This window comes from Mytilus trossulus, chromosome 4, assembly GCF_036588685.1.
Source record: "Mytilus trossulus isolate FHL-02 chromosome 4, PNRI_Mtr1.1.1.hap1, whole genome shotgun sequence".
NCBI classification, from domain to species: Eukaryota; Metazoa; Mollusca; class Bivalvia; order Mytilida; family Mytilidae; genus Mytilus; species Mytilus trossulus.
Genome location: NC_086376.1, coordinates 46,845,287 through 46,917,375, shown reverse-complemented (window position 1 = coordinate 46,917,375; position 72,089 = coordinate 46,845,287). Strand labels below are relative to the sequence as shown.

Below are 72,089 nucleotides of genomic sequence, written 5' to 3'. Positions count from 1 at the left end.
TGATGAGTCTTAAACATGTTGAAGTATAAACAAAGTTGATAAACCCCTTCAAGGTCTGAAAACGTTGAAAAGAAAATGACATTTTCAAAGAGTTCTTTAGTTCTAAGTCTAAGTTTTTAGGTAGCCTCTATTCTTATTGAAAATTTCAGTTTCTTTTTAGGTTTCCCGATCTATTAAGGGTCTCTCAACTTTGTTTCCACTTCAGCACATGTCCATCCTGAGCGTCCATCACAACTGTTTAGTTCTTACTACCTTGGCTTAACTGTTGATATGATGTATTCAATTGTTTAAGAGCAAGATTTGGGTTTGTCAGGACAATTTTTCCCTATGCTCAGCCTTTTCTTTCTGATTTCTCTAGATGGTGTAAATGTACCTGTACTTTTACTTATCGACTGGATATTTTTCTGTGAGTTTGCATTTTCTTTTTGGTTGTGCAAATTTATTGTTTCTCTTCTGTTGCCAATCTCTCTGTCTTTTCTCCATTTTTTATATCTATGTTTTTTGATTTTCAGGTTTAAGTCTTTGTAATTAAGTTTTACATTTCTTGTTCTTTCTTCGGTTATATTTGTCTAGTGTGTCCTTGAGGTGGATCTGTTTTCAGATTTTTTTTCAATTTTCTGCTCATCAAAGTTATAGTTGATGTTGACTTTAATAGTGTGTTTTGATCCCTTAGTCTATCTGATTTTATTATCAAGTAAGTTAAGTTAGTTTAGTTTCATCAACAATCTTTCCCATCTTTCATTTATTTAAAGGTTACATCCGCAAGATGAACTCAAAATTTGCGAAACCTTCTAAAAAGTTAAATATGTGCAAAACTTTTTGTTGTGGTAAATTCATGTGAGGAGTTCAACAAAATTATTTGTTTGTTTATATATACATGAAAACATTATAAAACGTTTGAAACCTTAGAAATATGGTTATTTCTCATAAACATGTACAGTTTATGAGAATCAGCTTCTTAAATTCTGAAATTATATAAAAATTTGTTATTCAAGAATATTTGCTTGGGACAAACTATATTTCTTGGATCAAAGTCCTGCTTTGATATTTACAATTAAAAATTTATTATATACAAGAAACCTAAATGGTAATAACACATGTTTAGATGCAAATATGTCACTACATGTAGGAGCTGAGATTTTCAGTAATGTTTTTTTTTTGTTGCACACCTGACATGGCACAACTCTTTTTTCAAAACACATCTGTATCAAAACGGTTCAATGGATAAGCTTCATTCTGAGATGAATTTATCACTAAGACATACTAGTTGTAATAAACATAAGAATCTATAGCACATGTCATTGTATTACAGGTTGCTGTGTCTTTCAAAATGTGAAGAGAAAGTGTTCCACACCTGACCATTTTGGCATCTTTTAATAAAGTAATTTTTGTAATGCTTGATATTTTTTAAAGATATTTAGCAGGATTATTCTACACATCAAGCCACAAAATTCAGCCCATTTTAACATTGTAATGACTGCCATTTTAAGACAATAGTAGCGAAATGTGATGAGACATGAACTTATGTAAACAATAAGTGATATGAATGATATAGCTCAAAAAATATTGTTTAAATGAAAATAAAATGTCAAATCTGGAAGGCATATATGTATATAAGCAATATCTAGAAATCATGGCATGTTTTGATGATGTATAAACTGTTTTGATATGATATATATTGAATGTCAGGAGTGCAACAAGATAGGGAAAATACAGTACCTTCTTTAGGTAATAAAAACCCTCAATTGTATAAGAATGTGTTAGAAAATTCAAGTCAAATATGGTCTAAAGTGCATAAGATGAATAAATTAGAACAGAAATTACATTCAAATGACAGATTTAGGTCTTTATACACCAGCAATGATTGATTAAAAAAAAAAAAAAACAAGAGCATTTTGTTCTAGTTTCTGTAGTTTAGTTTTGTGTATAATATGTCAGGAGTGCAACAAAAACAGGGGAAATTGGATGTATTTTCTATTTGATATATCTTTTTTATTAAAAGATTTATCTATCAATTGTTTCTTCCTCGGTGAATTTAAAACGGGTTAATTTTGATAAGGGGAAAGTTTTTTTTCCAACTTATTGATGAATTATTTTTTTATCAAATTTTTTTCAATCAACTGTAAAAGAATTAGCCCAAAAACATTAAAAAAAAATATAATCAAAGATGAGATTATCAATTTTTGCATTAAAAGTAATGTTTGGATTTCTGCAATCAAATGGGGTGAAAAAATATTAATATTTGATAGTGTTTGTCTGAAATCATATTCCCAAAAGGTATACTTGAATTTTTTTTAATTGGTTTATGTCAATTAAGTTTAAGAACTTTTTTTGTTTCTTTATACTTTTTTATATCCTTTTGGATTTATTAACTTAAATGTATATGTATCAAGATACAGTTACAGAATATGCACTAAAACTATATTGAAATTTGACCAAAAAAATAAATTTGGACCATTTTTTTTTTACTTTGCCCAATTATATGTACATCGACGAATCAGATCTCTAGTTTTGTTTCATTCATAAATAACAACTTGCTTTGACAAGGACAGTTATGAATGTAATAAACGGAATAATATAAAAGGAATAATTCAAATGCACATTCATTTAATAAAGATTTAATTATCACAATAATCTCAAACAAAAAGAATACATTGATTGATAATACTAGCCTTTACATCATCTAAATCCTCCAAATCTAAAATATCTTTTTTTCTTAGTCAAAATTAGTCAGCTTTTCGGTGTTGACATGAATATTAATTATATGGTCATTTTTATAAATTTCCTGTTACAAAACTTTGAATTTTTCGAAAAACCGAGGATTGTTTTATCTCTGATTACCATAGCCGTATTCGGCACAATTCTTTTGAATTTTGGGTGGTCGATACGATTTCAGCTAGTATGCATAACTATTCGGCTTGATAACTATTTTGATATGAGCGTCACTGATGAGTCTTATGTAGACGAAACGCGCTTCTGACGTATTAAATTAAAATCCTGGTACCTTTGATAACTTTAACCACCAAACGAGACTTCAATTCTGGTTCATAGTAGTCTCACTCGTTTAACCAATATTCCTGCGCCTCTCAGTGCAATTTGTCAAATGTAAAAGACTTGAAATTAAAGATTTTTAGCGATGAAATATTTTATTCAATATCATTGTTCTTTGAAATTAGGCTAAGATGTACGGATTTCTATTGAGCTCTAATTTCTAAGTGCAACTTCTTTTACATTGTGCGACAATCATTGGAAGTTTATCTTGGCATATTTGTTTTGTATTCCAGAATGAACCGTATGAAATTGTTTCAAATTAGATATAAATTACATACTATAGTTGTTAACGTTTGTGTCATTTTAGTCTTTTGTGGATAGTTGTCTCATTGGCAATCATACCACATCTTCTTTCATTATATAGTCTGCTATATAATAATAATAATGGCACCAATGTCAGCATTCGTTGTCTAAAAGACAAATCTAGGGTGCTAACATAATGTAGTTGAACTGCTTAAAAAAACAGAAAAAGAGACAAAAACCTCAGTCCCCTAATATTTGGCAAAATATATTCAGGAAACATAAAGAAAACATTCACAATATCATCTGGTTACCTAGGGACGAAAGATACCAAAGGGACAGTCAAACTCACAAATCGAAAATAAACTGACGACGCCATGGCCAAAAATGAAAAAGACAAATAGACAAACAATAGTACACATGAAACAACATAGAAAACTAAAGAATTAGAAACACGAACCCCTAAAATAAATAGGGGTGATATCAGGTGCTCCGAAAGGGTAAGGTTCTTACTATACGTAGCTATAGTCGTGTTTATTAGTGGTAGAAAGTACAAAATAATTTAAAAATGTTATCATATGGGTACTTGTTCAGAGCTTTTTTGTTGGTAAAGTTTACAACGACGGTCTTCAATTAATGAGAATAGTCATTATAACCTTAATAGTTATGCATGTTAGCTAAAATCGTATTACCACACTAGAAATCTTCCTAGATATAACCTTAATAGTAATGCATGCTAGCTGAAATCGTATTGCCACATTATAATTACCTTTATGGTTATGCGTGCAAGCTGAAATCGTATTGCCACACTAGGAATATTCCTAGATATAACCTTAATAGTTATGCATGCTAGCTGAAATCGTATTGTCATACTAGAAATCTTCCTAGAAAATACTTGACGTGTTAATATTTGTTTGAACGTTTAATGCCCATAGAGAGATTCTTGTATCTTTAAGCTAACCCAGTTGGATGTTATTAAAAGGAACGGAAGATGAAGTCGGGAATCAAAATTTAAATATATATTTCTTATTAAGTTTTGTCATGAATTTCCTGAGAAAATGAGTCATCCTGTTGGTATTAAGTTTTCTGTTATCATCATCTATACGGCAAATGACTGCCCATGACAATATTTCCTTTTAATAATGGAAAATGAATTAGAGAGCTAAACCAAACGAGTAATTGAACTGACATTTCCTTCCATTTTATTGCAAAGTTCTATTAACAATAACGAAAAGTGTCAATGTTCAAATATTTTGACAGTACAATGTATTTTTTTAAATGAATAGCGCGACATCAAATAATATTTTTTTTCTAATTAAGCATGACCTGATTAAACCTTAAAGTGACAATACTTTTCCGTGAAAACACATCTCTTAAAACAAAATCGTGAACATTTTCCGTTTTGGAGTGAACAAACGACAACCACTGAATCACAGGCTCCTGACATGGGACAGGCACATTCATAAATAATGTAACCGTTCTCTAACCTGGGACAGTGGTATAACAGTACAACATGACAACGAACTATAAAAATCAGTTGAAAAAGGCTTAACTCATCAGATGGACCAAAATACAAGTGGACGTGGCCGGGTACTTGTACATCCCGACAACAAAAAGACACAAGGAACAGATCTGAGAGTACTCGCAGTAATCTGACAGCTAGTTCAAAGCCACTAACAAATTATACAAAATCATGCATCTAAGACTAGATCTAGTTTGGATTTGCCTTATCTTTATCACGAATAACCTCAAAACCGTTGTAGTTGTCCAAATTCTAACTTCAGATGAGCAGTGAGTATAAAAATGAAAACGCATTTCGATGTCTTATTTCGGCATTTTTAAATAGTATGAAAACTAGTTTTTAATAAGCATGATGATTTGCTTTCAATAAGCGTAGGCATTTTCTTTTCTTATTTTTGTTCTTATACATATGTTGCATGTTTTATAAAAAGTTGCCACTTTTAACAATAAAAACCCGTGACAACAACTTGCTGTGTTTATTTACCCTAATGAACTTAATTTTCATATTTCCATTTTTCCTTTTTCTACCCATTAAATAGTAATGGTTGTCAAGGTTACATCAACATCAGTCTAGAGCAATGGACGCCTTACAATATTAAATAAAAATAATGTAAAAACTATGATATGTGTAGTGTCAACAATAATCTGTGTGATGACATATTCCTCTATCGATAGCAGACGATGCCATGTTTATTTGGAATTTGTAAGAAGGAAATGAACATCACCTTAGTTGGAAATGAATACTGTACTTACACGAAAATATTGACATAAGATAATGAAATCTTATTTGTAGTTATCTTACAATAAAACAAACATAATATGTAAAGATCTCAATTTTATTGTGATAGCGCTTTTCTTGGTAGTGAAATTACGAATATTAATCCTCATATGGCCAATCAATTTTGCCAGAAGGATACTTAAAATACTCATAATTTTGAGAACTGTCGCATGGATCGATCCTTAGACATACATTTACGTATTTAAGTTACATCCTTCCGTGGTTGTAATCTTTATACTAGGAAGCGCCTCGCGGTAGTGTCCTTGCTGTTAGAGTTGAAAATCGCTGTAATGGTCCCGTTTTTTTATAATATATAATTCTTTCATTGTTCGTTATATAAAAATATACGAAGAAACTAAGGGTTTAAACTGCCAAAGGCAAAGTTATCAAAAATTTAGTTTAATTTTAATTTTTATATTCATTTTTAGTCATATACAAGTGTGGACACAGATCAGTGTGGATAGTACATTATGTCTGAATGTTTGAAAGTTTTTTTCTGACAAAGAGAGGTATTTTCCACAGGTTTCTACATTAAATGTGTTGCACAATGACAGACATCCTGAACCAAACAGTAAACATTAGAAGTGTTATTTAATTTAATATTCAGTTTTAATGTTCAAGACTGTCATTGAGGAGAACCTAATTATATTGATATCCATACAAGTGTGGACACAGATGAGTGTGGATAGTGTGTTTGGATGTTTGACAGTGTCTTATGACAATAAAGTTCTATGTTTTTCCTATATGGTGTTAATAACTGTGTTGCACGGTGACAACCGATCTGAGCATTAGGAGTGTTATTTATTTGATATTTTTTTATGTTCAATACAGACATGGGGAGACAGTAATTACATTAGTTACCAAATGATTATGATAGAACATGTTCTTCATCTTTGGTTTTGGATACATTTTGTAGCTGGGAATTGTTAATTTCTGTGTCGATTTGGTCTCTTGTGGAGAATTGTCTCATTGGCAATCATACCTCATCTTTTTTTATATGTATTTGCTTACTATTGGTATGGTTCTATTTACATTACTTTGTGGTGGATCGTCAGTATCATTAGTAAAAAAAAAATTTAAAATGTTGAATTTCTTCCTCAGATTAGAATACATTTATTGGTTTCAAGTAATGACAATGGCTTAAGTCTGACATGATTATTGGGGCTAAATAAGATCGGAAGTAAACCTCCGTGCTGATTTATATCAATTCTTTATATCTCCTCCAAAGCTGGTCGAAGCAAAGACAAATTTTGACCAAAATAAAAATGATTTCACCAAAAGAACCTTTGTGAGCATGCTTCAAAGACTCATAACTGCTCCAAAAGTAATCTGATGGAATTTGAAGCATGTCAAGCAGATATCATCAACATCTACTTAATAAGTCTTAAAATATGTCTAAATACCTAAAAAGCTATTTAGTACTCAAAAGGTATTGCAAAATTATTCCTTTTCATTTTTTTTTGTTATATGGATACAAATATAAGTGATACATGTACCAATACAGTATTTGTTGTGGTATGCAATTGTAGTAATTAGCATTTACTATAACAATGTTAATTCACACAAATTAAGAAAAAACAAATGAATGGAACAGATACTCCACAGGGTGCTGCTTTATACGACTGCAGAGGTGGAAACCTGAACGGTTGGGGCTAGTATGGACACAACATTCAAGCTAGATACAGCTCTGAATTTGGATTGTGGTTAAATAGTTGACACAACATAGGTTTCTGACACAGATTGAATGTGGTCTATAAAGAACTTCAACTTAAAAATTTTAAATTGGACATTTACCTATTTTGGTCCAATATCCAAAATCTAAATACATGGTTAAATTCAGAATATCATAGAACCCGAAGAATTCAATTTTTGATCGGACCAACTTGAAAACTGGGCCCATAATCAAAAATCTAAGTACATGTTAAGACTCACCATATCAAAGAACCCCAAAAATTCAATTTTTGTTAAAATCAAGCTGATTTTAAATTTGGACCCTTTGGACCTTATTGAAGCTCAATTTAAAAACAGGACCAAAAATTAAGAATCTTAACACGGTTAGATTTGGCATATCAAAGAAGCACAATAATTCATTTTTTTGATGAAAGCAAACAAAGTTTAATTTTGGCCCCTTATTCCTTGGGACCAAAACTCCCAAAAATAACCCAAACCTTCCTTTTGTGGTCATAAACCTTTATAGATTTCTATTAACTTATGCTAAAGGTATTGTTAAAAAAACCAAGAATTTTTTTTATTTGGGACCTGTTTTTGGTTCCTAAATCCTACCCTGTTGGGACTAAAACTACCAAAATCTATTCCAACCCTCCTTGTGTGGCCATAGACCTTACATTAAAATATCATAGATTTCTGTTTACTAATACTTGAGTTATAGAGCAAAAACCAAGAACAATGCTAAATTTGGGCCCTTTTTTCCTAAACTGTTGAGACCAAAATACCCAAAATCAATCCCAGCCTTCCTTTCATGGTCATAAACATTGTGTCTAAATTTCATATATTTCTATTGACTTTTACTTAAGTTAAAGTGCTAAAACCAAATGTCTTTGGAATCTGGAATCTACAAAAATGTTTGTTTTTGGCCCTTAATTCCTAGACTGTTTGACCCATAACCCACAAAATAGACCTCAACCTTCTACTTATGGTATTCAATATTATGGTACAATTTCAGAACAATTGAAATACTTATACACAACTTTTTTATATTATCAATAGCTCATTACGTATCTGTTACTTATGCATCATTTGCTTTCTTTTGTTTTGCTTTGAATGTTCCTAATGAAGGTAAATCCAGAAAAACTGCTTCAGACACATTAAATTTATAAAGTGCTATTTTTTTATAGCAATTGACCCATACAACTAATGTTGGACAATAAGACCCAAGGCCGACGATATCATCATCTTCGTAGTCAGTTTTCGAATTTACTGTTACAGAACTTTTTAAATTTGTCTGTTCATACATTTTGAATTTATCAAGTAACTAAATGAAATAAACACTTCTTTATGCATGTGCCTGTCCAAATCCAGGAGTGTTGTCGTTTGTTGATGTGTAACATATTTGTGTTTCGTTCATTTTTGTACATACATTAAGCCGTTAGTTTTCTCGGTTAAATTACTTTACATTTGCCATTTCGGAGCCTTTTATAGCTGACTATGTGGTATGGGCTTTGCTAATTGCTGAATGCCGTACGGTGACCTATAGTTGTTAATTTCTGTGTTATTTGGTATCTTGTGGAGAGGTGTCTCATTTGCATTCATACAACACCTCCTTTTTATATTTGATGAATTTCGTGCGTCCGAATTACTTTTCTGGATTTCCTTTATGAAGACGCTCCAAGCTGAATACTTGAAAGTGTTGGATGTGTAAATGCCCTGAACTGTTCGAAGTTACAAGATAAAAAACGATATAAACAGAATAGTTAAATTCATTAAGAGTCAACTTTGTCTGAGGAAGTTGGAACCTTAGTTTAGTTAAACATGTTAAAAGTTCATAATTTAAGAACCAGAATTTTCATTCAGTTTTCCTCAGGAAAAGTTGACCTTATATGGGGTAAGCTATCATTTTGTGACCACTTTTGATGAGATAGCCGAGTTTTCGCGTGTTTACTTATGCATCCTTGGCATTAACTATTTGGCTTTGAGTTACCTGGGGGTTAAATTCAGAAAAATCCTTCGGAAGGAATAGATTACTTTAGCCGTATTTGAAATGACTTTTTGGAAATTTTGGGTCCTCAATGCTCTTCAACGATCTTCAACTTAGTATTTGTTTGGTTTATAACTATTTTGATCTGAGCGTCACTGATGAGTCTTATGAAGACGAAACGGCGTCTGGCGTATTAAAATTATAATCCTGGTACCTTGATAACTATTCATATATTTTTTTTAAATTGTTAAATAAAATTTGCCAAATGTGTAAACATTGTTTACTCTGTATAAAAGGCTGATTTCTTTCGTTTGTTTTCAACTAGTTCTGAAGGCTACCTCACATATATGCCTCTGTGATGTAATTGCAGAGAAAATAATGATTGTGTCCTTCAAATACAATATTATACAATTATAGTATTTTGATGTATATCGACCCTTGAAAGAATATTAACCTAAGACGTAACTCATCAATACAATGGTTTTGATATAACATCTTATCGTTAAATATGAGGGTTTGGATTGGTTAAATGATTAAAGAATAATGCCATAAAAATGAAGATTAGAGAATAACGGGCAAACAAAATAAATATTAGAGAAAAAAGGGTTTAATTTTTTGAAGATTAGAGAAACAAGGGGTAAATTTTGTAAAGATTAGAGAAAAAAGGGGTAAAAATTAAATGTTTTATAGAATAACAGACCCCCCCAATCCAGACCCTAAAACCTCTGTGATCTTCAAAAAAATACTATTCAACAAATACTTTTAATCCATTTCTGTTGTATTTTGGGTGGTGTAATGAATTTACTTTTAAAGTCAGTCTTAATGCATTTGAAATAGAACTACAACAGTGAGCAGAATCTTGGACATTTTTTTTGTTAATTTTATAATAATTAAAATACTAGGTTCCTATGGTGATTTTCTCTCATTAGTCTTAGTGAACTTTGCGCTTTCAAAAGATTGTGCAAATTTTTTTTGTTTCAAATTTGAAAAATAACTTGACATGAGTAAAATTTTATCCTGTCCAATACAATTGAAAAAATGCACATAACATTTCATTGTATACAAGAAAAGGACCATCACTGGAAGTTAAACAATCAAATGTTTACCTCTTTTTTTTTTAGCTGTGTACAAGCTTAAGTAACAATGTAACCCCAACGTTCCAAAATATTCTATAGCCCCCCCCCCCCCCCCCAAAAAAAACAAGAACACTTGATTAATTTTAATTGATATAGTAATGGTGATTGAAAGAATGATAACGGGGTTAATTTCACTGCACAACTCAGATCAAAATCTTTTACATTAGAAATTCAGTAAAGGATTAATTTTTCCATAAAATTCCACAAAGTCTGATTTCTTGCAACAGAAACAACAGCAAATAATTACCGAAGCTATATAAAATAAAATCTTCCTTTCTGTCTTTTGCTGCTTGCAGCAGCAACTTAATAATATGAAACAAAAATAGCATTAAGATCAGAGTGTAAAGCTGATATGATATTTGTAATAAAGAAAGTGACAAGCTAAGCTTTTCTATTGACCAAAATTGAACAAGCCAGCAAATGTTGACTTCTTATTTAAAATTTAGCCTGCCATTGAAGTTCCTCTCTCTGAATTTACAATCTTTCAAACGTTTAAATTTAAAGCAGATGTAGAAAATTGCTTATTGTATAAAGAAGAATTTGTTTTCAAGATGATTTGATTAAAGTTCTATGTTCCAAGTTTTAATTTGCACATGACATTCTCATGCACCATATTATGCTGTTTGAAATAAAACATAAACACATATTTTTAATGAATAACACGATCAAGAGTAACTGGAAGATCGATAATATGTATAAGTCTCAAGAATTATTTGTCAAATGAGAATACACAATCGCATTCAAAAGTACGGACTGTTAGTTGGCTATGTTTATAAAGTAACTATTGTTTTCATCACTGTGTCTGCTCTTGAGATGAAATTCGATTAATTTGAGTTTTTGACATTGATGGCTTTATTTAGTGACAATCTACATTGGTTTTTCTGTATGGCTTTGACAGTTCAGTTTTGCCACTAACACTTGACATTTCATTCTTTTGAAATTTTGGATCATTGAACCACCAGTAGACATCATATGTCATTTACAGCAGGAAAGCTACACAATGTCAGTTAGCCAATAGTATACAAAAACGTTGATGATTTTGTTTGGAATGTTTTAAATTTCAAAAGTACACAGAAGAATGATAAGAATGCACATGTCTGCTTTACTGATTAATTAAAAGTCTTTGAGATCAGGGTACAGGTATACTAACCATTTTGAGGATATGTGTAAATGAGATCAAGGTCAGATGAACCTTTCATCCACATATGTTTCCCTTTCATTGAAAGCATTTGAACAATAACTTGAAATGTGTTGTAACCAAACAACTCATCGTTGATCTAAGAAGCAGTTCAATTATCTTGTCAGATGGACGGTTTTAATTTATAACTATTTTCTACTCAAAATATATCTTTTTTGTGTAGCATCAGAGAAACTTATATTTTCAGGGAAACAAAGTTGACTTATATGAATTATGAAAATGTGGTTACTAGGATCAGGTGATCTCTGATTAAGTACTACTGAATTTTAATAGATAAAAATCACAAGTGAAAAACCATACCATTGTGATGCAACCCTTCAGTGAAGTATATCTGAAATCCATCATTTCATAGGTAAGAGAGACAATGACGAAGAGAAGCTTACAATAAGAAAGAATTCATTGAAAAAATCATAAATTTTATCTTTCCCACTTGGCCCATTTCTGGGATTTTCTATTACGTCTTTCATTGTTACAAATACAAATGTATGACAATATTTTCATTGATACTCAATGATCACTTTCCCTATCTACGAATATAATTTAAGTCCAGTCCTACATTTGAAATCTAGTTAAAAACAAAGAAGTCTTTATTCTAAAGCAAGGTTAATATATATTTTTGGAACCGCCTTGGTGGACTAGTTATAGCATACTCAACTCAGGTGTTAGAGGTACTGTGTTCAATCAAACCAAAGACTCAAAATTTGGTATTCGCTTCCTAGCCACCAAGTAAGTGGCTTATATGAGTAAAATGACATACCGAAGTTATAGAAACTGATAAATTTAAACATGATGAACTGAACGAATGGAAAACAACAGGCATATTCCAGACATAGATAAATCATTTCCCGAAAGATTGTGTATTTAACCTGGAACTTTAAAATTGAAACTCTGGTATTGCGTGGTGTCTAAGGAATTTAGGAACCAGCAAATATAAGTGTTAGTTTGTGAGCATAGTCAATGTTGTTAACTTCGAAATATAAGAATAAACGTCTTGCATGCCATTGTACATAAGGTGATGAATTTCAATGAAATGTCGTTCAGAATAATGATTGGTGGTTGAAGTGTCTGTTCCTGAGTAGCACAGAAACGATTGTCAAATAAATTAATTACAAAATGTAACAAAATGAATCTTAATATTAATTTAATACCAAACAAAATACAATAAACTTGCGGCAAATATGTTATACTACAAACATGAGGTGCAAAAATTAGTACACCATATCCGGATTTCGACAATTCGTCTTAATAACAGCCCAATGTTAGATCTGTAAATTTGCGAAAGCATTTTTTTCCCTGACCGGGAAACTCATGTTTCTGAGATATCGTGGCACCTAATCACCTTGCACTGTGGCCAACGCGCTTGGCCTCTCGACCACATAGACTCTACAATAATGAAGCTTTCGGTGGGTGGGTGTCACCTTTTCTCGTCAGTTTTTATATAGCGTCGTTACACGGTGCATGAGATATAAGGCATGAAGAAGGAATTTTGACAAATCAGCTGAATTATCTATTGTAAAGGATGATGAAGGATCCTACAAGTTAATGCACGATGTAGACACAGAAATAATTAAATTATAAGTACGTCTGCACCAGTGACAACTCAATTACAAATCATACCATCAACTTGATCTTGTTTGTACTCATTAAAAGTCCCTGGCAAAAGTCCTGCTTGCATACTAAAAGACTAACAGGGGACATGAGGTTTCATAAAAATATAAAGTATATAACTATGCGTAAGCCTTATTTTTTAGTATTGGTATTGTCATCTGATAAAGTCATACCGATTATAAGATACACAGTTTTCTCTGCTTTTCTGTTTGAACCCGTCGACATGGAACTTATCAATTGTTGGTAATATTAATTATTTGGAAAACAAAAGGTCCTGGAATGGAGTATCTTTTAATCAACAGCATTGTCCTATACTATTTATAATTAAAGTTGAATTCTTATATTCGCTGTTTTACGCCATGTCCGCTAACAAATTGAAAACTGTACCTATACGCCTTATTTAAAGTCCAGGGCCCAGTTTCACGAAGCTGTCTTAGGACTAAGACATGTCTTAGGATGGTCTTACGACATATCTTAGTCCTAAGTGGGTTTCACAAAGTGGTCCTAAATTAGGACATATCTTAATGTTGGTCATAAAGTTAGGACAGCGCGAGAGGTGTCTTATGATGGTCTTAGGATAGTCATACATTTATTTATATAAACTACACTAATTTTTTACATTAATTTGGAAAAAAATACCTTATTTATCATCTAATTATCTATTCTCCTGTTCCTGCTTATAACGTTATCTTTTTAGATAGACGGATTATCATGATTTGTCAACAATGAAAATTCGATGTATTGATATCAAGATTGCACGATTTTATCCCTGAACCTTTTATAACCAATAAAGTCGCAATTGAATTCAACTCACTTGTACCCAAACAATGTCATCATTTTATATTCTGTTTTCTTAATTTTGAATTAAAAATTTCATATTTATATTGATGTATTGTAAAGATAATTTATATATAAATTACTTTTTTTTTATATTTATTTTGCAAATTATGTCATTAAATTAATTAATACATTAAGAATAATTTACGGTAAGACATACTACATTTACATGATTTTTTTCCGTAAATTATATTTATATTTGAAAATTTAAAGAATTTGTGACAGGTTTAGGATGTCTTAGCTAAGATCATCCTAAGACAGCTTCGAGACGAGATCTGAGATATGTCGTAGGATAGTCCTAAGAGGATCATAAGACATGTCCTAAGATATATCTTATGACATGTCTTAGGATAGCTTCGTGAAACCGGCCCCAGATTTTTAGTATTCGTAATATTGTTATCTTAGAAAGTCTTACTGATTTAAATACTACACAATAGGGAACAATCTGACCCTGTGATTATGACCCGTGTATACAGCAAAATCCTATAAAATACACCGTTTGGTGGTGCGACAGTCAGATGCTGAACGTACAGATAAGGTAACACACCCCGGCGTGATATCGCGGGTCCGTGACTGAATTAGAATATATAACTATGCGCAAGCCTTATTTTAGTATTAATATTGTCATCTGATAAAGACATGCCGATTATAAGATACACAGTTTTCTCTGCTTTCAAATCTTTCTGTTTGAACCCGTCGAACTGGAACTTATCAATTATTGGTAATATTAATTATTTGGAAAACAAAAGGTCCTGGAATAGAGTATTTTTAATCAACAGCATTGTCCTATGTTAGTTATAAATAAAGTTGAATTCTTTGATTCGCTGTTTTACGTCATGCCCGCTAACAAATTGAAAACTGTACCTATACGCCTTATTTTTAGTCCAGATTTTTAGTATTCGCATTGTTATCTTAGAAAGTCTTACTGATTAAAATACTACAATAGGTAACAATTTGACAATTTAGTAGTTTCAACCCTGTGATTATGACCCGTGTATATAGCATATTGATCCTGAATATACCGTTTGTTGGTGCGCCTGTCAGATGCGGAACGTACAGATAAGGTAATAGGTAACAGGTGAATATACTATTGGTATCGGTATCGGACTCGAACCGGAACTTCTTAATTATTGGCAATATTAATTACGTGGAAAACAAAAGGGCCTGGAGTGGTGTAATTTTTAATCTACACCTTTGTACTATATTAGTTATATATAAAGTTGAATTCTTTGATTCGTCGTTTTTACGTGATGACGGCTGACAAATAGGACTTCGTAATTTTAGTATTATAGATTGTTTGGAATCGACAATCCATTTGATGCATGACAGATAGTTATTTCTTTTCATCAAAGAACAAGCCTTAAAAGGTAAAACGAGAACATGTAGGAGATTACTGTGTGTTCATAAAAGACTTTTCCACTGTAATAATTAATGCTGACACAACAGTTACTTCATTTTGGCATCATGATTTGAGACTAATTTACAAGTCGATTTATCTCATTTGCGTTTGAAAGGATCGAAACATTACTTGCAATGGAAAGGCGTCTTCGTCTTCTTCCTCTTTCTTTAAAGTACAAGCATCCAATGGAAATATTATCGTACTGTTTTATGTACATGTTCGATGTCAGGAAAAAAAGTGTGGGAATGTGCTTATTAAACACAGTGCAACGGAGTCTGTGATAACAAAAATACCAAAGAGAAAATAATACTGAGCGTTATGCGGACCACTATGAGTGCTCGGAACTTTCATTTGATTGAAAAGTCAATTTCTCCAAAACAGGATAGGGTTAGTCGAAAGAACCAGGAATCAAATTGCTGATAATTCATTAACGAGTGTAGTTCAATGTTAATAACAACTAATTATAAATCATGTATCTGAGACTACAATATCATTCAGTACAAGGGCTTACCGTAAAGACGTCAGAATCAAGGTAGAAAATAACAAAACAAAAAAAATCTTTATTCTGAGAATTCATCTTTCATTGTAAAATATAGAAACAAAAAGAGGTGGAGTTCTGATATAGTTGGGAATTTTTATATTCTCACGTTGGAAAATGCATATATTGTTATTAGATAACACTACAAATGAATGTAAACGAAAATGACGTTTAAACTATGAATTATAGTTGTTATGACAGATCTTCATGAACCCAAAGTATTCGAAGGAATAAAAACATTAAGATGTAAGAAAATAAAACGAGTGTTAGTGACGAGGTCCATGAACAAGGACCAACATTTGCACACCTAGTTAAGAATTTCCCCCCGTATTGAAGACGACACAAATATAAGTACACTTGAAGTAATACAAATACTGATGAAAGAATGTTCAAAGCTTTTTTGAAACAACACGTGGCATGCTATTGAAAACAAATGTTAAAGACAATAGTATGCTTCACGATAGAAACATTTATGAAAAAGCAATACACAAAACACAAACATGATGTACGACAACAAACTCCAACAACTGAATGTCAATCCCTTGACTTGGAACAGACATATACAGAAAGAAGCGAGTCTAAACATGCTGGCGAGCTCCCAACCCACCCTTACCTGGAAAGGTGGTGTAACCGCACAACATGTAAAAATAAACTGAAAAATGCTGGACTCTTAAGATTAACAAATTGTAGGTTGCTGAAATCTTGCAAACATAAGTTCAGTTTGATTTATAAAATCATTGTTTAATAGGTGGTCCAATTTATGTGATTAACACCATTTATGATAGTCGTATAGTAACGGTTGCATGAATCCGATATAATTCAAAGCAATTCAATTCTTTCAATTCAATAAATACGAAAATTGCCGTAGAACATGATGATTATTATTTTTTTTATATAAAAGGCTTAAAAGTGTCACAAATGATGAATTATCCTTATTTGCATGTATTAGAATAATAATTTGTGCTGAATGTGTCTGAAAGTAAATTACTAATAGCATATATAGAATGCTTAATTTTTCATATTGTAAAGAAATAAATTGGATTTCGACCAATATTTTGGATTGGTTATAAGTGAATGTAAGGTCCAAAATCTTTTTTCTCCATAGGTTAACTTTTAATTTCGAACGATCGCAAACTGCTTTTCACATTTTACGCATCACGAGAGACGTGAAAGAAAGAAACAAATGTATCTGGCAAACTAGACTTCAACAAAATATATATTTTTCTTTCGCAAACAGACTTTCTATTCTTTTTTAAAAAAGCAACATCCTGCCCCGACTGATTTGAAGTATCAGAAGCAATTGTAAATGTCATCAAGAAGTTAACAATGTATGCTGAATGATGCAGCGACCTGAACTTAAAGATATTTATGAAGAGTAAATTAAACTCACCACTTGATGGCTTGCCCGATAATTTGCGTCTTTTAAAACAATATGTGTATGCTCAAATAACTCAAGATGCCTTAATTGCTTAACTCGTTGTATCACTTTTGTCTCAAGAATATACCCTTTAAGTTGTCTTATGGTAATGCCATGTAGCCATGGAGCGTGTATTAACGAATGATGATCCATTATCACATAAATTGGTTTTTTTCCTAATTCAAATGCATTATTATGCTTTCTTCTTGTACATGTTAGGACAATAACATGACTTAAGCTACTTTACCTTGTCTTATTTCATGGAAATAGCATTGCCAATGATTTTCCGAATTTTTGGGATGTTTTCCAATGTGGTTTAAAAGTAGTCCATTCGAAAAACTCAACAACAATTAAAGCACATCAAAAGTTATTAAACCTTAGGATCTGTACTTATTCAAACACCTAAACACAAATCTATATTCTGAAAAAAAAATGCTATTTTAAATTTTAGTTTCTTGTGTACAATTAGGAGTTAAGTATTGCGTTAGTTATCACTGGACAAGTATATATCTTTGTTAAAACACTTAGGTTACTACTTTAGTCGAATCAAATAGTATATGTGAAAGATTTTAACTGGTTTACTTACTAAAAAAACGATTCAATTCAAGCCTCAATATGAAAAATCTATCAATATGCCATAATATGTCACTGTTCAGATGGTTTTTGACGAAAATGAAAGTGGCGCATCCGTATTCATTCTCAACCTTTATTTGTGTTATATATTATCATCCAATACAATTCATATTTAAATATTAAGAATAAACACAAATGCGGCCACTTACATTTCAAACGGAAACCGTCTAAAAATTAACCAAAATACAAACATTTTGAGGATTTCAGTAATTTAGCATGACTTAATGATGCTAGTACCCGATATATGTGAATTGTATTGTAAAAAACAGCCCATATCTATGTATCAGAAGTATTTTACTTTTTAATTATTGGCCCTGCCAAAAGTTTACATTTTAACAAGTTTGTCATACTGCTATTTTTGGGGGCCAAAAGGAGGTCTTACTGGACCTACTCCTTTCTTATTGATTTGTGTCTTTTTTTGGCTACAATTTAAAGGTGATTTCTAGCCGTAACAGATCCTAAAACACAATTAGAAGAAGGAAATATAACAAGGATACATGAATCATAAACGAATGGATATAACAAGCACTAACCCTACCACTGATATGCTATAAACCAACGTTAACGAGGCTGGGATAAGATACTGGTACTAAATGTATCTCTAACAAATGTAAAATTTAAATGAAATAATATAGTACTGAAAAAAATTAACAGTACAACAGATCACACCCTCCGAAAAACCTAGACGTACAAACAAAGACAATAAACGAACAACTTTTTAGGATTCGAGCGTCTGACGCAAAGACAACATTTTAATCCTAGTATCTATGATGAGTTAATTTGTATTTCTTATCATGATTTCCTTGATAGAGGATTGCTGCTCACAAGGAAGTAATTAAACCAAGAGTTCCAAATGATGAAGTTAAAATCATCCCTTCGTAAAGTTTACGGACGCCATCACGAGTTGGTTGACCGTTATGGAATAACCGTTTCGCAGATAATATCGGATATTTTCCTTATGTCGTAACTACAATATCCTTCCCTTTTCTCGAATTGACCTACAGAATTAAACTATTTACCGGATTTTTAATAACTTACACGACGAGTGCCACATGTGGAGCAGGATGTGCTTACCCTTCCGGAGCACATTTGATCACTCCCAGTTTAAGGCAGGGTTCGTGTTGCTAAATTTTGAGTTTTCCATGTTGTGTCTTCTGTACTATTATTTGTGTGTTTGTATTTTTTTTTTAGCCATGTCGTTGTCAGTTTATTTTCAATCTATGACTTTGACTGTCCCTCTGGTATCTTTTGTCCCTCTTTTACAATTGCTAGGTCAATTCCTCTACTGCAAGAGTTTTTATTCCCGAGGGTTTCACCAGCCCAGTAGTCAGCACTTCTGCGTTGATACGAATTATTAGTGATTTCGTCTTAATTATAAAGTTACTGTTTATAAAGCTTTCAATTTTTGAAATACTAAGGTATTTCAACTAAGTATTTCAACCTCTGGAAAAGATTAGCTGTATCTGGCAAAACGTTTAGGAATGTTTGGTCCTCAACGCTTTTCAGCTTCGTATTGTATTCATTCTTTTTAACTTTTTTAGATTCGAGCGTTCCTGATGAGTCTTTTGAAGTCGTAACGCTAGTCCTGCGCAAATACAAAATATCAATTCTGGTATATATGATGAAGATATTTATTACTACAAAGAGCTATGAAAAGTTGCAAAAACAAAACCCTAAAAAATCTTTATTTATGATTTCTTTTTCTAGATGCTACTCCACTATAGTAGATCTGAAATACAGAACGGTCATTAGTGTGTTGACAAATAAATAACATCCGATACATTTGTTTGATGCGTTTGAGCTTTTGATTTTGTCATTTGATTACGGACTTCTAGCCTTATTTGGCACTACTTTTTGGAATTTTGTATCTCCAATGCACTTCAACTTTAAACTTGTTTTGCTTTCCTATTATTTTGATCTGAGCGTCACTTATGAGTCTTTTGTAGATGAAACGCGCGTCTGGCGTATTAAATTATAAGCTTGGTACCTTTGATAACTGTTAGCATGTCGAAATGTACCTTTGTATTGTTTATTAATGTATTTCTGTACTGAATGTTCCTCCATGATTTTGTACTATAGTCCTGTTATATGTAATGTTGTCATTTTAGTGTTATATTTAACATTGATATAAAAGCGCGCGGTTTGTCTTGCCACTAAATCAGGTACAACCCAACTTTTTTTCTGAAAATTTCCTGTACCAAGATAGTTTCTGTAAGTATAACATTGTTGTTTTTGATGCGTTTCTCTCAGTTTAAGCTTGTAAAACGGAGTTGTCTGTTGCCTTTATTTTCCTGTTGCACTTCAGTGTTTCGGTTATTTCGTGGTTTTCCTCTTGTACTTGATCAGTTTCAATCGGTTTCAGTTAACCTGGAGTTGTTTTCTCTCAATGTATTTATGACTTTCGAACAGCGGTAAACTACTGTTGCTTTTATTTTTCGTTTTGAATTGTCATTGGAGTTCGCTATTTTATGTTATTTTACTTTTTTCTTCAACTAAAATTGTCAATTTAACCTTATCTTTTGATCTTGTTATTTAATTATGGACTCTTCGTTTTGAAATGTCCTCGATCTTTGATATTTTTGTTATTTTACTTTTTTCTTCAACTAAAATTGCCAATTAAAAACCGAAATTGTATAAAAGGAGGAAGTATTTCATTTGAAAATTATTGTAGATCAAACATGAACCACACAAGACAAATGACCATAGCTTCAATCTACACCCAATTCCTGTCCAGTTCAAATTTCAATAAGATGACCACAAACTTAAAAAAGGAAGCAAGAACAGCACATGGGTTTGAAAACAAGGCCAAAATGCGCTTTCAATTACAAAAAAGCTAGCGAAGGTGTCTCCATATATTGGTTGGATTCCTCCCAAGAAAATAAAACCAGAAACAACACGTTTTATAAGTTTTACGAAATCATAAAAAATGTAATTGAATATTTCAGTACTATTGAAATGATAAGGGGAAAAAGATGAGCGAAACAAAGAAAAATAAAGAAAAGCACAAGTTGTATGCGATTGTTTTAACTTCAATTCAACTTTAACTTAATGAGACTGCAAAATAATTCACCGTAAAGATAATACAAAACGTAGGCTTCTGTAAACGTAATTTAAGAACCAATTTGTTAAATGTATTAGTAGCCGACACGAATAAGTATAATGGGATCACACAAAATGAGTTCATTTTTGTATAACTTATGCTTTTAGCCAGATATTTTGTATCTGTACTGATTCTGTCTTTCACACTGAAGTGATTGTTTTGTACAGCTGTCGGACTGAAATGTTACCATTGTTGGTGTTGTCACAGTATTGGGTTATACGTTTTTTCAAATAAATAACAGGCAAATTTGGTTTGTGTGTTATTTCTTGGAACATGAAGTTCTGTTTCCCTGTGAGATTTTTAAATTCGAAAACTTAGTATAGTTTTTTTTTATATGCACTGTAGAGAGTGTAATAAATGCCCGAACCATAATCATAGGAACTACCTCGATCTTTGCAATTATCATTACACAATGTATTTTTCAATAGAATCAAATATACAAGAAATTAATTCAATAATACTATAATAAAAGATTTAAAGTGCATGGTGGAAAGTTGTCTCGTTAGCTATCATCATTGTGTCTCACAGACAAAATATGGAGCATAGTACGTTGAATTTATATATCTTTCGAACACGCTTCATTAATAAAAAAATCTACGGAAATGCATATTCAACGTTATAAACAAAGCGATACTCGGTCCGTGGTACCTCATTTATAAAATTTAAAGAAAGATGAGTGGAATTACATATGTTTAAAGATGTCTGATTGGGGATGAAAAATCTTTGTATTGTGCTTATAGATTCTTGTACAACACAGCTTGACCTCCAAAACCGTGTCTCAGATTTCCCAAAACATCTATAGAACAAGTTTTATACCCAATTGAATTTAGTGATCTCTTATGAATTGATGTTGCAAACTTTATTGAAGATTTATGAGAGAATGAAATACAATAGGAAAAAATCTGAGACATGGTTTTGGAGGTCAAACTGTGTTGTGCAAGACTCTATAAAATATTTTGGGATGCTATGATAACAAAGAAGTTAAATTCATTCAAGTATGGACATCACAATATAGCATGTATCAAGTCAGGACTATTATGCATGCGTTTATCAATATGAGCAAATTTCCAGCGTTTGGTCTGTGTGAGTAAATGGAAAAAAAAGATAGCTTATCCGTAACCCATAGAAGTTTTTAATTTATAGTTTAGAGATTCATAGTTTATCATTTATACGTCTTGAGATTTGTACAACTTTACTCCATGATAAATATATAATTCCTCAGATCTAGAACAAAAATATCTTAATCAAAGCCCATTATTTTGGTAAATGGAGGCTTACGTTTTACACTATTAGATGGTAATTTGTCGCTAAACAAAAGGCATTAACTGGCAAGACATTATCTCTATATTATGAGTAGCTGCATTTATGCTCATATCATTTTATTACTCAATTGATTTTTTTTTGTCTCATTTCAGGACTAAAAGTTTGAAACGATAGCGTGGAAAGCAGTCATGCGTTTGAATTTATTCATGTTTCCTTAATAAAACAACATATGCCAATTCATATACTTGCTGAGCGAATTATGAAGAGTTAGTCTATTTTAGAAAACATTAAAAAAAATCCATATTTCACAACAAGAAGAGAAAAAAGCAACATACAAAGTTCCCTTGCATAGAACGTGCCGATCATTGAAGAGTTCCCTTTTTAATACTAGATAGGTTTTTATCACTAGTTTGTCTCCAAGTAAACTTTTTCATCGAATATTCACATATGAGACGGTTAAAGAAATTAAAACAAAAATATGCATGTTGTTAGTTGAAATATATTCAATGATGCTTGAAAGAGTCGTTAGTTTTCATAAATTTAGTAACAGTTTAGACTGAAAATCTTTCTTGAAGCTTGTGATTGACACCTTTTTGATATTATCTGTTAACATTCGACTAGCGGGAGAGGATTTTCTTTATTAATCTAGAATGTTCTCCCTCAAAATGTTGAGTTCATTCAATAAAAATCAATTTCTTAATCAGATGTTATCGCTTGTTATTCGGTGTGAGCCAAGGCTTAGTGTTGAAGGCTGTACCTTGACCTTTAATGGTTTACTTTTACTTTTATAAATTGTTATTTGGATGATGAGTTGTCTCATTGACATTCATACCAAATCTTCCTATATCTATTAACATGACGAGAAAGAAGTCAAAGTACTTGCGACTGTACCCTTCGATGATTGCTTAACCAATAAATATTTAATTCTAAAACAAATACTCTTTATTTTACATCAAGGGTCAAACATTCAGTTTGTATTTATAAATACAATTTTGATAGTTCTGTCACAGAAAGTCGACACAGACTACGTGAATAAGGTTTTTCAGAAGGGTTGAACATTATAAACTTTCTATTGCGACTAAACGTGTAAGAACGAAAACCGGAAATAGAGAAGTAATTCAATCTAAAGTCCCACATTTCTAACATAACTGTACATAAGTGCAGTAAAGCAGACATCTCCAACAATCCATACGTCTTTCTGCCGATATACAGAATCTAAATGGTCATATTTTTACATTCAAGTCAACATGGTCGTTCATTTTTTTTTTACATCAAAAGGCAAGGGTAGTTTTTTCCCCTAGTTTTTATCGATCACATCACTGATTGGTGAATTCACTTCTTTATGCAATACTGATAAAAGCGACTGACGTAGTTGTTTAAATAAATGTATTGACATGACGTGGTAATCACATGATTACATGACATTAGACTTTTAATTTTGGATTTCACATGTTCATTCATCTCATCACATGTTTCTGAACTTATACATCCTTGGCTTTTAATTATTCAACTTGAACGGTCTTGATAATGGTTAATCTGAAAAAGTGCTTCGGACGCTTATGCGTATGTATTTATCTTATGTATTACGCCTGTGTACCTTGAAATCAAGATACCAGTTAGATCTAAAAAAAAAATCAGAAGTATTGTTTAATTAACATCACAGTGACATGGTTTTATCAAAGTAAGACACATTCAAATTAACAGTGCATACAAATTAATAGCAGTTCACGGTTTCCAATAAAACCATTAGGAACTGACAATGTAATGAAACAGGCGGAACAAAGTTTAATTGAAATTGATCAGTCAAGAAATGTACGTAAAATATCGACATTTGCTTACCATAATTTATATTTCCGAAAACAAGATTGATATTTCCGAACTGATTCACTGTACAACTTATTTGTAATTTTACCTTTTAAACAGAGCTTTTCTGAAAATTATTTTACGAAAAGCTTTCCTAAAGTCTTGGTTAAATATAGTGTATATAATTGGATTCAACGCAGAGTTACAATATCCTGCCCAAAAAGCTATAGTAAATATAATTTCCGGTATACAAAAATCACACAGGGATGTCACAATATATATAGTGAAAAAGGGAAACCAACATAATATGAATGCAGCCATAACAAGCCCGAGAACAATTGTAGCTCGTCTTTCTCGAGCTTTAGCCAATTTCCGCTTTTGCTTTTCAATGTTAGATAAATCTGGAATTTCGCTGATGGAGTTTTTGACAACTGGAGTATTTTGTGTCTCTATTGTGCTGTCTTTTCTTTTTTCCTGTGACTCATCTTCATCATAGGCACTTGATGATGAGAGAAAACTATCTTCTGTACTAGCAATAGTTTTAGTATTATTGGTTATTACCTTCACTATTTTTGTAGACGTATGGGTTTGTAAAAGTTGTTTCTGTTCCATTACTACCTCGTGACCACAAATGTCTGTTTGTTGAGGGATTCCAGTAACGGGAACAATTAAAAGATCAGATCGTTTCTTCGTGCTTTTAGTTTTATTAAGTAATGAGGTTTTTTCTTCAGCAACCCCAACACTCACACTTGTTGTGTTGTTTGTAAGCTGCAACTGTTTGCGATATACAGGCCACGTGCTCTCGTCTTCTGAAGGAACAGATCTTCTTTCAGATTCTTCGCAATTTAGAGTATTTTCTTTTGAAGGCGTGCCTTTTGATTTTGTCTTATCGCTTCGTTTTGCCTTCTGCTCTTCCTTTCTTGCAGTTTTATTCCTACGCCCTCTGCGAGCTCGTTGCTTTGCAGCTTGGTAAATTTTAAAGTAAACAAAGACCATAATCACTGCTGGAATATAAAACGAACCCATACTTGATGATATAACATATCCTATTTCAGAACTGAGTAAGCACAGCGGATATTCAGAGACTGGAAGTGGATTTTTCCAACCTATTAATGGCGGTACACATACTATTGCCGACAAGACCCAAACGGCGGATATCATTAACGCTGCTCTCTTTGGTGTTCTTTGTCTGGAATATTGAAGGGCGCGTGTAATAGACCAGTACCTATCCAAGCTTATTAAGCATATACTTAGAATGGAAGCAGTACATAACAACACATCAATAGCCTTCCACAGATCACACCAAATAGGTCCAAAATACCAATACCGCATGAGTTCATTTGCCAGAGAAAAAGGCATAATTACCAAGCCAAGTGATAAATCAGCAACTGCTAATGATGCTATGAACCAGTTCTGAATTGTCTTCAGTTGTCTATCTGTTGCAATGGCTACAACAACAAGCAAGTTTCCAAAAAAGATTATTATCATAAATATGCTAACAAGTATAGCAATCAAGATTGTATGTGGTAAAGAATAACCAGGTGGAATATTAGCAGAGAATGGATTCTGAGGTGAGTCTTTAGACAAATTAGCTGTAGCTTCAGAGATACCAACCATTTCTCCCATCAAACTCATTGTAAAGCAATCGGGTCAAGCGTAACGATGTCAGAATAGATCTGCGTCATTCTTAGCCGGTTAATTCACTCTATGTCAACTTTCCCTTGATCTTGTAGAAATACAACTCGGGAATAATTCATTTAGACTGTATATTAGATGTTGGTCTGACGGATTTCTGTTATCAATCACTTCGTTTGCTGAATCATTATCAAAGTGTGTTTTCCATAATCTAAAAACGATTCTTTCATTCTACAAGAAATCTGAAATGATATTAAATAAATCACAGTAAATGCATTAACCAAATAGGATTGAATATTTGTCAAAATGTGCTGTTTGACGACATGACTATATTTAAATGATAATGCTTAAATCGATTTTAACCTTCTAACGTTAAAATTATCGAAACAGTATGAAGTGAAAAGCATGCTGTATGTTTAAATCGATCTGATCCTTTATTTTTTTTTCTTTAAATATAATTAAAACAAAATGAAATAAAATACATAATATGCATATACAGGACATGACAAAAAGTGGAGAATCACATCAGTTTCACCAATTTCAAAAATGGAAAGGGGTAGGAGGCATTAAGGCCTAGTTTTGGCCCAAGAAAATAAAATGTTTGATAGCCATTTCAAGTTGGCACATAATGTTAAGAAATGCATAGGGTCAAGAAATATAAATGAAAAACATAAGATTTTTATCTGATGACGTCACAATTACGTCTAAATATGTGCTGTTTTAACAAAATCAATAAAAATACAAAATTTATGCAGTTTTCTATCTTTAATTCCGTTGTAAAAACATCTTGCACAGCCGAGAAACAACAAAATAATTTAAAAGAAGCTTTATTATCACTATTGGCATATTTTGACGAAATATAAAGTTGTTTCTTGGGTGCGCACATACTTTTTCAATCTAAAATATACTTAAAATTTGATGAAAAAACAAGGAAAATCAGGAAATTTAACAAAATATGCAAATTAGGTTATGAAATTTTGGGCGGCAATGAACAAACGTTTAAAAAAATATTTTAGTTTTTTTTGTGTGCCTTAAATTTGAATGAATTTACATGTCGCGAATTGTCTTGTTTGCTCGTCAATGTTTAATATTATAAAGTTTCTACACGTAGGTTGAATGCATGTGTGTGTGTTAGTGTAATAGTTATACAATTTTTCATTGGTTTATTTTGGTACTTTGCTTTTCAGGTGTATGTTTATACTATATATCTATCAGCATAGTCATAGATACTCGGATTATAATTCAATACGCCAGACGCGCGTTTCGTCTTCATAAGACTCATCAGTGACGCTCAAATCAAAATAATTATGAATAAAGCCAAACAAGTACAAAATTGAAGAGCATTGAGGACCCAAAATTTCAAAAAGTTGTGCCAAATACGACTACAAGACACCGTCAATAGAAGATGAATGCATGTGTTGATACATCTTGTTTAAGCAGCTTAAGATGTAAATTGTGGAATATAAGTACAACCTTTCTTGAAATACAATAAATAAAAAACAAAACGCTGACATTATCGGATTTAAGATATTTTGTTTCTTGTCTGTAATAAATGTCGGAATGACTGTTAAAAGCTGTAAGAGCGATTGATATTTATCATGGCCTTTTTAATCATATTGATAAATTGTACTTAATTTAATAGGTTTCCCACAAAGATTCATGGTAATTTACTGCTTTAAAGGAGATTGGATTTAAAGTTTAAGTATAGATGAACATCCATATACATGGTTTTCATTAACAATAGAGGAGTGTATTCATAGAAAATAAAGATGTTTATAGAGATTTACATCGCTTGTTATTCGGAAATGGATATTAATTTTCTAGTGTTTTGAACGCAAATTTATTATAACATGGACAGAATTATGTACCAGGATTATAATTTAATATATCAGACGCGCGTTTCTTCTTCATAAGACTCACCAGTGACGCTCACATCAAAAAAGTTATAAAGCCAAACGAGTACAAAGTTGAAGAGCATTGATGACCCAAAATTCCAAAAAGTTGTGCCAAATACAGTCAAATACAGAAAACAATGGATGCTTCAACATAAATGAAGCATGACCAATGAGAGACAACATCAATGGTCTATCATCAAATCAGAAAACTGTGTTACCTTGATTGCAGCATGATTAAGTTGCGGGACATTACGATGGAGGTTTCAAAAGAATTTTACACTCTCTGAAATACAAGTATCCATATCTTAGAAATAGTGAGAACAATAAAAAGTAAAATACAAAGAATACCAAACACCAAGGGAAATTCAAAGCGGAAAGTCATTTATAATTATTGTAGAAAACTGTATTCACTATCTAAACAAGATTTAGAGGCGGAACATCGTATACTGAGATGGAAGCAGCAAAATAATAGACAACTTTCGAGTTCGATGCATTTCCGTCAAAAACTCTGGTTTTAATGAACGTCATTTGTGCGTTTAGAGGCGTCGTCACTTCAGTTCCAATGTTGAGCGAGTAGTTGGAAAACTATAATTCTATATTGTACGAATTATTCGGCAAATTGAATTCTCAAAATTGACAATCAGCATTGCTGTCATTAGGGAATTGTCATTAAGTACCTACAGAACAACCATTATTTCTAGTGTATCCTGCACAATGACGATCACTACGACGCTTGATGAACGTTGATAGTGCAGGGATACAGGCGACACCCTCTATCTGGTAAATGACGTCATAAAGGCGCGTATAATTGACAAGATTTTTCCGGTGACGGATGAACTCAAAAGTGGTGTGTTTTGCCTTCTCATAACTACAAGGATCAATATCATAGAAGTTGAATTCTTAGAAAGGCCCAACGTGAAGGGAGGGGAAGTACAGATTTATAGTATAAGTGTTATATCTTACAATTTCGGGGGTTATAAATGTTAAAAGTATGCTACACAGCCCTCTGTATTCACGTTTGAATAGTAGTGCATATGAGCTTTTCATTCTACGATATATTTTTTACAAAACTGCACTATAAAAGTGGTACAGTTTTAGCTGTAATGGAAATTGCATTTTCTATATTTACAGAAGTGCAACCCATCAATATGGACAACAACAAAAGAAATGAATGAAATACACCAAACAACAAGGAAAATTTAAAACGGAAAGTCCTCTACAGTTATTATGGATATGTATTGTCCTGTGTTTTATTAGACATAAAAGGGGGCTTAATATGTATTTTTCGATAGTGTAATTTCACTCAGATGAAAAGCCTCAACACTATGAAATCAATTTGTCGAGATAAAAAAATTATGCAAAAGTGGCCCTTAACTATACTGTGCAGAAAACTGTAAATTATGCCTCTTAAATAGTTATCAACCTAGAATACAAAATAATGAACATGTCAAATACACTTGGTTCAACTGCTTTTGTGACAGGAAGGATTCATATCAGTGTTCTTAATTGACAGATTTATGATTAGATAAAGTTGAAGCCTAAAACAATTTAAATGTTAGTGAAATGATTAAGACTTAAAGCAATATATGATGCAACATTAAGTTACTGTTTTTAATACAAAACATTAACTGAAATAATGTCAAAAGCGAATTTTAATCTTCTAAGCAATAGAATAAACAGATTTTTACAGCAGTTTAAAAATAACCACTAGTGTGTACATTATGGGAACAATACACCTGATCATGTATTCATATATCAGAGCTACTGGCTCATGTGTACCTACATACTTTAATTCCAAACGGTTCCAGTTGAAACACATGTGATATTATTGTGGTTTTAAAAGCATTTATAGAAAAAAGAAGAGAAAAAAACCTAGGGTTACATTATTGTGTAGATCCTGTTCTACATGTTTTATCCGTCGTGTTATTCATACATGTTCATATTCAGGGATGTCACATTCGAAAACAAAATAGTATCGGACAATTGAAACATTTCCGTCTATATTAGTGAATGTGCCAGTTGTAAGTCCAAACATAGCAATAGGGCAAAATTAAAGCTTTAAGAACAGTTTTGACATATTAAAGTCTGCAAGTAAGCAACGATTTCTTAGTATGCAAGGGAACTGATGCAGTTGTTAATCTAGGACAAATAGAATCTGAAATTTAATTATTTCTTTAAACAAATAGTATACTAGTCAAATAAAGAAACGATAAAAGGCTCTGCATTTTCCATTTATACTGCACTCGTTCTATTTGATCAGTCTCAATGCGTTTACTGTATATTTTCTATGTCATATACAGTCACTGACCCGATATCAATTTTTCTCACGAATATTTAAATAGAAGAGCTGGAGCTATATTTAATATGCATGGCAAACTTTTAAACCTGTACGTGTTTTCAATGTAAACAACAAAACGAGGAACGACTCAAACTTTTTTCTTTTACCATTGTAGAAAAAAACATATTTCAATTGTTAATTTTTTTGTTTATTACCTATAAATCATTATGTGCTTTGCTTATTGTTGATATTTGAGTACATACTCAAACGAATTCATTCGCCATCGATTGGTTTCAACAGGTAATTCCTTTGTGTTGTTTATTTCTCAGCCAGATGCGAGGCCTTTGTAAAAAGTTTGTTTTCCCTAATATTTTAATCAAATGATTTCGGAGCACCTGAGATCACCCCTAGTTATTTTAGGGGTTCGTGTTTCTATTTCTTTAGTTTTCTATGTTGTGTCATGTGTACTATGTTGTCTGTTTGTCTTTTTTATTTTTAGCCATGGCGTTGTCAGTTTGTTTTATATTTATGAGTTTGACTGTCCCTTTGGTATCTTTCGTCCCCCTCTTGTATCAAAGGTACCTGGATTATAATTTGATACACCAGAGGAGTGTTTCTTCTTCATAAGACTTATCAGTTACGCTCAGATCAAAAAAGTTATGAAGCCAAACAAGTACAAAGTTGAAGAGTATTAAGGACCCAAAATTCCAAAACGCTGTGCCAAATACGGCTCAGGTAATCTATTCCTTGGATAATAAAATCCTTTTTTTTTTGAAAAATTCAAAGTTTTGTAAACAGGATATTTATAAAAATTACCATATAATTGATATTCATGTCAACACTGAAGTGCTAACTACTGGGCTGTAGATACCCTAGGGGACAAAACGTCCACCAGCAGTGGCATCGATCCAGTAGTGTAAATATCAACGATATAAGTATTCGGGTCGAAACGGGAGAAAAGATCGACAGAGCCTCAAATTTCCACGTTGTTTCTAAGCCTCCCCTTATATCGTTGATATGGCAAATCAATAAACTATTATTGTTTATATATAATGAAACTGGACTTACGGTCGCAAGGTAAATGATAGCTAAAATGGTCTAATACTTACAAAGTGTTATTTTCATATAAGATCCATTAATTTAAGGCAAATACGCGGATGTTGTTTTTTATATTTGGAATATTTGTGATTTAAAAAATCGGACTTTCATCCAAACAAATCTGAACTCGAAATAGAACTCAAACATGGTTTGTGATCTTTTCCCGTAAAATAAATTGTTCAATAACACGATATTTCCTCACTTTTAGTTTCTTTTAACCATATTTGCAAATTATTTTTCATATAAGTTGTATTTTATGATCATTTCAAGTTGCATTTTGTGTTCATTTACTTTTGTTTACCATTATAGTATATTTTGAAAATGTAAATCATAAACGAAACCCATTTTGTAAAATAAGAACAAAAAATTTGAATTTTTGAAATTACAAATTGTTATTTTGAATTGCAGCAGATACTTATATTTCCAGCAAAGTATTTCGATCAAAACACAGATTTGAACTCATCTTTGAACATATTCAACATTGTATAAAAAAAAGATGTGGTATGATTGCCAATGAGACAACTATCCACAAAAGACCAAAATGACACAGACATTGACAACTATCGGTCACCGTACGGCCGTCAACAATGAGCAAAGCCCATACTGTATAGTCAGCTATAAAAGGCCCCGATAAGACAATGTAAAATAATACAAACGAGAAAACTAACGGCCTTATTTATGTGAAAAAATGTAACTTCTTTTAATTAGATATAGATTGAATTAACTGCAATAAACGTATGAACTGATCAATTCGATACCTTCATTCATCGAATTACTTGAAACAACAGCTTTAATAGTTAGATTTAGCGATTCCCTTTGGGAAATTGACTGAATATCTATTTATTTGAGCAGAATATTACATGACAGATGAGTACTACTAATTACCTTACAAACAGCGGAAAACTAGATAAATTAGATAAAGCATTTGAAAAATTGAAATAAAATAACCAATTAACTTATTTACTTCAAGAAAATATTGATTGTTACAAATGTATATACATATAATCGATTTGAAAACACTTGGTATATGTCCAATGCTTTAAAAAATATACTGTTATACAAAAGGCATACGCTAAACATGTTAGAAAATTTCACGGATTAGAGTTCAAACGATTTATCATTGTACAGATTCCTTATGCAATGGATAAATATGAACAAAATTCATCAGATAAATAAGAAAAAAAAAAAAAAATACACGAAAAATACACAAATTATTTGAAAGTGTTAGCGTTATAAAACCAGGTTTATAATCCACCATTTTCTACATTTGAAAATGCCTGTACCATATGTTTTGTTATTTGATTTTGCCATGTGATTATGGACTTTCCGAATTGATTTTCCTTTAAGTTCAGTATTTTTGTGATTTTACTTTTTACAAATCTAGATCAAGGACTTTTAAAAAGAGTACTTCGTATAATAATAGAACAAATTACATGAAAACACGCTTAGTAAACTGATTTTATCTTACATTCTTCATAAAATCATTTGTTAATCAACTGAATGTAACTATAAAGAAAGATTTAGTACGAAAAATACTTGTTTAACAGCACCACATGTAAACTTGTCTGTATGCCCAACGTAAGAAATTTGTCAGAATGTGTCTTAACTGTTTTTCGTCAGACTGTATAACGTGATCTTATTTAATCCAAAAAAAATCTAAACTCGACGAAAAATGACCTTTCTATATTAGCAAATACATTATTGGTCCAAAACTAACCAATTGACTGTTCAGTTTTTCTTTAGCCTTATTTATAAATAGAGTATACACTTTCGAATTCAATATTAAAGACGTATTACAATCTTTATTAAAAATTGTATTGATTTCTAGTTTAATTTATTCAAATTAGAATTTGGTTTTCATAAATATGATTCTTCATCAGTTACAGCTATACCACAAGAGACAACATGTTCAACTAAATTAATCCCAATAATTTAATTTCAAACGCCAAGTGTAAACTTAATTCAATTAGACTGTTTCTATCGTAATGTTTGAAATATCGAGTTATAGAAGAAGAAACTTGCTTTGTCATCAATAGACTCTTAAATTGGCACGAAAAAAATCTTTGTAAGTTACAGCTCACAGATATTTTTCAGCCAAGATAACCTCAATAATATTAGATTTTTAAAAATTAAAATGAGTTGAAAACAGATGGCTTTACTTCTATCGATTCATTATAAGAACACTGCATACAAGATAAAGTATTGATATATATCGGATGGGTCTAATGTGTGTTAGAAAAAGGAATGTTCTTGTAACCTTACTTCTTAAAATCTTGACTTAAATGAGAGCCGTGTGCCTAACTTACGGAACGTCCCCTCCATCTTCCTTTACCAACACAGAATGCAGCTAAGCAAACTCAGCTGTAAACGTGGGTTGATTTTTTTGGAACGTGTGCGAATTGTTTGACACACATCAATTCGCTAATTTCAAGTTTAACGTACGGATCTTTTTTTTTTAATTCAGGTACACTTAGTACATCACTGGAAATTGAGAATTAAGGAGGAAACTTTCGTGAGGTACATGGTAGTAATGGTCGATACAAAGGTATATTGTGTAGGACTCAAATCTGTGGTGGGTTCCAGATCTATGACGGATTCCTAATCTATGTTTAATATGACATCTTGAGTTTCCAAACGGATAATTTTTAGTTTTCGGATTTCACGTTTCAAATCTTTGGCAGATTATCTGCAAATATAGGAACAGTCAGTACATATCTGACCGATAATTTTAAAATGGATCGAACAAATGGAAATGTCCAATGATTACGAAATTTTTGTTTTTAAGAAAATCCATAATCATTTGTGAAATGAATAATAAATGGTCAAACAAATTGAGATGACAACCATAAACTGTTCTTACTTAGTAAGTGATATACACTAGTAAACCCTTTAGAAGTAAAATTATATCCTACTCTGTGCATGGTACCTAGTTAACCAAGCTCTTTAACAACATCGAAACAGTAAAACGTAATAAGTAACACTAGTATAAGTTAGAGGCATTTTTGTTTGTAGTTGATACACTTAGAAGCTCTTGTTATGTTACAATAATAAATGGAAGTATGTGTACTGTTCAACAGCATGTAGATCAATAACACACAACAGTTTTGCGAAGGTGTAAATACGTGTTGATACTTATATCATACAGACAGTTGACACACAACACAAATACTCAAACGGTGTACATAATGTGGAGCATAGGTGCAAGAAAATTGGTACCGTTTATTTATTATATATATATGGACAATAACTGTATAGTGTCTTTAAATGTCAACTGTATTTGTACTAGGCAAAGAAGCAGGTATAATGCGAGTTTTAGCGAGCTATTACTCCTGTTTCGAGCCGAGTTATTGTCTTCATCTTCAAATCTTCGAATTATATAGTACCAGGTATATCGAGTATGTAACTTTTTTTATGAATGTGATGATTATATGTATAGACTATTACATGGTATTTTTCATATCAGACCCTTTATCGGCCCAAGGTTATAATATCAGCCAAAGAGCTGCAGGCTCGAGGGCTCATATCATGAACGAGGGCCGATAAAGGGTCTGATATGAAAAATGACATGTAATTATCTTTTTATCATATACTTCAGCAGAAGAAATACAGACAAGAACTATTAAAATTTAATTTTGTTTGTCTTTGCATTTTCAGATAATATTTACAGACAACCAAAATAAAAACAATCTTAACTTTAATTGTTTTTATTGCATGCTATTACAAGCATTTATTGATCTTTTCACAATTATCATGTTTTTCATTTATATTGTCAACACATTTATGTCTTTCAAAACAAGTTTAACTTAATTCATTTTTGCTCCTCAACCATTTTAGGAAAAGTCTTATCTGTTGACAAACAAATTTCCGGGAATGCACGAAGTTGCATGTGATACACGTCACGGCAATTAACGGAAAGGCATGTGATAACATACCGGAAGCAGTCAATAAAGGTACCTTTATCAGGCCGCTATTGAAATTCCAAATAAACCTAGTAATCCTTTCATAGCCTTTTGATATTTTCAAATGTTATTGAACTGTAAAATTTTAGTAATATATTATACAAGTATATGATAAAGAACAATATTCCTGTGTTGTTTGAATTATTCTTTTAAAGAAGTCACCATCTCAAATAAATATTTAGCTCATTAACACATGACAAAACAATAAACGGGAAGTAGCCTGAAGGTCGATTAACAACCTATTCACGATTAATATTAATGATTTTTCGTATTATATGTAGAAGAATATGTCATCTTGTTCATTGGCAGTGAAGAATCCTTAATCAACCCAATCAGATCTTTTGTAAACATGTCCGGTTTATTTTCCACATATTTATTATAAGGAATGATTTCATTGAAATCATTCCTTATAACAGTAAACGGTAGGGTTTCAGTCGTTATCAGATCGTCAGTTTATTGCTATTAGAGGTAAGATTAGCTTTGCTAATTTTGATGACCACTATAATCTTGTGAAATAAAAAATCTCTTGGTTGATTGTAATCTTTTGGTAGACTAATAAAATTGAGAATGAATGTGGTGAATATGTCAAAGAGAGACCAAAAGACAACCAAAGGCCACCAAAGGATCTTCAACACAGCGAACAAATCCCGCACCCGAAGGCGTACTTCAGCTAGCGTTAACACAAAATGTGCACTAGTTTAGTAATAATGGAGGCTTTACTAAACTCAAAAACAAAAAATTGAAATAAAACTTAAAAATCATACAAGACTAACAAATGCCAAAGGCTCTTGATTGGGCACAGGAGCAAAATGCAGCGGAGATGACCATGTTTTGTGAGATCTCAATTTTCACCCTGTAACTCTAGCCCTTTTAGAAAAACACACAGATATACTTAAGGTAAATTCAGGTTAAAAGACATCCGAGTCCGATGTTAAAAAAGGTAACAAACCAAAAATAAGCAAAATGACTTTAATAATACATACATTAATAAACACTTCTAGCAGTTACTTGCATGCCAGATCCAGACCTCAATTTAAGTGATTGAAATATTGTGTCTCCATCATATGAAAATCAAACACAATCCTTCCCGTTAGGGGTTTAAAGTCATCATCTATTATAGTGGAAGATTTTTACCCCGTAGAATGATTTCGTATTGGTGTAAAGTTGTAAACAATAGCAGTAAACTCTATCATTGAAGAATCATGGTCATTATGTTTTCAAATGGATTGCTTCTGTAGAATCAATATTTAACAACACTGGTCTAAGATATTTTTCATGAATCAAATTGGCTTTTGTGATAACAAATATTTCGATCGCATAATGAGTGATCAGTGTATCACCTCATGGTTTAGTGATTAATCTCGTGGACAATTTCATAGGACATTTAAAAAGGACTCTAAACAGAATAGAGGTTGGGTAACTAAATTAAGGACATCGAACTTACGTATTCCAATCGAGACAGGCCGTTGGCAAACTATACCTAGACCAGAGAGAATATGTACTTTTATCTCATGTTTTATTTGTTTGTCATCATGATTATATTGTTTAATATAGAAACCAATACATACCTAGATAGTATACTATTAATCCGCAATATATTAAAATGGAAGGAGTATTGGTTATTTGTCATATGGAAGTCTACAAACAACTTTCATTTTTTATCAAAAAAATTGCTTGTTTATTCTAAAATATTTACAAATGTTTTTCTATGTGTTTTTAAAAAAGTACTGCATGCTTATTTCGTCATTCAATTGTTTACGTATTATACTTTGGCCTCATGTCACACATGTATGTGTCTGAGCGTTTTCAATAAATCTTGAATTCTTGAATCATGCCAACAACTGGTTTTAGAATAAATTGTTTTATTTCATATGCAAAGACCCTATTAATACCAACATATGACATCTTTAGTGACCTGACAATACTATTTAATAAGTCTGTTTAAGATTTTTTGTTAGCTTTAGAGTTGAATGTCGACCTTTTTGTGCTTTGTAAAGAATACTACCATAAAAGAATGCATATGAAATACCTGAACGTATAAGATGTCTGCATGTTGATTCATATTTACGATTGAATGATGTCCTTATATCGATGAAAACATTTAGAAAATGTTTTGACTAGTTTGTAATATCGAAAACCTTGGTGAATACTTTTGCAGTAAAACAGAGATTTCTTTCGTTTAAATCAAATGCGTTGTCAGATACATGAGCGAATCGAGCAAGTTGCAATATATCAACACCATAAGATGACGACAGAGGAACGCTACTATATAAAAATGAATAATTAGCAATCAGCAATAAAAATCATCTCTTTTACCATACATTTTGTTATTTAGCTTCCCGTTAAAGATATGTAAATCAAGATCAAGGAAAGGGCAGTATTCATTGTTCAGTTCAGCAGGATAAATCTCTTTAATGACCATACTGAATTTGTCATTATCGAGAGCCAATATATCATCCTGGTATCTAAAAGTGTTATTAGATGGTTGTATCAAACGTTGTTTTGATGGGTCTTGGCTCAACTTAGTCATAAATTGTAACTCATAATAACAATACAGACACAGGTCCAGAATAAGTGGTAAACATTCAATCCTCATTGAAATTCAGATAATTTGACAATATACCGAATCTCTAAAGCGAACAAAATTATTAGGAAGTAAAAATTCCAGGGCAGTTTTAGTATCAAAGCAGGTCTATTTGACATAATATTTTAAATTTGTGTTGCTTAAAAATTACTGAAAGAGTTTGAACATCTATATTCGCAGTCTGACTTTTTAAATGCCCATTTAATTAGGTGTGGAATTTGTTTCTCAATAAGAATAATGCTAAGTGGTATATAAGATAGAAAAATCAAACGGATTCAAAATTACTAATATAAGCATGCACTTATCAAGTACTTCCAATGAATGTTTGACACTACAAAAGTTATTAATTAGTAATAGTTATTACTTTTTGCAAAGGCCTTATTTGAACAATTTGTTTTTGATTATACCAAGTGTACTAGTAAATATAATAGACTGTTAAATAGTGGAACAATAGCTTGAAGACGAAATAAATCCATATTTCTGTTTGTGCAGATTCTGAAGCCAGAACATAGTTGGAACTTTTATTGCATTTGGCTATGCTTGTAAAGGTTAATTACAGATGTCGTTTTCCGAAAATGGTGTCAGATGGAATGTTGGTGAATTCGTAATTTCCTTTTGCAGAACCTAAATGTAAAATTTCCGTCAAACAATAATGCTATTATTTAGCAGTCTCATCAGTCTGGCATTGCCTCATTTTCTTTACACAATAGTCAATTACATTACAACACTTACTGATTCTGACAGTATTATTTTACTAGTACTCGTAGTAGCGCAATTTGAAGAAGTGAGGGATCCGACTTGTTGAAGAAAAAGCAGAAATTTATATCTTAAATTACGTTAAACGTGATGTCATTATATCACAAAAATATATTAAACGGTTTGCATCAGACTTAGATTCAACAAGAGTGCACTCGCCTTCTTTACTCATCATTTATCTTATGTTGATGGTCATAAATATAAAACTTAATTAGAACTCACATTAACTTGACATTAACCAAGAAAACTAAACATTGGCCAATGAACCATGAAAATGAGGTCAATGTCAGATGAACTATGTCAGGCTGGCGATCATTTATTTTTCTAAGTTATGATTTTTTTTTCCCTTTGATCTGAAGAATCATATTTGTATTTTCAAATTATTTCCTCGTCTGGTAATTGTATATGGGACTTTTGGAAAAAAATATATTTATTTAAACGTTAAGTTTAATTAGCATACAGCTCACTTATCATCAAACAATTCTAATTTTTTCGTAAAGTTATAAAAAAGTCACATCCCTTTATAAAAACAATTGTGATACATACATTATTTATTATAATGTGTTTGTACCTGAAGTCGGATTTTTTTACTTTTTAATGTTTTTGTTGTAGTTTCATATCTGTCAAGCCTGTACGGTTTATATAAGATATATAAAATAGAAGATGAGGTATGTGAATGACAAATTGCAAATGAGACAATTTTTCAAAAGAAACCAAATGACACAGAAATTAACAACTAAAGGTCATCGTTCTGTCTTCAACAATGAGCAAAGCCCATACCACATAGTCAGCTATAAAAGGCCCCCGTAATGACAAATGTAAAACAATACAAACGAGAAAAATAACGGTCTTATTTATGAACAAATAATGAACGAAAAGCAAATATGTAACATAGAAACAAACGACAGTCACTGATTTACAAGCTCCTGACAGGCACATAATGTTGGTGGGGTTAAACATGTTGCCGGCATCCCAAACCTCGTCATAACCTGGAACAGTGGTGTAACAGTACAACGTAAGAACAATATATAAAAATAAGATGTAAAAATCAAATGGATACAAATAGAAATATACTGGTCAGCAAAAGAAACGATACACAACTTTTTTTTTAAATTAAAGATGAAGTTTTCCGTTTATATGACAAATTTTTATATATATCCGTTTGAAAAATGTTAATTTTTGCTTTCATGACGTCATTGTCAAATTATTTTTTTTTACAAATTTTACGTTTTTAAAAACAGAAGTTCAAACCTCTCATTTAAAGATAAAGACAATGTTTGCCATAAATTCTTTTTTAAAAATCAAACAGTTTCATCGTATTTTTTTTGTAAAGCAAAGTTCGGCCCCGCAAGATATCGTTGATTTACAGTATGTGTAAAGTGAAATTCAGCAAACGGTAACAATCTTAAAACTAATTCGAAAGATTCCAAATTTACAGTGTGATGTTTTCATATCTAAAGCATTGATTTAAGGCGAAAAACATTTTTTTTAAATTTTTTTTTGAGGTTTCAAAAAACACTTTTTTACACCAAAAAAAACCCAAACAATACTTCAACCCATTAGTTATAACATGGACATTACTTTATAAGCACATTGAATATTTTTCAACAAATTTGAAAAATCATTTAGAACTAAGAATAATTTTGTTATCCAACTTTCCGCAAAAGTAATTTGCACCCTATGATCGTTTACACGGAATTTAGTTACTTTCCGACAGGTTTTGATTTTTATTATCATATGTGCATACATTGCAAATCCAAGCTTTTTAAATGGTGTATCTCATTTTGTTTTATATTTAAAACTTCTTTATTCCAAAGTCGTGTATCGTTTCTTTTGTTGACTAGTATACACCTAACAAAAACTCAGTGGCAAGACCGGATGCATGTACATCCCAACAACAAAAAGCCACGAAGTACAAATCTGAGATTACACGCAGTTACTGACAGCTAGTTCAAAGCCAATATTAACTATATTAATTTTTATTAATATTAATTATACAAATAGGTATGCATTTAAGACTAAATTTTCAATTAGCACAACTCCAACATTCGATGGATTTAGTGTAAAAACGTCATAAATAGTAAGACAAAAAACATTAACTTGTGTAATGCCTAGATAAAGGTATATGAATAGTTTATAACGTTCTCAGTTATTAATTGAACCTCCTAAAATATGGCAAACTTGTGAAATTCACTTGATCTCAATACGTCTTTTGCAAAATATGTACTGTTAATTTAACTGCAAATATGTTTAGTAAGCACATGTAGATTTTAACATTTTGTAAATTTTTTTCAATATTAACTGGAGTTTTATTGGTTTTGTTGAAATTCGGTGTTTCTATTGTTCCGTTGTTTTCGTGTTGACGTGTCACCACCGGTTTTAGTTCGTAGCCTAGATTTGGTTTTCTGCAATCTATTTATCATTTTTTAAACAGTGGTATCCTACTTTTGCCTTCATTAATCGAATTTCGTAATACTTGCAATTTTAAATTTTCTCGTAACGTATAGACCATTCTTTACTAGATGTTAACAGTCAAAGTAATGGTGTTAAAAATCAAAGATGTTTTTTAACTTAAGTATAGACTGGTTTCAACAAACCGAGTAATAAGTACGGTACCGACATCAGCATCTGCACCAACACTACAAGCACAACCACGTCCGACAAAACCAACACAGTTTACACCAATAGTCCTTTTATTTAATAGTTTTATATTTACACTAATGCTGTTGATAAATCAATCCTATGCAATAATACGCTGAGATGCAACGATTACCTTAAGATGGCAAAGTAATTTCGAAATGCTCTAGTAGCTCATGAGATACTTTAGGCATTGAAATTGGTCCGGATATGTTTGTTTGTTTAACATTTAGATTGCTGTATTTTTAGCAGCACCAGGAAATTCATTCATTTTTTGTCGGGGATTTTATTTAGTCTGAATGTCGCATCAAATACAAATAATCATTGTCCATCTCGTTTGTGTTGTTTTATGTTGTTTTCATAAAGCTTTGATGCGTAGAACAATGTAATTTAGCTGGCAAATAAATGTCAATCAAGTTCTGAGATTTCTGTTTTCGTTTTTGTCTGCTGCCATTACAAGAAGGTCTTTAGAAAATTACAGTTATTTACATATGGTTTACGACACTGTCAGTGAGTTTTATTGGCACGGTAAGAAATCGGTCGTTCTAACAGATCGTAATCTGTCAAGGAGGGAATAATATATGTCATACTTATCACATTACTAACTTCTGAAATGATTAGTTGTGAAAATGTTTCCCTCGTTTATAGGTTTGAAATTGGTTATCTGTAAATGACTAAATTACTTGATAATGAAAGCAACAAACAAGTGCCAAAAAAGATCTGTCTGATATATGTAAAAGCCTACAAAAGTCTTAAATTTAAGCTACAATGATCCCGGTTCCCATAGACGGTGTGGTTGAGGTCACTTTTAAAATGCTGACCACGTAAATGTTCTTTTTAGAATATTTGTTTTTCTAAAATAAATCGTAGAGTCAATTAAAAAACAAAGATTACAAAACTAAATAAACTACTTAAGGGCTTACCCGCTGACAGCTAGAATTGATTTAGCTATTCCTTTCCTGCTTTTTTTTTTTAACTAAATGAGGCAGTGCTTTAAGAGAAAAGGAAGTCATCGAACATACTTACTTTCCAGTAATAGTAAATGAATCATTTTGGAGAATTTTTGGCACTCATTTTGAGAATAGGTAACTCGAATTTAAAGTTGGTAAAACAACGTGTATATATCTTTTAGACTTTTTAAAACTTCAATCAGGTAAAAAAAAAAACTATGTAGATAACAATAAGATAAAGAAGATTTTTTAGAAAATTGTTGCCAATCGAGGCGAAGTCAATGTGTACAATGTATTTTCGAGGGAGTTACAATATGGTTTATCGCATTTTCATGTATGTACCCTTTAATGTATTATCTTGAACAATCTGTTATAATAGTCTCAAATTCGATTTCTGACATAATACCGGGTTAACCACAGAATTGGTTTGAAGCCACCACGTGGAGACCGTGTATATTTAAAGTCATAAGAAACGAGTGATCGGTGAAAAATAATGTTCTTTCAATTCTTGAACCAATGCATACAAACATCATAAACTTAGTCTTCTGTGCACGAATTTATCATTTTTTTCGTGTAAATTTCGTCTAATCCTCAAATCTTTTTTTCAATTGGACAGTGTTGTTGTGAAAATATGGCAGGTAATTAAATTTCGTGTTTTGAAGCCGAAGTTTAACGATTGTCACCTGCTTGTCAACAATCGACAAAAAATCAACAAAAAAGCATGAAAAAAAGCACGTGTTTAACATGTAAATTCAGATAATAGTTTGTTTTAAGCCTATCCATGCGTATTGTGATACCCGGATTTTTACGAGATGGGTCACACTGAGGTCACTTTGCACACGGAAAATTTGTCGGGGAAATTGCTTCCTGGAAGGAAGCAATTAAAATAAAGTAAACTTCTTCTAAATATGAATAAATTAAAGAATTGTTTCCAGAAAAAAGTATATGTACATAAGTTTTATAATAAAAACTATCCATTCAGTTATAAATAAACATATGCATTATTTTTTTTGATTTGAGGTTTCTTATGACTTTAATATGAGGTTTCGATTTGTTTTTTCATAGTGTGTCCTTCTGTGTTGTGATGATACACTTTTGTTTGCGATAAGGGTAAAGGTTTGGTAGACCGTACCATCAAAACGTGTAAACCCGCCGCGATTGTTTTTATCTGTCCTAAGTCAGTAATCTGATGTTCAGTAGTTGTCGTTTGTTGATGTGGTTTATAAGTGTTTCTCGTTTCTTGTTTCTTATATAGATTAGACCAATGGTTTTCCCGTTTGAAGGTTTTACACTAGTATTGTTTTTCCTTTTAGCTTGTTTCATTGGCAGTCATACCACATTTGATTATATCTATAGTAGGCGTGGTCAGGAGCATGTACATGTAATGTTGGTGGTTGTGATAGGTAACGTTGTTGTTTGTCATATTCGTTTGTAGTTTTTGTCATCTTTACGGCAGTAGGTTTTTCGTGTTAACTGTTTTTCATTTTTTTATGTTCGTGTTTTCTAAAGCTGTTAACAGTATGGGTTTTTTATGATGGCCTATATAAATCTAAATTGCGCATTATTTTTTGACATTGTTGGCTAGTTTGCTCATTTGCAGTTATTCCACATCTCCTTATTTTATATGAAATACAGACACAATTAGAATGACAAATTTTCACAATATTGCTTAATATTCTGACATTTTATAATTAAATAACTGACATTGATTTAAGAAACAAAGCCATCATATCAACTGTTATTTTGATATTTGAAGTGGTTCATTGTTGCAGTTGTTATAAGTTGGTTGTGCTTTACATTTTACTCTTATGGAAAATATAAATCGATCGGAATAGCATTAGCCGCAACTTAAAAGTAGTTTCCTTAGAAATAAATGTACTAATGTAGCAATTAATAGTGCATGCTATTTAAAATGAATTGAAAGAAACAATCCTGCCAGAAATTAATTAATATGTTATATATCAAATTGAAAGCTTTTTATTATCTATCAATTATAGCTTTTTTTTTTATTGAACTTATATTTATGAGTAAAACTCATTGATCAGAGGAAAATAAATGATTCTATAACGTGGAAATCTCTTAACTAAGGAGAGTAACGCTTTGAGAGTTTTAGTAAGTTCCATGTGAAGAACATTACATTTAACTGTAAATAGTTGTATGAAACTACTGTTCCCTTTAAAGGAAATCACTGTTATTAAACCAAACCAATAAACTGTTGAAAATACTGTCGGTGTACATTAAAAAAAAATATTCTTGTGTTTCGTACTTAAAGTAAAACTATAAAAGCTTCGATTTAAAGCATTTATGCATATATAAGAAAATTAACCAGTTTCTAAACGTTTGTAATCATCAGCATGTGTTGCACCTGAAACAAACAGAAATCAGTCAAAAGCAAACTTGATTACTTGTTTGTGATGTTGGTTGCTGTTCCGTTATATAGTTGTTTGTTCTTTTAATTACATTTGTTTTGACAGTTACAATCAATGTAAATTAAGATAAAAGCACAAGCTCCTTGATATTTGTCTTAAAAATAAGAAATAAAGTATTACCGCTTTGTTGACTTGAATAGGAACTCGGTATGCACTTGCAAGTACCTTAATTTAAAAAAAAACACTTTCTGGACATATTACATGATATCACTATAAGTGATTATATTTTGAATAAATTATGTCGTATGTTTCTATTAGTGATATTATACATTTTGGTATTCTGTAGTCTCCCAATTCTCAAAAGCATGTCTTTCTTGAACAATTAAGCATAAATAGCTTATGTATTCTTTATAATGATTGTGAAAGAGTGATCATATCTGGGAAAAAAATCTTTATATAAAAAGGGAGTTAGAGTGTGATTGCCAATCAGACAACTCTCAGATACCAAAATGACGTAGAACTGAATTTAACAACTGTTTTTCAATATGTTACAGTACGCCCTTCACACATGAGCAAAGCCCAAAACATAAAGTAAGCTATGAAAGGTCTCGAGATGAAACGGGTTTATTTTCTATTTAATCTGTATTAATTTGTATTTAGACGATATCTTACCAATTAACATGATGAACTAATAATATTTCCAATTTTACTATATGAAATAATATATGGACAGTTTAAAGAACACCTTATTTTGTTGGACGTAGAATTTAACTGCTGCTGATACGGACTTTGCTCTTTTTTTAAATCGCTAACATGTCTCTGTTTTAAAACGCCCCATATCCATTGACGGTCACTTAATCTCCAATATGAATCTAGGTTGTAATAAAGAAAACTAAACACATGTGACTCTTATTAATTTACTACTGGTATAGGGTATATATCAACTGTTTATTTGATAAACACTTATCTAACTGTACAGCGCTAATGCATATTCATTAAGTCAATTACTTGTTGGGCAGACGGCCATAAAAATAACAGATATATTCCTAATAAATAGTAGTTATTTCCTGTCTTGCGAAAGACTATAACATAAAGTAAATATATACAAGTATATGTGTGAACCCCCAATGGTAATGATAAGTTAATGTCCTCTTTGCTATCTTATAGTTTTGCTCCTCAACTGTGCAGGTGTGTATTGCGATTACATGGTCCTCTTTCTCGCCTCCTATGCACCTGCATTTATATATGTATACATACAAACAAAAAAATATGTTTTCCTCCTCTATCCCCAATTTTGAGAGGCTCATCTCCCCTTAAAACAGCTAAAAAAGACCCCAAAAAGGCAAAGAAAACAACACAAAATAAAAGAAAATAGGCAAAATGACAATGATACATACATTAACAAAGAACTACTAGCGGTTACTGACATGCCCAATCAAGAACTCAATTAAACTGATTGAAAGATTATGTTTTCATCATATGAAAATCAAGTCCAATCTCTCCTGTTTATAATTCTTATCTCTATAATATTCTTTGTTATTTTTCTTGTGTCGTATTTTCAATAAAACAATTCTTTTCATAATATGACCCTATTATATGCAAGACAACAACCTAATTCTTTTGAAAAATTATCAAGAAACATCAACTTCTTAGAAAACGTGAAAAATGAAGTCATAACTACATAATCATAATGCTGCGTTCACACAGTGCCGAATATTGCTCCCGTTTGGAATCAGAAATCGCTAAGACACGAACATTAAATTAGTAGGATTCCTATCCTCAATGATCTGGAATGTCCTATTATTGCCTGACCGCTGTAGTATACATTCACAACAGATCCGAACGGATCGGAGAGGCCGGCAAACGGAAGAACAAATTTTGAAAATAATAACAAAAAGCTTGCAATAATAACTATGGTTCTAAAAGTGAATTAAGGTTTGTGAACATCAGAAACCAAATAATAATAACGATACACAACTGACATATAAAACAACAAATTACATTGGTGAAAGTACGAAGCGTCTACATATGGAACACTGATATAAAGATGAACGATTGAACTTCACCCTTTTGAATGAACACACTCCATTATAATAATACTACTGTAACGTGCAACCCAGCGAGGGCTTTTTAATAGAAGTAAATCATTATCATAGTGTCGTACCAGTTTCTTGGGATTTGAAGAGCAATGTAAAATGTCTAAAGTCAATCAGTTTACGCTATACAACTAATTTCAGACAAAAAACATATACTTCATAAATGAATTTCAACACCTAACAACCTAACCCGATCCTTTAACATGTGAATTAAAAACTGTTTAACACAACCCTTTCAGTCTGTTTTAAACCAAATGTTTGGAACTAGGCTGAACCTAAGTGTATCATGATCTGGACTGAAACCTTAATGTATGAAACTGAGCTGAAACCCCTTTGTATGGAACTAGACTGAAACTTAATGTATAGAACTGAGCTGAAACCCCAATGTATGGAACTGGCCTGGAACCTAAATGAATGGAACTGGGCTGAAACCTAAATGTATGGAACTGAGCTGAAACCCAAATGTATGAATTGGACTGAAACCTTAATGTGTGGAACTGAGCTGAAACCCCAATGTATGGAACTGGACTTTAACCTAAATGTATGAAACTGAGCTGAAACCCAAATGTATGGAACTGGGCTGACACCTAAATGCAGAGAACTGGACTGAAATTTTAAAATTACAATCTGTGCACGGTTTCAAACAGAACATCTTTAAAGAATGCTACTTTTAAATTGTATCAATATATTATTTCCACACGTGTCTAAAAATTAACTAAACTTCTTAACAGAAACCCCCTCTACTGTTATGTAAAATGAAGTGGTTTACTGTCAATAAGTACTTAATCTGTTGAATCTACTGCAAGTTAATAACTGTTTTTAGTCAACCAAACTGATATTTAACTATACGGTCAACACGGATAATGAATGACAGATAGTTCAGACACAGGTGTGTGTTACTGGTAGAAACTTGCTTGTCGTTCTGAAATATCAGGAAAATCCACTTATCGTTGTAGTGTCTGATGAAGTGTTCATTTTAATGCCATTTCCGACAGAGAGCAAAATCCATTTGTTGTTCTTGGATAATGTATCTTATTTTTAATTGGATGTTGGGAGATTGTGTTGTTTTTCTCTTTGTCTCATATTAAAGCAAATTGTTTTCCCGCTGATTCTTTTATGACTTCGGTAATATCACATTTCTATAAATATTTTCATATTGAATTTCGGTTTGTCGAATTAATTGTGTTGAATAATTTTTCATTGTTCTTTTTTCGACGATCAAAAGTACTATGTAAAATATTGCTGACAAAACCGGTATCGTAACAACTACAATTGTTTTGTCTTTAAATCATAATTATTGCATATTTCAAACTGATGATTAGGAAATTCACTAGTATTTCAAGAATCAGTTATTTGACTATTTGTTCAAAGAAGAAAACGTGTATTTAGTTTTCCATGATCAACTAAGTCAAGGAGGATCATGAAAGTCATGATTATTTGACTTATCAAATTGTAAAAGTAGTCGAAAATTTGAGTAAAGCGTCTATAGACTTGATTCTATCCACAAGGAAAGCTTATGAGCGATATTAAGTAAAATCATAACAGATACCAGGATTGAAAGTTTTTATTTGCGTCAGACGTGCGTTTCGTCTACAATTGACCTATCAGTGACACTCGAATAAAAAAAAGTTAAAAAGGCCAAATAGAGTATTAAGATGAAGAGCATTGAGAGCCAAGAGTTTCTTAAAGTTTTTTTTTAAATACAACTAAAGTAATCTATTCCGGAGATAGAAGAGCCTTAGTATTTAAAACAAAATATAAAGTTTTGTAAACAGTTAATTTATAGTTATTACCATCAATCATAATTCATGTCTATCCAGTGGTTGCAAATAAACTAATTTTTGCGCCTGTCGCAAGTCAGGAGCCTCTGGCCTTTGTAAGTCTTGTATTGTTTTCAATTTTAGTTTCTTGTGTACAATTTGGAGTTTAGTATGACGCTCATTATCACCGTGTGTTTTGTCTACTATATACTTATCAGTGATACCCAAATAAAAAAAAAAGTTGAAAAGGCCAAATAAAGTTCCTACAAGTTTTGTCAAATACAGCAAAGATCATATATACCTAAAACAGAAACGCCTTAGTTTTTTGTAAACAGTTCATTTATAATTATGACAATATCAATGATTTATCATGTTAACACAGAAGTTGACTACTTGGCTGGTGATACCCTCGTGAAAAAACCCATCGACCCAGTCAGTGGTTGTAAATAAACTCATCATAGATACATAATTACAAACTAGCCCATCAAAGTTAAAATCTGGAAAAATGAAGGTTGTGAAATGTCTGGCTTTTTTCTGTTATACATTGACCGTGTCATGAAACAAAAAACGAAAAAGAAACAGGATTATAAAGATGGACATGTACCACCATATTTTGGGACCTTGATTTTGCAGATGACCTTGCACTACTACCTTCCAAAAGTCCAACATATAAAACTGAAAACAAGCAAACTTCAAGATTGGGTTGGAGATATATACGTCCAAGGCAAACCTGATGCGAATGAACATCACTAATGACAACACGGGGAAATTAAACAAAAATACCTTCCCTTTCCTAAGTAGAAAAGTAAGAATAAAAGGTGGGGGTGTCAATGATATATAAAACAGGTTCAGGAAAACCAATGGCCAGTTCAGTAGGCAATAAAAAAATATTAGATCAGCGGTGCTATTCAAAACAAAGGTCAATTTAGTCCTAAGTGTTCTATGTTTGTCTTTTTATTTTTAGCGATGGCGTTGTCAGTTTATTTTCTATTTGTGAGTTTGACTCTCCCTCTGGTATCTTTCGTCCCCCTTTTATTGAACAGTTTGGTTATATCGGAACTACTGTGTGAAATGTGAAACCTGGCAAACAATGGAACTAGACAAAATAATTTTTTTTTAGATTAAACAAGTAAATGTCTGAAACAAATTCTGAGAATAGATGGCCCAGCACCATATCAAATGAAAACCTTCAATTCAGAGATAAAACAAATGAATTTAGTGATTATGTCATATATCATTGGAGATGGATTGGCCATGTTCTAAGAAAGAACAACGCAAGGATGGAACAACTGGGCAAGAGAAAGGAAAACATTTAAAGACCATGATGTCAAATGGATAGAATGTATCTGGGCTTTACATATCGACCGGCATGATGCGGGTATGAGAGGTAAGATGATTCAAAGAGTAGACGTTCCAAGTTTGATAAACCTTTTTTTTTATTTAAAAAAATAATTAATTTAGCAACTGGAAACTGAGTTATGTAAGTTAAATATCATTAAGGATGTTTTAAAAAAATAAAATGTCGTTTAAAGCGATTTAAAAAATTTCAGACAATAACTGAAATAATGTAACCGATTCCAAATATACTGTTCAATTTGCATTTTATTTCTACAATTTGATCTCATATGATGCATATGAAAGAAGTAAGTAAAGATATGTTTTCAATATATTTGACAAGACACATTGTCCGCAATTTGTTTTTAATGAATAAATATTATGCTGTCAGACAGAAAAACTGAAATAATGATAAATAAATACTTCTTATATATAATATTTATATAATCCATTTATCATCAGACGTTCAAGTTTTTTTTATCGTCATAGGCAGATAGAAGTCTTTATATCTTAACGACATTCACATATCACGAGTGACGTAGAAAACATTCATTGAAACGTTTAAATATAGATCAGAATGAGTAGCAATTTTCCTCTCCAAATTAAGATAAAAACCTTCTCATTTAATATGCAATCACACAAAGTTTCAAGAACCAATATTGAACTCATGATATTAATTTCACAACACCATTAATAGAGTTCAGTTCACAAGTCGATTTTTACATTTTTGGTCTTTTTGTTGTTGTAATTTAAACAACTGCAATAAAAGCATCTGCATTTATATATTATTTTGAATCTTCCATCAAACCAGTCAAATATAAGAAGGGATGTCGTAATTTCTTTAATTTCTGTTTTATACCTAATCAAATATATATAACCTCAGGCAGGGTTTTCCATAAGAACCGGCCGCCGGCCAAATTGACCGGTTCAAGCAATTATTTGGCCGGTTCAATCGTCATCAGTCTAAAAAAATTGGGTGCATATTTTACTTATACGACTATTTTACATTTCGTAACTTTATTGATCTTTATTATGATCTTCATTTCTTGAAGTTTTATTTACGTTTGAGAGTTCCGGTTTGTATTTCTATCGGAACACACGGCCGTTATCCATCGAAAGAGAAACTCCCGAGAGATATCGAGTATTTATGCAAGTCATGCCATGTCAAGGTCGTTAAAAACTTTCGTTTGTTGTTGAAGATGAAACGTTCCATTACAGATTTTTTCCCCTCAAAGCGACACAAAGGTGTGGATTTTTATGATAATACAATTTATAAAGTTTGCATGCATTGTTTTTCAATTTGTTCTGTTGTGTTTATAAACGGATAGTTTAAATCGCGAATGAATCGATGACATAGCAGTGTTCCAGCTAGGTCGTTTCAGAGGGCGCGGCGCCCACCCTTTTTTCAGTTGCGCCTGTGCCCTTTTTGACGATTTCGGGGCGCCCTGTGCCTTTTTCTAGGCGTCCTGCCCTTTTAGAGATCGATGGTGTTTGATTTCATTTCTTTGTTGACCCTATAATTAATATCGATTTTCATCATTAATCAAAGTAATTAATACCTGCAAGTTAAATTGACAACCTACTGACTTCACTTGACAGCTTGTGTGTCTAACAAACTGTTAATTAATATTACCTTCAGGAGCTTTAGGTCATAAATTATCCGCGAATTTGAAGCGTTTGTAAATATATTTTCTCAGTTATTTCCCCCTTGTTTAGCTTCAATCAAATTTATTATCCTTCAAATGTTATTTACTATTAAAAATTGAAATAAACATGAATTTAATAAGAAATTGCATAATTATGCATATTTAGTGATCAGAAATTTATTTTGAACTTGCAGAGATAAATATTTTGCAAATTATTTTTTATCTTTATACTTTTTTAAACGTCTGACAGATTATGATCACTACCTTTTCTTCAACATTGATATGATAACTACATGCAATGACATCTGTAAACATGAGGAAAAGTATGATGACAAATACACTGATAATTACAGTACACTAGCATCACACTATTAACATTAACTGTTTAATGGTTGATAACTATTTTATAGTAAAAGAAATATAGTTAACTTTAACTATCAAAATAATGTTTGATTTACATCTTTAATAAAATATGCCTTTTAAAAATTATCTTTCACGCGTTAAATGTGCACAACACTTCAAACAAATACGGAAAAATTCCTACGATAAAGGAATATTTACAAATCAAATATGTGCACAATAATTTGCTTAATTTTGTCAACGTTCATGACGTTTAAATTATAGTAGTATTCAAAGTCTTAAAATTGTGCAGACAAAATTTTTTAGAAAAAAATTCTGCTAATAATATGCCCATTTAACAAGCATGAAATATTGTCTTAAAATTCGTCAGGTGCCAGGATTTTGAATCTAGATTTCAAAAATTTTTCGGGGGGGCAAGCCCCCCCGTACCCCCCCTATTATCCGGTGACCGCCTACTTATTCATTTTGGCCTGTTAGGCCAAAATGAATGGAAAACCCTGAACCTGGTTGATAAACAAAAATAGTGTTTCTTGCTCAATATTTGTTGAAATCGTCAGCTGAAAGACGAAACGTTTATGTTGTTTTTCATGTCATTATGCATTACGACTTCATTATTAAAATAAACGAAGGAAATTAAATGTATTTATGTAAAGCATATTTTCGATAGCATACGAAAATTACACTTTGAAGATTTGGTGAATTCGAAGCATTTGAATGTAATGATAAATACGTGTCATATATTTCGAAATCATGAATCAACTTTTATAATGTCGAAGATTTTATTTCACAAAGTTCAAATGACATTCATTACTTTATATATGATTGACTTGTTTACCACTGTGTGATTAATGTAATAAGAATAAAGTTATAAAGCAACAATGCCTTTGTGCTCTTTTAAAAATTAACGAATACTGAATACATATTTTTTATAAACAGTTTTGCGATGCCATCGGGTTACAAAATATCTTGATTATGATTTTAAAATTTTGACTTTCAAAAATAGTAAACAAGTCCTTTTCATTCTTTCCAATACTGAATATTTGTATACAATGTTACATCTGCCACTAGTCATTTTGGTTTATATCGAGAACATGTTGTGCATCATATAAGAATGAACAATATTCCCCGAGAGATATTATGACAATAAACGGTTTTGTCAAACGTAAATTAATGATGATAATGTTACTCGTTATATTAAGCTATTATCTGTTTAATTGATTTGTATTTTGTTTCATAGTGATAGCCACAAGTCTACAGCATTGCGCTTAATATAAACTATTTGTCATAACTTATAAACTACATATGACATTCTATTGGTCACAAGGCTACCAAATAAGGTTAATAGAAACGTGTGAAATTGATTTTAGTTAGAGGTTCTTAAATTTCTGTAAGAGTTCGAGTCTTAAAACTTTGGAAGTATCATTGCACAACATATCAGGGTGAAATTTACAAATTGAAGAATATGTTTTTATACCAAGTTTTAATAAAGAATTCTTTTAGTGTGTGTGTGTGTGTATCCATGCAAGTGACTTTTGAAGTATACAGAAATGAAAAGATTAATCAGTATACATGGTTTCATACCTTAGTTTAGGACATGAATACAGTGATGGAAGATCCCATTCTTTCTTTTCGGTTCAAAGTCACTAGGGACAAAGAACTGACCTACGAAAACTTATTTTACAAGATCAACTATATTTAGGAAAGGATTGTATAAAAACTATCTTAATGGTTCATTTAAATTTAAAAATAATAACATAAAATCTTATATTTCCAAATATTTTTTTACGAAATGTCCAAAGCCATTTTTTCTAATTACAATGACTTCTCCTAAGTATTTCCGATGTAATCCTCTAGCAACTTGATGATTTCCCTTAATCACCAATACTTCGTGTTAAGATGTCTTCTTTTCTGAAGAAATCTGATTGCATAAGACATAATGGGACTCTGTTGGAATATTCGTTTAAATTGGAATAAAGCAACACGACAAAATAAAAGTGTCGTTAATTACTTACGAAGCTAGGTCTCAATGTTCAATGCAATCTCTTTAGGAAATTTAACGTGTATTTTGAAAGAAAGTTTTCTTTTACAATGCATAGCGAAATTGAAATCAGTAAAGTGACAGGAGAAGAAAAATTAACAATAAAATATTTGTGTTTTTCTATATAAAACTATGTTGACAAGTTTAATTTAAAGCTATGCACAAGACGTAGTTTTACCATGGTTACATGTGGTCTCATTAATGCCGATACCGAATAAATAACGGCTTAGCTTATGGTACTCCGTACTGACATTCCGACAAGAACCCCCCATGTAACAACGTATGATGCAGATTATAGTACTTCATGGTATGACATTGTTTGAGGAGTCATCTTTGAAATATCTGTTGTATTTTATATAAGGAGGTCATAAACGTTAACCGCCGCGGGGGTCTCATGGTAGCATTCTCGTCGTTATTGCAGGAAATTATGGTGGATAAACACCTGTTTTTATAGATAGATAAACCTCTCACTTTTATGAAATTCACATTAAATTCGATTATATTGATAATTAAGAATTGAATGCTTCTTTTTGTAAATTTATTGGGTGGTAAAAGCGTTGACCGAAGTACATTTTGTATGAAGCGCGGAAGCGCTTCATTCTAAAAATGTACGCACGGTCAACGCTTTTACAACTCTATAAAGTTTCAAAAAGAAGTATTCAATACTTATAATTACATTTTTTTAGCTAAAATCATGAAAACACGATTTTTATCCAGTTTTATTTAATTCACCTGTGCACTTTTTTGTCGGACCTCGTGTCATCATGCATGATAAATGTTATTGTCTGATGCAATTGTTTACGGAATAACATGTTAGCCAATCAGAATAACGTATTATAATGAAACTTACATCTAATGTAATTATTAGTGTGTGAACAAAACAAAAGACATAATATCATTCTGTTATAATCTTGATAACTATAATACAAACACATAAAACATTATGTATAATGCACTGTATGATTTTACACGTTCACATGTATACATTTACAATATCTATTTTCACAAGACACTACATTTTTAACATTTATTGTGAAATAACTTATATCGATACATGAGAATGCTAGTTATGTGACTTTAACCACCCAACAAATATCCGACACTGCGGACACCGTCACAGCACGTCGCTAAAAAACACAAAAAATCTAGAGATAAACATACAGTTTACAATGACAGAAAAGAGTCGAAGTCGTATACCAAAAGTTCACCTGAATCCATACATATTCTAATGAGAACTCTAGACAGAGATTGCCAAATATATGCATTCTTTACCAGATTTGTAATCGCCAAAAAAAATAATATATAAACGGAAACGACCATTGTACAAGGCTACTGGGTATTGAAAAATTCAGTGAATGGTTTCGATAACATTATACATATAGAAAACGTTTTGTTTTGTTTGATTTGGACATTTACATTTATAGCTATTAGTTCATTGTAAAGGGTTTTTCCTTCTAGTGATGGTTGTGTTTGACAGAATATAATATCAGTTAATATGATACATCAATAATGCATCAATATGGATGTTACCACTTTGTATCAATGAGGATGCTGTAACTTATTGAAGTGCAGGGACAGGAAACAAATAATTAGTTTATATTTTTAAGATAATAATGTAGACTCAACTCTGGATTTGCATGAAAGTGGAGAAAAATATAGCATACACAAACACTTAAATATGACAAAAAGTGAAAAAAAATATTTTGAAAAAGGTGATCTAGAAATTCAGGTTAATCAACTTGGTTAAGACAAAATTAGTGAAAAACTAAAATACTTAAATAAAACTATCAACCGGTAACTGATTAACTGTTTTCTCTTTGTGTCTTTTCGATTATGATATTTTCTTATTGCCGCTCGATGACATTTTATTTCTTTTATCTTATTGTTCTGTTTTTTTAATGAATGGCTGTTGCAAATATGTGTGTGTTCAACTCAGTAATTTTATTGTTGTTGTCACTTTTGTTTATGTCACAAGTATAATGTTACTTATATGGCAAATAAAGATTATTATTACTAACATTTACAACTTGTGTAGCAATGCTTTTCACGAATTCAAACAAAAAAGAACAACCAAGCATACCAAATTAAATCCATTATATATGAAAACATAGGGGACAAAGCAATTATACTAAATAAAGTATCAATCACAAAAAAAAAAACACAAAAAAAAGAAGAAATTTGAAGAAATCAAAGAGAAACAGGAATGGTAATTAAATTGTATATTAGTCTCTTTGTTTAAAGGGGCACTAGCTATGAGATATTTGAAAAAAAATCTAAACTATGTTTTTTTTTCGCTCAATCATTAATGAAAGTGAAATAATGATATAGTTCAATTTGTTAAAATCAGCTGAAAAACATTGCTGATAAATTATTCACTTGCAAGTAAATAATTCGACCTCATTGAATCCGTATTCATGTGAAAACCAGTTTAACCATTTAGCCAGAGATATATAGCGCATGCATTTTGCGTTTTGGGTCATTTAAAGGAAAAGAATGTCAACATGAAATTGAAAAAGGTTAATCATATGATTTACTGATTCGATTAACAAAATATTATTCTTATACAGGTAAAAACGATGATAAACAAATATTTTATAAATATTAATCTATAATATGAAATAAAACCGACCTAGAAAAATCTAAGTGCACGAGATCGTTTCTATTTATATCTATATTTCTGTTTATATCGCTTATATGACAACTGGAGGTCTCCAGAGGTCAACTCGAGAGTTAATTAAATGGTATCTAAACTAAAGTACACACGAAACGAACTTATATATTCTCGAGTGTGTAAATTATTTATTTTATAATTTTTATATTATGGATAAATGTTTTTCATAGCTATTTCCACTTCAACAAAACATATTCTACTTGTGTTTCTTTGATTTCTGAAACATATACCAGTGTTATAGGAAAAATATTTCAATAAACGCCTAAACTTTAACGTTTATTTTTCTCCAATTTGTGGACACACCGACGACCGTTCTTTTGTTAATTTTTTTTACGGAGATAAAACTGACAATTGTATTGCATTTTCTGTGTTTTTTTTCTAATCGGCTTTTAGCAATAGAAGCCTATATAGTTGTGGTATTCAATTTAAACACTCTGGAAATATGCAAATAATTATAACAAGAAAATTAGAATCTAAAAAGGATTTTTTTTTTTAAATACTAACGTAGCATAATGCTCAATAAAGACATACATGATAATATATTACAAATTTAAACCAATAATGTATGTTAGAAAAAAAATATGTTTTACAATATCTAAAACGCATTCTGTCTTCTATTCTTCAGTTCGTCATAAGAAATTAAAGAGCTTTTTTCAAAGAGGATTTTTTTTTATTCAGCATACTTATTGTTGTAATGAACCTTGTTTTTCGGTTTAGTCGGACTGATGATTTAATATCTTTTTCCAATCAAATTAAACCACAATCTGTCAGTCTGTCAGTTTGTCTGTCAAAGCTGTTGTTTTGTGTCTTAAAAGAAATCAATTGTAAATCTGGGCTTTAAAATTAGCAGTTAAAATATTGAAATTTTCAATTCGCACAGGTTCAATATCCGTACGTACCTGCATGTTTTTTTTATGTTTACATTTACAAATAAAATCAGATAAAAACAATTGTGTTGATCCATTTCTTTATGTATAAGGTCAGGCGTAAGGACTACCAATGTATTTAAAATATAAAGAGGTATTAAAGACAGAATCTGAAAAGAACTTCATACTTGTGCACTGGAAAAGAGAAAAAAACTACTTCTGTTGGCAAACTTGCAGAATCTTTAGTTTTGTTTTTCATTGTTTAATATAAAAATTAAGAGATGTGATAATATTGCCAATGAGTCAACTATTCACCAATGTTCAAATGAAGTTGGTTTCTGTTTATTTTGTTCAAACAATGTTGTCAATAAAATGGAATTTTATACGACTGTCATAGGAGTAAGAGGTTTAGCTAGCTATAAAACCAAGTTCAAATCACATTTTCTACTCGAAGAAATACCGATACAAGGCTAGGAATATGACAGTCGTTTTCCAATCGTTTGAAGTGGTTGAGCTTTTGATTTTGCTATTTGATAAGGGTATTTCTGTTTTTATTTTTTATTGGAGTTCGGTATTTGTGTTAATTTACTTTTCTCTCAATTTTGTCGTTAACTTAGCTTATTTTAACAGTGCACAAGAGGATAACTTTTCTCGGGTGAAATAATTTATTCTACAGAAAATGGTTTACATTATTTCTGTTCGAAGTTTGCAGGTCCAATACTTGTTCAATTTTTCATTTAAGGAATGACTGTAATAAGCTTTCGTTTTTTGAAATAATAACAACAAAAAATGTGAACATTTGGCGAAGCGGAATACTTTATAGTGTGCACCACATTTTTTATGTTATTTCGAATAGACAGGAAAAGTATTACAGTCACTGCTTATAATTTAATTCCGAATTCCATTGAAAACCTGGAAAAACTGGAGTAAATCGTGAAAAACGTTGATGACGTCACGGTCACAAGACAAATTATGTCTATGAGATGATAGACAAAATACTGTCAGCCAATCAAAAGACATGTTACATCCAAAATTAAATTAGTTTATATTGTTATTTTCATTTATTTAGGGAGATGGGTAACTTTTGAACTGACTATATGGCATTCATTTACAATTAGTGGTGAATGTTAGTTGCGATACAGGATGGGTGACGATTTCGAATTCTTATTCATAAAGGTCAAGGAAGTATTTTTATATGCATACATTTCATCTTTATCTTTAATTGTGTTATCTTTAGTAAATACTGGAGTTTTCTAAAAATAAGTATATAATTATAATTAGTTATCAAAGGTACCAGGATTATTCTTCAATACGCCAGACGCGCGTTTCGTCTACATAAGACTCATCGGTGACGCTCAGATGAAAAAAAGTTATAAAGCCAAACAAGTACAAAGTTGAAGAGCATTGAGGACCCAAAATTCCTAAAACTTGTATACGGCTTACGTAATTTATTCCTTGGATAAGAAAATGCTTAGTTTTTCGGAAATTTTTCGGAAATTTATAAAAATGACTATGTAATTGATATTCACTGAAGTGCTGACTACTTAGCTGGTGATACCCTCGGGGACGAAACGTCCACCAGCAATGACATCGACCAAGTGGTGTAAATAGTCATCAAAGGTAACAGGATTATAATTTGATACGTCAGACGCACGTTTCGTATAAATAAGACTCATCAGTGACAGTCCGATAAAAAAAAAGTTATAAAGCCAAACAAGTACAAGTATAATGTGGTCACTTTTATAAATTTCCTGTTTACAAAACTTTTGATTTTTTCGAAAAACTAAGGATTTTCTTATCCTAGGCATAAATTACCTTAGCCATATTTGGCACAACTTTTTGGACCCTCAATGCTATTCAACTTTGTACTTGTTTGGCTTTATAACTATTTTGACATGAGCGTCACTGATGAGTCTTATGTAGACGAAACGCGCGTCTGGCGTACTAAATTATAATCCTGGTACCTTTGATAACTATTTACACCACTGGGTCGATGCCTCTGCTGGTGTACGTTTCGTCCCCGAGGGTATCACCAGCCCAGTAGTCAGCACTTCGGTGTTGACATGAATATCAATTATTTGGTCATTTCTATAAATTTCCTGTTTGCAAAACTTTGAATTTTTCGAAAAACTAAGGATTTTCTTATCCCAGGCATATATTACCTTAGCCGTATTTGGCACAACTTTTTGAAATTTTGGATCCTCAATGCTCTTCAACTTTGTACTTGTTTGGTTTATAACTATTTCAATATGAGCGTCACTGATGAGTCTTATGTAGACGAAACGCGCGCCTGGCGTACTAAATTATAAATCCTGGTACCTTTGATAACTATTTACACCACTGGGTCGATGCCTCTGCTGGTGGACGTTTCGTCCCCGAGGGTATCACCAGCCCAGTAGTCAGCACTTCGGTGTTGTCATGAATATCAATTATGTGGTCATTTCTATAAATTTCCTGTTTGCAAAACTTTGAATTTTTCGAAAAACTAAGGATTTTCTTATCCCAGGCATAGATTACCTTAGCCGTATTTGGCACAACTTTTTGAAATTTGGATCCTCAATGCTCTTCAACTTTGTATTTGTTTGGTTTATAACTATTTCGATATGAGCGTCACTGATGAGCCTTATGTAGACGAAACGCGCGTCTGGCGTACTAAATTATAATCCTGGTACCTTTGATAACTATTATTTAGACGAAACTCGCGTCTGGCGTACTAAATCATTATCCTGGTACTTTTGATAACTAATTAAAATCATTTTTTTAAATGAGCCATCTAAGGAGAGATAACTCTTTTACTTCAAAATTTATACTGGGCATATAGGGATTTTTATAATTTTTCCTTGTAGCAAGAAAACAAGTTCGGTGACACCATGTTTTCTTTTTATTTTCTTAAAACATATTATGAAACATATCTTCTCACAATTTATTTCAAAATTCTATCTCATAGAATTTTTTTTAAGCACACTATTGTGTTTTTTCATGAACAAACTAACCATTTTTTGGCAATTTTCAACGACTCGTAGCTTGAAAATTAGCACAATTACCCATACTTTTTATTAGTTTTATTAAAATATATAATTATGATCTACCTTAATTTCACATTATATTATCGAAAAGAATGGATTTTCTGGAAGACAGGGGTAATACTTATAGAATAACTCATCAAAGAATTCAAAAAGGGAAAAATATTTAATGTGTGACCGAAAAACAATGCGTGTAGTCCATGAGTTATCTATTAATGTTGTTCGGTCATGAGTTAAATATTTTTCGATATTTGAACTCTTTGATTCGTTATTTTTTTTTATTACATTGTAAAATGTTTTTTTATGAAATAAAAGAAGGTGTAAGGAACTATATCATTTTCTACGCCTTCACGATTTGTTTTGATCCGACGTTATCGGCAACGTCTTGACAACGCCTATATTTGTATGATGTCAGAGAGTGAAATAACCTTGTTTATTCCATATATATATATATATAAATATATGTGTGAAATCATCGGTTTTTATTCCACTGAGAAATCAATGTAATACATTTCTTTATCATCTGAAGTTCTGCGAATTGATACAAAATTTCAGGAAGATTTGCCTGTATATGTTGAAATTCTAAAAGGGACGATGATCCATTACGTTTCAAGCTGTAGTGCGTTCTTGGTCAAATTGACAAAACAAATACTGTCTTTTTTGCTTTTTTGAATTTCCCTTTGGTATATTTCTTCCCTCTTTAATAAGATTGTGTTTTCAGAGAATAATTACCTTAAACATGACTACCGTAGCAGATATTGTTGCTGTCATTTCATTTTCAATACAAAGATTTTTCTACATTTATTTTGAGTCGATTTTTTTTTACTCTTAAGAATTCTCCAATTATATTTCTTTTATTGAAAAAAATCCAATTATTTTAATTAAATTATTCAACCGAAATATTCCTGGAGTCTTTAATTGCCAATTTATCGAAAAACAACATCATGATACCATACAGAGTAAAATTCATATATGGAATTTCTTACTTTTTGGCTTCCTTTATACCAAGAAAGCATTTCACGCTATAATTTACCTCGTCTAAACATTGATACGAAAACAATCATATTTAATTGAATTTAAAGGAGCCGGAAGAATGTCAGTTAGGGAAAGGGAATTTACGGCAGCAAGTATAGTTGTGAATAATGATTTTTTTTTTTTATTTACTTGACAAATAGAAAAACAAGCTTATCACTGTTTCATTGACTGCTGAATCTAAAGTATAATAATAGGATTCGATAAAAACAGTTGTAATTACCCTTTTCACTGTTCCCTTGCATTACAACATCTTAATATCACACAAATTATCGAAGCACGATAACGATAAACTAACTCAGCCCATCAGACACCGATACAAATGAACACGGACGATGACGCGTTCGAAGCGATAATCAAACCACGATTTCGGATGACATCAATTTAGAATACCTTTCTTGAACTTATGTGAGAATATGTCAATGTGTCTATGTACATAGTAGTTTATCTAAAAAATCAATTATACAGTTTCAGATTTTGTTTGAAACGTTTAATACAACTGTTTGATCTAAAACACACAGATATGGTGCAATTTCTACGTTTAATGATGTAAATAGTGTACAGCATCTCGACATTTCACACGTTTCGTCTTATTTAACTGCCCATACCGAAAAAAAAGGTACCAAATTTTAACAAAATTATATACAACTTACATATAAACAAAGAAAACAAATAATGCAGACACTTTGTACTATAATCCTTGTCTTTCTTTAAATCAATATATATTTATATATATATAAGAGATTCAAATAATATCAAGGACTCCTTGACCTCAGTCTTAGTGACTCTTTTTTTTTTAAAAGGAGCATAAATTGTTAGTGTCCTGTTTGAACTTATAAATATACGATTCAGGAGAAACCATATGATTTTCAGTTCTTATTGATCCTTTCATTTATAGTCTGAATGATGTGTAGTCTGTACTGATATTTTATAGATAAAATTTAGTTAGAAAGGTACTTTTATTTTCATCCTTTTTTTAATAAAATAAATTGAAGTAATTGCTTTTAGGAAGATTAAAAATACAACAAGGCACTAAATTGTTTTTCTATTTTGTTGACAGTTCATTTTAATGTGACACTATTCCTTGAATAATAATATACTATACTAGCCATTAATTGTCAGTAAAACAATGATTTTTATTGTCTGAGATTTAGTCGAACAACAAGCATGATTATCTTTTTTTTGTATTGTAATGATGTAGCAGTTTTGCTATGTTTATTTCAGTTGCCAGGAGCAACATACATCATAAAAGAATAAAGAATTGGTTCGAATGCTTCATACTTTTAAAATAAACTACATACACATTCCACGTTGCTACCATATAAAATTCATCTCACTTCAAAATAAACCATACTTGAAAACTTACACAAATTCATCTTACTTTGAAACTACAAAATGAATATAAACATAACTCTAGGGGTTGGAATAAAAGAGGAAATTAACATCACGTATACATTTAAATATAACATTTATTACATATCATTAGCATAGAATGTCCGAACAGATTAATTTTCAAATCCGAAAAATTGGATATTTTTGTCTTCGATTGTTGGTGCTTTTCATGAACTTTAAAGTTGTCCAGGTCGAATTGACACATTTGTTAAGCATCGACCTGTTCCCGAGGTAGGCCAAGAATTATTTCCAAATAGAAATATAACAAATTAACTTAACGAAAATCCTGAATCCTGCTGTTGACTTCATTTGCTTAATTTACAGGAAAATGATAACATTAAATGATAACTCATTTTCAAGTTATTTGTCTTCATCATTACTTTTTCCTAACATCATTTTCTATGACCTTATAATCGATAAAGTTCCGTGTAGAGATAATGTCAAGCATTGAAATTGGGGGAATTGTTTGTAAATAGTTTTCCAAGATGTGGAATATGGACAAATTTATTGTATAAAAAGTAACAAAGAATAAAATTTAATCCCAAAATTACATATTTTTTTCTTTTCTTCAAAACACCTACGATAAAAGTAGGTTATAGATTTTAGTAGATAAGTTTTCAATGTTGTCATGCGATCACGTTTGGAAGGTACATTGTATGTCACTAAATTTGTTATTGTACTGACGTAATATCTAAAACGATCATTGGGTACTCGGAAAACTAGTCAGTATTGGACATTTCGCATTTCATACGTATATTGTTAGTTTTGTCATTTTTCAGATGGTTGTTGTCATCTATGATTATTTGCATAATTTAAAATCAGTATGTTGGGTTATTTCTTTCTTGGGGCAAATCACAGCTCGTCATTAATCGCAACTAGTTTGGAGAAGATGACTAAGTTGAAAAACTTGTAAATAATCCGTTTGCCTTTTTGGATCTATTAAATATGTATAAACTAAAACCAGATTACGTTTATCTGTATATTTTTGACTGTTAAGGAAGTTCGCTACTCAGTTTAAAAAAACCAAGCTGTTCAAAACACTAGTATATATTGATAGGGGACCAAAAAAAGGAATCAAAATTGCCCAAAAAAAATATATAGATCAAATTAATGTGCTTGTTTACAAGATATTAGCCATTGAAATTTTGGCGGTAAAATGTTCTCTTGATTTTTCATAGCTTTATCATTGACAAGTTTAAGTTCTCAAAAACCATTTAAAAACTAAAACTGTATAAGACTTTCACAGATGGCTTATCATTTTACATGTAAAAAGTTTATAAAAAGAAAAATGGTGGTCAATGGGCATTTGGTTTACGGCATTCAAATGGATAAGACCAGAAAATTTCGAATATCTGACAAAATATCCAATTTCAGAAAAAAAATAAACATTTTTTTTCATTACAAATTTAATGTTTTACCTTTAGTAGTTGTTACTCTATTATATGGTAATAAAATAATTTTAAAATATCAATTCGTGTTGGCCCCAGATGAAATTTAAAATGTAGATATCATTGAAAACGCTCCAAATCATCTCTATTATCGGTTACCTATATTTTTTTTATTAATATTTTCAATTAAGCTGTACTTAAACTTAACTATTGTGAAATTTTAGCGACTTCTGTAATTCATTTCTTTTTTTATTTCGGTAATACCTCTTTTTCTCCTATAAGATCAACCAAAAAAGGTACCTTTACAAAAATGTATGCTTCTTTCGAAGGCAGATCGTTAGCGTAAATGAACGGTGACCCCATATTTTCATATAATTTTCCTATTAAGTATAAGATAAAGTTGATTTATAGAAAAATATAGCGATATCCTATATAAAATTAAAAAATCGATTCAGACCCACGAGCCCCCTTAAGATCCACTATTGCATCTGAATGGTTAAAAATTTCCAGATTATGACAAGTAATTCCAGACATACTTATGTAAGAAGAAAAGATTATTCATATACCACAGATGACGACTGATATCTTCCACTTGTCATAAATAGAATCACGTTCTAAATGCGAATTTTCGCCGAGGTTGTAACATGTCCGATGTCGCTAATAGAACAGAGACAGCTTACACTCGCAAACCAATTTAACTCGACGTCGGTTTGGGTGGCATTCGCAATGCAAATTATCTTTTTGACAATCGGGTTTTTATCGTAATTCGTTTTTGTTTATGGTCATGAAGATGTTTTTTTTTATTGTTATTGGACTTTTTATTTTTTATTGTTTCTTTGTATAGCATTTTCTTTTTTTTTATAAACCAGGGGAAACAAAATATGATAGAGCCCAACATATAGTTTACTTAGTATATAAAACAATGAAAAGTAACATGAACGGAACAGCGTCAACACATTTAAGGGCGTCTATTGTTTTATCTTCATTTATGACTTTGACAAGAACAAATTTGAATGCCTATATATTTTGGTATCCACACTTTGTAATAGCTTTGTCTTTGGTCGTAAATCCGTTGTTTTAAATGTATACAAAAGATTATTGTAAATTCTGTAAACGAAATCACGTTGACTTATTACTGTACGACATTGCTTATTATAAGAGATATACATTACACACTCTTAACGAGATGCTAGATTAGACAATGTATGAGAAGCATTGCTTTATATACGACAATTGGGAGTTGGATTAGTTACTGGGTTACAGAAACGCTGTGACATTTTGATTCTAGTGATTTCTAAAAAATCAAAATATGAAGAGCAGGCTTCTTTGGCCGACCGAAAGATTTCTTTTCTCAGAATCGTAGCCGAAAAGTGATATTAGGTTGCGTAAGTAATCGTTTGTCTCATTTTTATGACCTTTGGAGCAAAAACGATAATGGTACAGTCACAACTTTGCTTCATAACGAATATGCACTAAAAGATAGTTCCAGAAATGTTGCAGCGATATTTAACATATTAAATTAATTATTTTTAAAACAACCTCAATATATATTCTACAATTGTTTTGCATTCTCAGTTAATCAGTATTCAAAATTTGTTTTATCTACATGTCTCTTATTGTATTCATCGTGGTACATTGGAATTTTAAAAAAAAATCACGGCTACTCATTCTGCATAAAAGAACAATGTTTCTTTTTGTTTTACATTAAGCAAATGAAACAATATACACTTCGTGACACATGTGGCTAAAATGTCAATCCAATTTGTTTTACACGTCTCCAATATATTAAAGAGTAAAATATATTAAATTCATTTGTACCTAGACAAATACAATCATTCTTCTGACTTTCCATCAGATCCAAAATTACTTTGAATTATAGTGACACAGGGATATTTAAAACACATTTCTACTGATGAAAAATTCAACAGAGCTTAAAAGGATATGTAAAAATTAATGACATTGTCAACGCTGTTGATAAGATAAGCACCAATTGAGTGTGATGCTAAAATAGTATTTTCAGAAAAGAAACTTTTAGTAAATACTTACAATTTTTTGACCTTATATATGATCCTCTGATTCCTTTATGATATTGTTCAACAACTATTAATATATTATAACACGATAGTATTAGCACCCTAAAATGCCATCACTCAACTACAAAACATTTCTGCTCTATAAGTATGTACAATTATAGATAACGTTTTATCCGTTTTCTTCAGAAATTGGTTCGTCCAATAAATAAGCTGAAGTGCTAGATAATGAATAATTGACCAATCAGACTTGATTTTGAATATGTTAGACTTACCAAGCAAGATGTACTACCGGTAGATCAATAGAAAAAAATCAAACTACAAGTTTCAATACACTATCTTCAGCGAATTAATCTAACTTTCCATTATATAATATTGTGTATCAATCATTCGCTGGTTAATTGACGTGAGCATCTTTTAATGGTGTAGAAAGTTCTGCTCGTTCAATTACGATGTCCTTAATTGACTTATATTTGCAAATACAATTATGGTACACTAGTCGTTGGCGAAAATTATATTACTATAAAATAGCATAGGACAAAGGATCAAGAAGTCGTATACTATACATTTCGGTTAACCATTTTCTTAAAATTGTATTATACAATTTATTTCCTCGTTTCTAACCTCTATTTTTTTTTAACTGTGAGAATATCTTTACAACCCTCGCTCAGTTAACCCAACGAACACAAGACTTTTGCGGTGCAGAATTTTAACAGTTAAATTCAACGCTTTTCTCAATAATAACAGTTCGAAAAATATTATCTTTATTTATAGGGAGGATATAAAAAATCTAATCAGTGAATAAAGAGACAAAACGCCTTAATTTAACAACGCGACGGTTGTCACATGTAGAGCAGGAACTGTTTCCCTTTCTAGAGCATCTGAGATCATCCTAGTTTTTGGTGGTATTTGTTTATTTTCAAAGTTTAGTTTCTTTGTAAATTTTTGTAGATTTGTTCGTCTTTTAGTTGTTTTCAGATATTTTACAACGACATTGTCGGGTTCTCTACCAATCAAGAGTTTTTGATGTCCTTTTGGAATACCCTGACATTTTCTTTGCCATGTATTACCATACGATTGGTTGATGTTTCTCTAAAATTTGAGACATGTCATGCCATTATGACCATTCATAGCTAGTGTCCTGAATAAAGCACTCAAGTAAGAAATCCGAATTTAAAAATCTCTCCGATATCATTTAGGTTTAGTTGATTGTTAAAGGCTAATTTTGATATAATTTGTGTACCATTTAACAATTATATTTTCTTAAGATCTGAATGAACTCTATAGAACTATCGCAATTAATAAGTGCAATTTATCCATGGTCATAAAGTCGCCACTGAAAAACACTTAAAGTGTCTGGTTATTCTAGTATATTTAACATTCAAAGATAAAGACAGATTTAATTTATATTCTGGTCAGTTTTAAGGTTGTTGCTCGAGTTTTAAGGTTGTTGCTCGATGTGAAAAATTGGTTACATGTTTGCAATATATAAATATTGTACATATGAACTCGATGTTGTCTCTTTGATTTATATTGAGGTGTAACAGAATATGCAGATGGAAGGGACGTGCCAGTTAAGGACATATTCTTTCAATGACCGAAATCTCCGCCGCCGAAAAAAAGCATCAAGAAAGACAAATAAACATGAATAAGATATCGAAAGTGAAAAGTTTGCCATTGAACGTGAAAAAATCGAATTTTAAAAAAGAAAAGTTCTCGAAGGAGAAAAAAAAGAATTCCTTTACAGGAAGAAAACCATCCTTATACTGACAAGTATCAGTCAATACTATTTAAAGTATAATTGAAACCGTTTTACCCGAAACTCGACGACATCTTAACATTTATATCTGAATTTAATGCAGTAAGTGTTCAGGCAAATTGGTCTAATGATTTTACAGTTAAGAACATTGTTGACAAGTGAAGCAAAGCATGTTTCTTCACAAGCGTCTACTTCGTACGATGATCTCAAACATGCGCTAATCGATCGATATGGAAGAAGACCCCATGAATATATTGTTGACTTAGTTAATGAAAATAAGAAGCTGACAAATAAAGTTACAGAGCTTTGATGAAGCGAATTATACAAAATATCAACCAATGTACAAAAGACAAAGATCCGATGAAAAGTTTACAAGAGGAATTTTCATGAAGGCTCTATCAACAGTTCAAGTGCGTTGGGTAAGAACAAATAAAAGTAGCACGTCTGTATTAGAGACAGCAAAAGAGAACATTTTACCGACAAAGAATGACAATGTACAAAATGATAAAAATAGAACTGACAATAACCGTTGTTTCATATGTAGTTATTGAACATTATGCACGTGATTGTGAAAAAAAGACAAGAAAACAGGACATATTGTATCTTATTTAGTTAAATCGCTTGTTGAGCATAGACTTAATTGTGTTTCAGGAGAAGCAAACGGGACGTAAGTAAGCTTTATGAAAGACACTGCTACCGACGTGACATTAATTCTTGAAGATCTTGTGGATAGCATTTTACAGGGGAAAAATATAACTCTACAAATTGCTGTTGGACAACCGTTGTGTGCTAAATTTGCTGAGGTTAACATAGACATACCATATTACAAAGGTATTACTTAAGTTTGACTTGTACCGAAATTGGCCGCCGAAACACTTTTGGGAATGGATATACTATAGCGAACTAGTAACGCATTTATTGTAACTAGAGCACATGATGTGTGGTTGGCCTGTGAGTGGTTCGATGGCCAAACTTCGTGGATTGATGCTTTATTAGAGAGGATGAGAAACACCGTTCAGTGATTGAACATGTTATTACTAAAAGTGATTGTTTGACAGCTATGCAAGAAATTGTTCAAGAAAAGATCAAGGCTTAGTGCGACAAGCGTTCATGGTTCACATAATTTGAACCCGGGGTGAAGTGCTATTATTGTCCGAGGCATCAAAGATCATAGAACAATGCTGATGCTTTATCAAGAATATAAAAAAAATTGACCGTATGCGTTATGCTTTATTGTTTTTATTACAGCTATGTAAATTGGAGCAACGCCTTTTATTTCTTTTAGAGTTAATTTTCGAAAACTGGATTTTTTCTTTTAAAAGGGAGATGTTAAAAGGATAAAGAAACTTATCATAGATACCAGGATTAAAATTTTACATTTACGCCAGACTCACGTTTCATCTACAAAAGACTCATCAGTAACGCTCGAAGCAAAAAAATGTTTAAAAGGCCGTACAAAGTATTTTTGATATTATTAGTGTAATAGACATTACCAGAATTTAAATTGTGATACCGTTAATCAGTTATATTTTCTTAGCATCTGAATGAACTCTATATAACTATCACAATTAATAAATGATATTTATCTATGGTCATAAAATCGCCACTGAAGAGCACTTGAAGTTTCTGATTATTCTAATATGATAAACATTCAAAGACAAAAAAAAGATTTAATCATATGTATATTCTGGTCAGATTATATACTGAACTGTATTCGAAATATATTACCTTACTGATCGGACAACTATAATGATCCTACGAATGTAATTATTCTACAATGTATCAAATCCTGGTTATAGTTCATTATTTATACAAATCATGTATTTCAGATATCTAATACAAAAAAAATAAGTATAACAATTGTATAAGTAAGTCTAGAGGATTTCCAGGATATCGCTAATCGTTCTCTTCCCTTCTCTGTGCGCTTTAATTGTGTACTATAATATCATTTTTTTTATTTCAGTATCTCATTAATCGTTAGATTAGCTCTATAATTTAGGGAAATTTCCTGAGTATTTTCCTGCCAATTATTGTTGACGCTGAAACTTTTAATAACTGTACGTAAATAGTTAACCATATTGATGGCCTCTGTATGGGTTGACTACAGTTCAGGCATACAAGACATACAAAACGCGACTGGGATGAAAAAGTCATGCTCGTTTCTCGTTTTGTTTATATAGATGAGACCGTTGGTTTTCCCGTTTGAATGGTTTTACACTAGTAATTTTGGGGCCCTTTATAGCTTGTTGTTCGGTGTGAGCCAAGGCTCCGTGTTGAAGGCCGTACTTTAATCTATAATGGTTAATTTTTAAATTGTTATTTGGATGGAGAGTTGTCTCATTGGCACTCACACCACATCTTCCTATATCTATGTACAAACAATGCAACATACAACTGTTCAAAAAGTGAAATTATCGGACAAATCAGTCAATAAGATTAATTTGGAGGTTGATGCAGGACACACACATAATCCCCTTTGATATAACATTAATTCTCTTTTAAAATGTGTATTGTGTTTTGACATCTTCATTTCGACAAAGTTTGTCTAAATTAAAATTCAAATCTTGTTTCGTCGATCATGATTGGAACGGCGTGCCATTATCACTATTTTCCTTTATAGAATGTTCCATTATATTTATATTTCAATACGTGCATATTCTTATAACAGCAGATCACAGATGCCAAGGAGTGTTCGGCGCATTTTGAGTTATCATTCTTTTTTATTGATACGTTTAGAATCGTCTAACATTCGACTCTCCGCATTTTTAAATTTCAACAACAATTACATATTTTAATATTCGTAGATTCTTGTTTCTACATACGTCTGTTACCAAGCTAGCTTGCATTTTAAGCTTGATTACGTAAAACCTAAGCTTTATTGTCGCGAATTGAGGTTACCTAGAGAATATTGTTAACGTCAAACTTTAATACAGATAGCTTCAGTCTCATGTAAAACTGACAACGTACACGTTCCTTTCTAATAACAAATTCGGTGGAAAATTATCATACTAGTAAAAAAAAATGAAACGTTGTTTTTTGGCACCTAACACGTCTTGTATAATGTGTACACTTTCCACGTGAAACGTAAACAACAGTGGGCTTTGAACTTGGTGTATGCTTTTAATTGCAATGAATTAAGATTTTGCAAAGAGGAAATTTCAGGTAAAAACTGTAACTTCCCTTATAATGTCGTTTGCCAATTCAAATTAGTTATCAAAGATACAAGGCTTATGAAAATTGATACATCAGAAGCCAAATACGGCTAAGGTAAATATATGCATGGGATAATAAAATCCTTAGTATTTCGAATATTAAAATCGATCAGATCAAAAACCATCTACAACATTTGATTTAAATGAAATGCGATTGGAACAAAAGGTGCAAAAACGGAAGGAACAGCAGTTTTACAGCTACCAGAATTCCTTCAGCATTAATAAAATTCTGAAAATTAACAGAAACTAAAGATAGAACACGAACCTGGTGAAACTCGGCAATAACGTATCCAGCTTTCTCAATACTTTTTCTGATAAAACAATTAACGATCAAACAACAGTAGGTTTCGCAAAAAACACATACATAAATATCTTATTCAGATATACAGAATAAAAGTCACATAAGCATGATAAGGTTGACTAAAATCATGTGTTTATCAAAGCATTTGACAGACCTAATCAGATATAAGTATGGTAGATGTTAAATCCATAGCATGAGAGTCCATGAGACACTCACCCCATTGATCAAATTTCGTACAGTGATCGATTCCGTTCCAGAACTATTTTCCTTTTTAATGTGAAGCGTAGTATGCGGATCGGAGTTGGAACTTCCGGGGAGTTTGCCTGTTGATGTACGGTACCTTTATACCTGCCTCTTCTTGGTCGATTTTCGAGATTTTACAATAGTAAACCACTGTCGCATTCATTCATCAGATTGTTTGACTATGCAAAATGGATAAATTCGTGGTATCATTTATGCATAATGACCTTTCTAACATACCTTCATTTCAAGCGGCAGTCTATTTTTTTTTTCCTGCATTTAGGTCGCCATTGATAAAACACAATTACCTTTTTTTTCTAAAAGTACAAAAAGGTAAATGATGAACTTTAACGAAAATTCAAAACTTGAAGTTCAAAACTTTTAGGAATTTTGGTCCTCAATGCTCTTCAACTTCGTACTTTATTTGGCCTTTTTAACTATTTTGGATTCGAGCGTCACTGATGAGTCTTTTGTAGACGACACGCGCGTCTGGCGTATATACTAAATTAAGTCCTGGTACTTATGATGAGTTTATTTCCTTACGAAATGGCAAAATCAAAAACTTAAACACACCAAAGGAACGGAAAACAAATGTCACATTC

At 31.5% G+C, this 72,089-nt stretch overlaps 1 protein-coding gene across 1 annotated transcript; it reads right to left on the bottom strand.

Annotated features, from left to right (window-relative positions):
- Window positions 1-24,272: 24,272 nt before the first annotated feature.
- LOC134713982 (alpha-2A adrenergic receptor-like) lies at window positions 24,273-66,100 on the bottom strand. Its single transcript, XM_063575243.1, has 2 exons — window positions 65,992-66,100; window positions 24,273-26,054 (listed from the first exon to the last, which is right to left on the bottom strand). The coding sequence occupies exon 2, from the start codon at window positions 25,810-25,812 to the stop codon at window positions 24,283-24,285; it is 1,530 nt and encodes a 509-aa protein (XP_063431313.1). The 5' UTR covers window positions 25,813-26,054; window positions 65,992-66,100; the 3' UTR covers window positions 24,273-24,282.
- Window positions 66,101-72,089: the final 5,989 nt, after the last annotated feature.

Excerpts from the sequence above, each read along its gene's own strand:
- LOC134713982 (XM_063575243.1), bottom strand. The coding sequence starts at position 25,812 with ATGAGTTTGATGGGAGAAATGGTTGGTATCTCTGAAGCTACAGCTAAT.